Here is a 70,074-nt window from a genome sequence, read left to right as displayed (position 1 = left end):
GACCGACAAGAGACTTATCAAGGTTGTCTGCTTAGAACAGTGGTATATGGAAAAAGTCATCTGTTTTCCCAGTAATGTATAAAGGATGAAGACACCAGTTATTGATGGTGTGACAGATTGGTGTGGCTAGTGTCACATGTTCCCGGAGGATACTCTAGCCTACCCCAGAGCTTTTCTCAACTTGGTTCTATTTCCCGGCTGGCTGCAGCGAGCCTTTTGAGTGTTCCCTATGCTAGTCAAAATGAGTGACGAGATAGGGGAGGGAATGAATCAAAGCAGGGTCATTGTCCTCAGGACTCTGTCTGTCTAATCATATCACTTGGCCTGCCCTGAGCCATATCTCTTCATACTCTCTTTAATTAAATTGAGTCTGTGATGAGATTACCTGACTGACATACCATCCTATGTGTAACTCTGAGCCCCAGCATGACAACATGGGGAACACATACAATATATTATACTTGTGTTTTTTATGGTTGTTTTGTATTTTAGATGATGTAGGTCACAAAACAAACAGTAACATACTGTATCATATCGCCTTTCTGCAGAGCAGCAGATAACATTTCAGCCCACCTGCTACACCCCTAAAATGTAATCTGCTCTGCAGCAAGTAGCCTAAGTAAAAAGGTTTTATCCTCCGTTTTTTATTGATTAATATGAAATAATCAGAAGCTTTATTGGTATGCTTGTGACATTTGGATTGCCTGTAAAAGACAGTCATCAAACGTGACAGAATTGTGTTGGATGGGACCTGTTGTGACAAACACTTACCTTATTGGATTTTGGTCAAATGGTTTATTGATATAGTTGGATGTGTTTGAGCCTGAATCACTGGGCATGCTGCTGGCTCCTCCAGGACTTTGATGTCACCATGTCCCTTTGAGCTCTTTTGGCTCTTAGTGACGTCTAAGGTTGCAATGTGTTCGAGTTGCGTCGGGTGTAACTTTAGCATTTTAGCTAACCCTTCCCCTTATTCTAAACTTAACCCAATTCACCTACTTTGTAAATTCACTTAACCTTTGTAGTTTTAGTTCCCCTAACCTTTCACATAAATTATCCCAACCTTTGTAACAACGTAAATTCTCCCCGTAATTCTCCTTTGTTGTTACTATGCAACAAGCAACCTGGTCTCAGAGAAAGAGGTATAATGAAATACTTCCACAAGATACAGTTCGAGTTACTTCTTCCAATTCGTATGCTATTGTATGACGAGGTAAGACAAATTATACTATAGTCCTCTAATTCCTATGATATTGTATGACCGCTATTTCATTCATAATATAAACGTAATGTAACATATTAACATAACTGAGTGTCACAGATTTACTTACAGAATAATATTAATATTAAACTAACACTTGTCATTAGTTCACCTAAAAACCAACATAAATTCACCCAATAATTCTCCTTTGTTGTTTTGAAGCAAGAAGCAACCTGGTCTCAGAAAGAAGCATAATACTTTTAGTCCTCCAAGACTTATGATAACATTCAAAAACTCAATCATGGACACTCTTACTGACAGTTGTGGCTGCTTTGCGTGATGTATTGTTGTCTCTACGTTCTTGCCCTTTGTGCTGTTGTCTGTGCCCAAAAATGTTTGTATCCTGTTTTGTGCTGTTACCATATTGTGCTGCTGCCATGTTGTGTTACAATCATGTTGCGTTGCTACCATGCTGTGTTGTCATGTGTTGCTGCCATGCTATGTTGTTGTCTTAGGTCTTGTGTGTTGTAGGTTGTGTTGTCTGTCTTGTCATGACGTGTGTTTTGTCCTATATTTTTATTTAATTTATTTTACATTTTTAATCCCAGCCCCCTGCCTCCGTAGGCAGCCTTTTACCTTTTGGTAGGCAATCATTGTAAATAAAAATGTGTTCTTAACTGACTTGCCTAGTTAAATAAAGGTTAAATAAGTCAAATTGAAAAAATACATATTCCAACTCGTATGCTGTTGTACTACCAGTTAAGACGTATAATACTATACGTCCTCTAATTTGTATGATTTTGTACAAATGCTATTCCATTCATATAATATTATAACTCATTCAAGACTTATGATAATTTACATTACCCAATTCATCCAATTCGTAATGTAACGTAACATATCATACATTACATGGAGTGTCACAGATTTACCTACAGAATAATATTAATATTATCCGCACCTTTGTCCTTAGTTCACCTAACCAATGTACAGTTGAAGTCGGAAGTTTACATAAACTTAGGTTGGAGTCATTAAAACTCGTTTTTCAACCATTCCACAAATTTATTGTTAACAAACTATCGTTTTGGCAAGTCGGTTAGGACATGTACCTTGTGTATGACACAAGTAATTTTTCCAACAATTGTTTACAGACAGATTATTTCACTTATAATTCACTGTATCACAATTCCAGTGGGTCAGAAGATTACATACACTAAGTTGACTGTGCCTTTAAACAGCTTGGAAAATTCCAGAAAATGATGTCATGGCTTTAGAAGCTTCTGATAGGCTAATTGACATCATTTGAGTGAATTGGAGGTGTACCTGTGGATGTATTTCAAGGCCTACCTTCAAACTCAGTGCCTCTTTGCTTGACATCATGGGACAATCAAAATAAATCAGCCAAGACCTCAGAAAATAAATTGTAGACCTCCACAAGTCTGGTTCATCCTTGGGAGCAATTTCCAAATCTCTGAAGCTACCACATTCATCTGTACAAACAATAGTATGCAAGTATAAACACCATGGGACCACGCAGCCGTCATACCGCTCAGGAAGGAGACGTGTTCTGTCTCCTAGAGATGAACGTACTTAGGTGCGAAAAGTGCAAATCAGTCCCATAACAACAGCAAAGGACCTTGTGAAGAGGCTGGATGACCATAATGACCATCGTTATGTTTCGAGGAAAAAGGGGGAGGCTTGCAAGCCGAAGAACACCATCCCAACCGTGAAGAACGGGGATGGCAGCATCATGCTGTGGGGGTGCTTTGCTGCAGGAGGGACTGGTGCACTTCACAAAATAGATGGCATCATGAAGTAGGAAAATTATGTGGATATATTGAAGCAACATCTCAAGACATCAGTCAGGAAGTTAAAGCTTGGTCTTAAGGACAACAAAGTCAAGGTACTGGAGTGGCCATCACAAAGCCCTGACCTCAATCCTATAGAAAATGTGTGAAAAAGCGTGTGCGAACAGGAAGGCCTACAAACCTGACTCAGTTACACCAGCTCTGTCAAGAGGAATGGGCCAAAATTCACCCAACTTATTGTGAGAAGCTTGTGGAAGGTTACCTGAAACATTTGACCCAAGTTAAACAATTTAAAAGCAATACTACCAAATACTAATTGAGTGTATGTAAACATCTGACCCACTGGGAATGTGATGAAATAAATAAAAGGTGAAATAAATAATTCTCTCTACTATTATTCTGACATTTCACATTCTTAAAATAATGTGGTGATCCTTAACTGACCTAAGACAGGGATTTTTTTACTAGGATAAAATGTCAGGAATTGTGAAAACTGAGTTTAAATGTAGTTGGCTAAGGTGTATGTAAACTTCTGACTTCAACTGTATGTAATGAGGAATTGATAAAAAAAAATAAAAAAAATCAAAGGGCAAACAATTCACACAATGAAACAACGACTGCGCAAGAATTGTCGGGAAACAGCTGAGCCATTCTGGAGAGCAGAGTACATACATTCTGGAGGGAGATGTGCCATCTTAGCCACACATCCCTCCTTGTCTCAACATTTTAAATCATACTCAAGACACATTATCTTCACACTTATTTTAGTTGCTTTTCACTGACAGCTGCAACTCTAATCAGCTACGCATAGGCCTATGCTCTCTGGTGACGTATTTTGAATCATTTTATTTAGACACAAGTAATTACACAACCGGTCAAAAGTTATAGACCACCTACTCATTCAAGGGTTTTTATTTTTACTATTTTCTACATTGTAGAATAATAGTGAAGGCATCAAAACTATGAAATAATACATATGGAATCATGTCGTAACCAAGAAAAGTGTAATATATAAATATATTTTATATTTGAGATTCTTCAAATAGCGACCGTTTGCCTTGATGACTGCTTTAAACACTCTTGGCATTCTCTAAACCAGCTTCCCCTGAAATGCTTTTCCAACAGTCTTGAACGATTTCCCACATATGCTGAGCACTTGTTGGCTGCTTTTCCTTCGCTCTGCGGTCCGACTCATCCCAAACCATCTCAATTTGGTGGAGGTCGGGGGATTGTGGAGCCCAGGTCATCTGAGGCAGCACTCCATCACTCTCCTTCTTGGTGAAATAGCCCTTACACAGCATGGAAGTGTGTTGTGTCATTGACCTGTTGAAAAAACAAATGATAGTCCCACTAAGCCCAAACCAGATGGGATGGCATATCGCTGCAGAATGCTGTGGTATCCATGGTGGTTAAGTGTGCCTTGAATTCTAATAGATCACAGACAGTGTCACCAGCAAAGCACCCCCACACAATAACACCTCCTCCTCCATGCTTTACGGTGGGAAATACACATGCAGAGATCATCCGTTCACCCACACCATGTCTCACAAAGACACGTCAGTTGGAACCAAAAATCTCCAATTTGAACTCCAGAACAAAGGACACATTGACACTGGTCTAATGTCCATTGCTCGTGTTTCTTGGCCCAAGCAAGTCTCTTATTATTATTGGTGTCCTTTAGCAGTGGTTTCTTTGCAGCAATTCGACCATGAAGGCCTGATTCATACAGTCTCCTCAGAACAGTTGTTGTCATGATGTGTCTGTTACTCTATGATGTGCTTTGCTAAAGAATAATGTAAACAAATCCATAGGGGGTGATTCATTTGATCCCTCCTTATTGCAGCTCTCTGCCCCACTTATTGCAGAATCATTTACCTACTGTATATGTTTTACTTGACAATCATTTCTGGTGTTATCCCTAATATCTGGAAAGTGGCACGTCTTCCCCCTACATAAAGTAGAAGATTCTTCTGATTTAGATAACTACTGTTCAATTTCCAAATGATCTTGCCTTTCCAAAGTTTTAGAATCTCTGACCAACTTTCAGAAAATAACATTGCGCACTCTGTTCTTAATGTGCATCACTCCAGTTTTGGAGTGGATATAGGACTGTTTCAGCTGCTATACTTGTTTAAGATGATTTGTTAAATTGCTTAGATCATAAAATCATTGTGCTGTCTTATTGTGCTGTCTTAGACCTTTCCAAGGCCTTCGATACTGTTGGCCATCACATTCAAAGGTTGACTGAAATAGGCCTGGATCAGGCTTCTTGCAAGTAGTTAGAGAATTATTTGTCAGACAGGACACGTGTGATTTCTCATGGTTAAGCCTTGTTTCCTGGATATTACAAAAGGTGTACCGCAGGGGTCAGTATTGGGACCTGTTCTCTTTGCTATTTATATAAATAACATTAGTCTATCTGTTAAAACTTTTCTCCCAGGAGGGCTATGACATGTCCCATTGCTCTACTCCAATCAATATAGTCTAATTTGTACTTAATATTAATCTGCATGCATGTTATGTATGCCCTTGCCCAACTGTTGACCAAGCTATCTTAGAGCTGCACCTTGTTGCCTTACAGAAAGCTCTGGGTGGTTTAAAACTTGTACTTAATGTAGGCAAGACTAAATACATGTTGTTCTCTAATTATCGCAAAAAATGTTTCAGATGGACTACATATTTATTCATTGGATGGTTCTCCCAATCTATCGGGTTTCCGCCAATAAATATCTGGGAATTTGGATTCAATGTAAAAAAATATATATATGGATGAGCTAGTTAGAAAGCTAAGATATAAAGTGGGCTTATTTTTTAGAAATAGATCTTGCCTCTCCCTAAATAGCAGGAAGCAGATTGTACAGTCAACTTTCCTACCAGTTCTTGACTATGGTGACACCATTGACCAGATTGCGGCAGCCACTAGTCATAAATCTTTGGATGCTGTCTACCATAGCACCATTCGTTTTATCACAGGTGACAGTTTTAATACACTGCATTCTGTATCAAAAGGTTGGCTAGTCCTCATTAAAGTCTCGTAGATCACTTCATTACTGCCTTTTTGTGTACAAAACTTTACTACACAAGCTTCCAGGTATAAAAACATGATACAAACCCTTTCACAAGGGTTGGCGATCTCTTGAGGTTCCTCGGGTCTACACTGAACTAGGTAAATCCACTTTTAGTTTTACACCTCATTGCTGGAACCAACTACAAAATGCATTTGAGTTGGATTTTCTGGTGCCGCTCTGGCAATTTAAAATATTGATTGGGGACCTTCGTACGAGGAATGTAACTGTTTTTCTTGAATATTTGTGTCGTGCTGTATTTTAGTTTTACAATTGTTCTGATTTTGATTAGATTTTGTCTCATAAATTGTATATGCAAGGCTCTCTTGTGAAAGAGACCCAGCACTCAATGGTGACTCCTTGTTTAAATCAAGGTAAACCATTGTTTTTACTAAAACAGTGTTGGGTACTAGGCTACATGATAATGGTAGACAGTAGGCAGCAGACTGAAAATGCTTGCTATCTGCTCATGACAACATTGTTGTTGTGTGGGAAAGCTGTCTGTGCCTGGCACTGCAGCTCTACTCTTGTCATGTCCCCTCCTCTGGCTGCCATCAAACTACTGTCTTCTGGATCCACACAGCTCCACTATATGGCCAACAGCTCCTCCTTGTGGGGATTCGACTCAGTTTTCCATATTTTTATTTCCATATCCTATAGATTACAGTGCCTTCAGAAAGAATTCAGACCCCTTGACTTTTTCACATTTAGTTTACTATTCTAAAATGGATAAAATCGTTTTTTTCCCTCATCCTTCACACAATACCCCATAATGACAAACGCAAAAACAGGTTTATAGAAATATCCCATTTACATACGTATTCAGACCCTTACTCAGTACTTCGTTGAAGCACCTTTGGTGCAATTACAGCCTCGAGTCTTCTTGGGTATGAAAACAATTGCCACACCTCTATTTGGGGAGTTTCTCCCATTCTTCTATGCAAATCTTCTCAAGCTCTGTCAGGTTGAGTGGGGGAGCGTTGCTGCACAGCTATTTTAAGGTCTCTCCAGAGATGTTCGAATCGGGTTCAAGTCCGGGCTCTGGCTGGGCCACTCAAGGACATTCAGAGACTTGTCCCGAAGCCACTCTTGCATTGTCTTGGCTGTATGCTTAGGGTCTTTGTCCTGTAGGAAGGTGAACCTTTGCCCCAAGTCTGAGGTCCTGAGCGCTCTGGAGTAGGTTTTCATCAAGAATCTCTTTGTACTTTGCTCTGTTCATCTTTGCCTCGATCCTGACTAATCTCCCAGACCCTGCCACTGAAAAACATCCCACAGCATGATGCTGCCACCACCATGCTTCACCGTAGGGATGGTGCCAGGTTTCCTCCAGACGTGACGCTTGGAATTCAGGTCAAAGAGTTCAATCTTGGTTTCATCACACCAGAGAATATTGTTTCTCATGGTCTCAGAGTCTTTAGGTGCCTTTTGGCAAACTCCAAGCGGGCTGTCATGTGCCTTTAACTGAGGAGTGCCTTCCATCTGGCCACTCTACCATAAAGGCCTTATTGGTGGAGTGCTGCAGAGTGCTGGTTGTCCTTTTAGAAGGTTTTCCCATCTTCTTCCCCCGATTGCTCAGGGCGGCCAGCTATAGGAAGAGTCTTGGTGGTTCCTAACCTCTTCCATTTAAGAATGATGGAATCCACTGTGTTCTTGGGGACCTTCAATGTTGCAGAAATGTTTTCGTACCTTTCCCCAGATCTGTGCCTTGACACAATCATGTCTCGGAGCTCTACTGACAATTCCTTCGAACTCATGGTTTGGTTTTTGCTCTGACATGTACTGTCAACTGTGGGACCTTATATAGACAGTTTTGTGCCTTTCCAAATCATATACTTTCAATTGAATTTACTACAGGTGGACTCCAATCACGTTGTAGAAACATCTAAAGGATGATCAATGGAAACAGGATCCACCTAAGCTCAATTTCAATTCTCATAATGTAAATAAGTATTTTTTTAATTTTTCATAACTTTGCAAAAATGTCTGAATACCTGTTCTTACTTTGTCATTATGGGGTATAGTGTGTAGATTGCTGAGGATAAAAATATATATATTTTAGAATAAGGCTGTAACGTAACAAAATGTGGAAAAAGTCAAGGGGTCTGAATACTTTATGAAGGCACTGTATATAGGATTCAATGGAATTCTATAGGTTCTAATCTGGGTTGTTCATGCTCTGAATCATCCTCCAAATCTGCCTATGAGTGCACCATTGTCCTACATGTAAATAAAAAGAAGAGGTAATATATGTTGTTACTGGCAATTACTGATTCATGGGTTATGTAGTAAATTACTTATACAAATACAATGTTTAATATAAAAATATAACTTGCTCTATTATTGTTTCAAAAAGTGTATTACTATTACTAGTTGACTACCAGAACACAAGTTTGAAATGAGGCCAGCAGCTTAGCTCTGATGTGCGGTAGCTACTACAGTGATTCTCAGTACTCTGCCGCCCTTGTGGATGTTATCTAAGAGATTGTTCTCTTCTCTTCTATCCTAATATCTATTATCCTTTCCTATGACTCTTTCCTTTATTTTTCTGTGAGGCTTTCTTCCTTGCCCATCTCCTCTCATTTAAATGTTAAAAGTGGTATTTTTCTCATTGTCTCCATAATTCCAATCCCAATCAGGATGATAACAGGCTCAGAGAGAGAGAGAGAGAGAGAGAGAGAGAGAGAGAGAGTCTGAGGCAGTGTAAAGGCCCCAGAACCCCCTCACCCTTCCATTCCCACCCAGCCTGCCAGGCCTGACACTGCCTTGTTCCTCCTCTCCCCTCCCCCTGCCTGGCTGCCTCCCTGGTCATATTTTTAAGTCTACTGTGTACGATAGTAAATAATTCAGAGTCAGTGGCGCTGCGTACAGGTCCTAGTGCGGGGAATTGCAGCCTCGCTCCCGCAGTCTGCACTCTGACAGCAGCTCTAGGGAGAACACACACATCCAGGGAAGCTGCAGAGCACACACACACATTCAGTGAAGATACCATCCGACTGCCCTCTTTCTCTCTCTCTCTCTCTCTCTCTCTCTCTCTCTCTCTCTCTCACTCTCTCTCCCCAACTCTTCACAGTCTTTCGATAGCTCAGCAACACCACTTCTACTGCTGCGGCTGCTGCTGCTGCTGCTGCTACAAGGTAAACAGAGATTTTGTCTTGTTCTTCTTTGAAGGGAAAATACAACTTCTTGAGGCTCAGCAGTCTTTGTCACCAGTCCCTTTGCCTCTATACATCCGTAGAGGAAATATGCTGAATGCCGGATCGAGAAGGGTCCCGGGATGGCTGAAGCTGTTGTCCAGCCTATGTCTGCTTCTCTGCCTGGTGGGGGAGACTGGGGCCAAGAGGGTCCCCAAAATCCCCCGCTGTCCTACCACCTGCTCCTGCACCAAAGACAGTGCCTTCTGTGTGGATACCAAGACTATCCCCAAGAGCTTTCCCCCTGGGATCATCTCCCTGTGAGTACAACACTGATCACTCTGTGTGTGTCTGTTCATGTATACCTCTTTCAGATTTTTGGTCTATTCCTTACATTTCATTCCAAAATGATAAAACCAGCTGTTGATAATGTACATGAAGACTGTGATGTCATGCATGGTTTTTACGGATGACATCACATCACGCAAACATAGGCGACACTTTTACAATACATTCTGCAGTCTACTCTGCTTACCAAAAGCTTATACTTCATGTCTACAACATTTTTAAACAGTTTCAGATTATATTATATAATACTATGTTTCTCAAGAGAGAAAGACAGTGTTTGTGCTCCTCAAGAACGTGTGTCTGAAAGATTTTAAAGAGATATTATGAGAAAGAAAAGATGACGTTCACAAATGCTAATAAAAGATAACAAATGGGCACTGTGCCTCAGTCTCTCCTCATTCTTGGACAGAAGTCAGGGGGAGCTGGCAGAAATGAGACTACATTGATTGGAGTAGAGCAATGGGATGTGCCATAGCCCTCCTGGGAGAGACACTTACAATAGATTCACATCTCACAGCAAAAGACCTGTGTATCCTCCAAGGAATAGTAACCTTACAAAGGTTAGATAAATAGTGCGCACTCAATTAATGGAAGCCAATAATGTAGTAGATAGCATACTCTATCTGCATACATTTTACTTATACAAGAATTTTGGGTTTACTTAGATTTTTGTCTCTATTGACTGAATTTATTATCTTTCTGTAATTGAGCATTATGTTCTTGCATTTAAAGAGTTTGGGGAATTGAAGTGCACAAGCACTGCAAGGTGGAGGTGGCCTCATTGTAAAGTGATGAAGACATGGACCTGTGAATAAGGAAACTGTGTCCTAGTTTTAAAAGATTTTGCCCTTCTTGAAATTCAAATAGTAAGACAGATTTATCCACAGGAGCTCTTGGTAAAACATCCCATGCTGCATGTTCAGTTCTGTCAATAGATTGACTGTGCCTGGGGACTGAGGAGAACATTCCCATGCAGGCCCCATCCCCTTATATTGATTAGGTGTGATGCAGTACCACCATCCATCAGGATCTAACAATTCTTATTTTTCCCTTTCAACTTTTAACCAAAAGTTATGCTAATAAACATACAAAATTCACTAACCTCTGTGGCTGACTGGCAACATACATCCACTTTAAGCATGGAGCAACAAGCCCTTTCGCACAACAGGGGTTGGATAAGGATTATGAAATTGACTCAATGTTAATTGATGGAGTCTGAATGATGATAAGTTGATTGTCTGTACTCCTCAGGACGATGGTGAATGCAGCCTTCACTACAATCCCAGAGGGAGCCTTCTCCCACCTGCACCTTCTGCAGTTTCTGTGAGTATTCATGCATATCCCATCATCCCATTCTCTCCCTTCCTGTCTGAGTTAGAGGAACTAGAGCAAACAGTCTCAACTTTACTTCTGTGGTTTGGGTTAAATTGAAAAGGCTTAACATGTTCTCTCCAAGACACCATCTTCTATACAACAACAAAAAATCAGCTAGACCAATCTCGCCTGTTGTTTTGGAGACCAAAATCAAGATAATACATGTAGTAAGATTGAGGGCTAAACATACACATACAGATAACTAGATAAAAAGCACAAGTCGTGAAGTAACATTTGTTAGACAATACAAGCACTATAAATCTCTTGAAATAAACTGTTATTGAAAACAGTGGTGACAAGGCAGTAGTGAAAGTAAAGTGGCTCTGTATCAGTGTCATCGCCAATGACTGACTCCCTTCAGTTCTCTTCTGTTTAAACAATGGCTTATCTGTCTACGCAGATTCAATGGAGTGTGTGTGTTTGTGTGTTTGCGTGTGTGTGTTTTCACATTTTGTGGTTTTGAGCTCATATTAAAAGGCCCAATGCAGCTGTTTTTATCTCAATATCAAATCATTTCTGGGTAACAATTAAGTACCTTACTGTGATTGTTTTCCATTAAAATGGTAAATAAGGAGCTTGTTAGCAAAGCTTCTTAGCAAAGAGCAATTTTCTCAAGAAAGAATTTTGCTAGAACTGTCTGGGCGTGGTCTGAGTGAGGAGGGGAAAACTGAAAACTAGCTTTTTGGCAGAGAGGTTTGGAACTCTCTTTCTTATTGGTCTTTTAACTAATTAATCACCTGGTGATGTCACCAGGCAGGACAAAACTCCATCCCACCAAAACAGGCTGAAATTTCAGGAGGTGACCTATACTATATTGAACAGTTGATCTGTTCCTTGAAATTGAATAGCTCTTCCTATTTTCACTCCACAACCATTCAGGTGATTTATTTGTTACTGGAGGAGATGTTTTGTACACTACTTGTGTCCATGTGTAATCCTGTGTAAATAAATGCACATTTACAGTAGCCGGTATTGATTAGCATGTTTTTTTTTTACCTCTCCAGCAGTATTTTTCTGGAGATTTTGTTAAATTAAGCATTTGAAAAGGAAAGTGAAACAGATTTCCTTCCAGTGTGTTATAAACCTCTCTCTTTCTCTCCCTCTCTGCAGTCTGCTGAACTCTAACACCTTCACTGTTGTGGCTGATGATGCCTTCGCAGGTCTGTCACACCTGCAGTACTTGTAAGTGTCATACTTTGTGCCCTTATTCAACCACAGATATACCCCCAACAACCATTCTATCTGAGAGGATGAGGTAGTGGTGTTACAATGAAAGATCCAGTTCTCAGCCAGACAAGGATCGCGTAAATAGCATTGGATATTGATCCTCCTCCTACCACAGAGCCTTGACTGCCTTTGTGGGGCCTGATGAAGCTGAGCATACCATTTTGTTAATTGATGGGAAGTTGGGCCCCAGGAAATATGAGGTTGCTGATACCATCACATTAGCTGCTTTTCACGGAAGCAATGCATTAGGCTCCATAAAATGATTGTGTGGCTCTGGCTGCAGCTCAGCCCCAGGGCTCTGCATCGCCCTGCCAGCTCTACCCAAGGTGGCTCCTCACTGTGAATGCTAATGAACTCATATCTTCATATTCAGTGCTGCTCAATATAGGAGACAGAATGCAGGCTGGCTGAGCTCACACTGTGTAGCCCTGGGATGCTTCACAGATCCAGAATGAATACAGAGAATACACTTGTAGTCAATTGTCACCTGAACTTTGATACAGGGCTCAGGCAATATTTATATTCATTACTGAACCCATGTAGAGGCACCCTACTAAGTACTAAGTACTGCCAACTGTATATCCAAAACATACACCTGCTATGTTAACTTCATTAGAAAAATGTGAGTGGGGGGATGATGGCTTGTTTGTTTTGAACACTTTTCACCGCAGCCAGTAGGTGGCTGTTCCTAGATCCCCTCCCCCCTCTTCTTCAACACTTGGCTTATACTCAAGGTCAGTGCTGCTCTTACTGCAGACATTCCAGCCAACAGCCAGGCCCAGGTCCATTCCCATTATAGCTGCTTAAGATTCAAGAAGCAGGACATGAGCCCCTTGGTAACCAGCTTTTTAATTAAATAAATAAATGAGGGACAGACAGAGACACAATTATGATAAAAGGTTCAGTAAGACCAATATTATATACTCTGAATATGGAGAAGAAGGCTGTGTACTATGTATGATTGAAATGGCAATGTATTCAAATGATCTTGATTGTATTATATTGGCAAATGACCCCGAGTTCTACCAGAAAGCATGTTTTTATCATAAGAATACACATTCATTGAGATGCCACTATTAATACAAAGCTGTCTGTCTGAGTCATTCATTCACTGGGTTGATCTTGATTGTCATGATTGCTTGCATTTTTTCAGAAGTCTACTATCTACACTGATCTACACTACTATCACACACAAAACATTAAGAACACCTGCTCTTTCCATGACATAGACTGACCAGGTGAATCCAGGTATTGATGTCACTTGTTAAATCCGCTTCAATAAGTGTATATGAAGGGGATGAGACAGGTTACAGAAGGATTTTTATGCCTTGAGACAATTGAGACATGAATTGTGTGTGTGTGCCATTCAGAGGGAAAAACAGAATATATAAATGCCTTTGAACCGGTAGAAGGTCCCAGGCACATCGGCTTTGTCAAGAACTGCAACGCAGCTGTTTTTTCCACGTTCAACAGTTTCCCATGTGTATCAAAAATGGTCCACCTCCCAAATGACATCCAACCAACTTGACAACTGTAGGAAGCATTGGCGTCAACATCGGCCCGCATCCCTGTGGAACGCATTTGACACCTTGTAGAGTCCATGACCAGACAAATCGAGGCTGTTCTGAGGGCAAAAGGGAGGAGTGTTCTTAATGTTTGGTATAGTCCGTGTATGTGTGACACAGTATAATGAGTGATCCTCTCTCTCTGTATGGCCATCAGATTTATAGAGAACAATGACATCCAAGCCCTGTCAAAGCACACCTTCAGAGGGCTTAAATCCTTGACTCACCTGTGAGTATATCTTCTGCCTATTTCTCTGTAAATATCAATGGAAGAATACTAGTTTTGAATTGCATGGACATGTTTTGACATTATTCATTTTCTGTTTTTTGTAGTTCTCTGTCAAATAATAACCTGCAGCTCCTTCCACGAGAACTCTTCAAATATTTTGACATTCTGACAGACTTGTAAGTACATATATTTTTAAAAGGGAACATGGTATCCTTATCATCATTGGTTTCATCTTGTGATTTTATGTTTTTAAAACAAGTAACTATAACTTATTAGTATTAACATACTATTACCATGTTATTACCCACTTTATGAAGTGCTGTAGATTTGCTGTAGTTTTCTAAGAACTGTGTCATAGGTGGACAATAATGATATTTTTCTATGTGTTACCCAGAGACCTGCGGGGTAACTCATTCCGCTGTGACTGTAAAATCAAGTGGCTTGTGGACTGGATGGAGAAGTCCAACACCTCTGTCCCTGCCATCTACTGTGCCAGCCCATTTGAGTTCCAAGGCCGCAGAATCCATGATCTAACCCCACGAGACTTCAACTGTATCAGCGCAGGTTTGTCCCCAATTATTAAAACAATTATTCATTTCACAGGACATCAAGGCACTTCATTTACAGGTTGATAATCTTCATCTCTCTCTTCCCCTGTAGACTTTGCAGTTTATGAAACTTTCCCCTTCCAGTCTGTGTCAGTGGAGTCCTATGAATTCAACGACGATCAGTTTGTGGCCTTCGCCCAGCCTGATACTGGGTTCTGTACACTGTTTGTATGGGATCATGTGGAAATGGTCTTCCGGATGTACCATAATATAACATGTACGTTTCTTCCAAGATGCCTTCTAAAAATAAGTATTCATGCCAGAAGACAATCAATGCATTCAACTATTATCATTTAATTATAGACCAAGGGAATTTACATTGTATCTGGGAACAAACTACTTCTTTAAGTACACAGAGGATACTGAAGTCAACTAAACTTGCTACTTTCTGCTTCTGTGTTTCTCCTAGCTCGCTCCGCTGTCTACTGCAAGCCTGTGGTAATAAACAACACTCTTTACATGGTTGTGGCTCAACTTTTTGGAGGATCCCACATCTACAAGTGAGACTTATTCCAATTCCTATAAGCAATACAGTGTCATTGACTTGTTCATTTTCTTAGCCACAAATTGTGTTAAATGGATACTTCGAGATTTTGGCAATGAGGCCCTTTATCTACTTTCTCAGAGTCATATGAACTTGTGGATACCATTTTTATGTTTCTGTGTCCAGTATGAAGGAAGTTAGAGGTAGTTTCGTGAGCCAATGCTAACTAGCATTAGCTCAATGACTGGAAGTCTGTGGATATCTACTTAAGGTTAGATGTTTACAATGATGATTTAGGGATGGCTGACCTGATTGATACCGTTACAGGTGGGAAGAGGACCCACAGCGATTTGTGAAGATTCAGGACATTGACACCACACGTGTGAGGAAACCCAACTTTGTTGAGACCTTCCAGCTGGATGATGAGTGGTACTTTGCAGTAGCAGACAGTTCCAAGGCAGGCTCTACGAGCATATACCGCTGGAACAGCAACGGTTTCTACTCCCACCAATCCCTTCATCCCTGGCATCGTGACACCCATGTGGAGTTCCTAGATGTGGAGGGGAAGCAGCGTCTCATTCTCTCCAGTGCCTCCCAGCCCCCAGTGGTTTACCAGTGGAACCGCAGCCTGCGCCAGTTTGCCTTTCATTCCCAAATCACTGAGACTGCTGACGTACAGATGGTCAAGCATTTCTGGGTGCGCAAAGTTCTCTACCTCTGCCTTACACGCTTCATTGGCGACTCCAAGATTCTCCGCTGGGAGGGGCAGCGCTATGTTGAGATTCAGACCCTGCCCTCACGTGGCTCCATGGCTGTGTATCCATTCATCGTGGGCCCCCGCCAGTATCTCCTCTTAGGGAGTGATTTCTCCTTCTCTCGAGTTTACTTGTGGGACGACCTTACCCAGCGCTTCCAGCTCTTCCAGGAGCTCAACATGAGAGCACCCCGGGCCTTCAGCTTGGTGTCAGTGGACAACAAAGACATCCTGCTGGCAGCCAGCTTCAAAGGCAACACCCTGGCCTACCAGCACCTAATAGTGGATCTTAGTGCCAAATAGACCAATCCAGTCAGAATCTCTGAGACCATTCATGTGTCTGTTCTGTTCTTATGAGGCCCGATTCCAACTTAAGAATTTACAAATTTCCTACACACGTCTTTCCGACGCATTTCTTAGTATTTTGTATTCAGACTTACCTTATTTAGTTGCATAACGCGCTCTGCAGGTGTGGCTACCTTGCACACTCTGAATAAATTCCATTCAACCCCTGAAAACCCTCCCACTTGCTAGCCAACAGATTTTCTCATGGAATCTTCATTCAATATTTTTTTCAGTGCACTTATCTTAAGCCATCCCTTTAAATACAATGCACCTTTTAGTTTGAATTTTGTCGACAGACTCGAGAGAACGGGTTCAAAATATTAGGGATCAATGAAAGAAAACACCAATTGGTAGATGGTAGATACAAAAAATACTCTGATCGTGCAGATTATTTGGGTTTAGGAAAGTATTTATGAATCATAAAAAACAGGTTTAGAGAAACTTTACGCACGAAAGAAAGAAAATGTTGATTTAATTCATTCTGAAAATTGCCACATTCAGTTCTTCAACACATGATAATGTTGGAAGATTAGTGTACATAGAATTATAACAGGGAGAATAGTGTACAACAGTGTTCTATCCTCTCGCCTGCACTAACCATGGAACTGTGTGATGACACGGCCAAGTACTGCGCCATGCATGGGGTTCAAACTATTACAGCTTGGTCTGCGCTCCACTCCGTAATGATTGAATTATGTCTTTTTATATTATCAACTGTTACTAATGATTCTCAGCAACAACCACACAGCCGTGACGGCGTTTACTGAGGAAACAAATGAAGGTAAACACAACAATGTAAGTAAATGGAATGATAATGAAGGTTATACCAACTAAAGGGAACTAAAAGTAAATTGTCAGTTGAATATGTGTTGTTATTAGGCCTACAGTACTGACGGTTGATACTGATAGTGGCTAATATTTCACATGATAGAAATAGGAAACAGAGAAAGTCACGGTATTCAAGACATTCGAGAGTGCCCATCCCTGCAAGTTAAAAAAAGACTGTACAATTTAAATTCTGCATAACGGCACAGTACTTCATAACCTTTACTGTGGGAAAGTTGATATGTTCATATGCTTCAGTTTGCTGCCATATGACTGGTTTCACGTCTCCAGAGATTATAAGGTAAAATAGACCTAACACAAGTGTTATTTATATTTACAATTCCCTTATCAAAAACGGATTACTCATTTACCTAGCTGTTATCAATAGCTCTTATCAAGTTGTAAATTACAGTGCATGGTGAATGCTGTTATTTCTATCAGAAAAAAATTAAGTAGATGCTTTTTCCTCTTGGAATTGGAAGGTTCGCTCGACCTTATTCATGGTTTCCTCGTGCGTAAAGGTGGTGGAATTATGAAGGAATTAAGTCAAGATCAGAATATGGCATATCTGTAGACACAACTCTGCCACACCTTCATTTCTTAGATCTCCACCCCCAACCAATTACAGGTGAATAGCATGCTATTCTCATGCTTAAATTTGTCAGAATATGCATAGAGGGAAAAGTGCATAATAAGGGAATTATGTTCAATTTAAGCAAGGTTAACTCGGGTCGGAATCGGGCCCATGGAGAAAAGCAAATCATCTAAGCCATGTGACTAAATGCCTGTTAGGTTAGTTAACCACTTTTGAAGAGTGAGTACTAACAAACAGGAAATGCATGATATCTTCTGATGTCTCTGATTGAATCAATTAATGTGTAATGACAAAACATATCACCATGATTAATACGTGTCAAATCACTTTGCAACATCACTACTTACTCTATTTACCATGAATTCATGCTACATGGAAAATATAATGGAAGGTGCAGATATAGTACAAATAAAAACATATAAGTAACATCAGATTATGTGAAAAGCATGTGCATCTACTGAACGGTTTTCTATTGACTGTTATAAAATCATTTTATTCATGCAATAGGGCAAAGACGAGTAGGCGGCCAGTACGTTGCAATAAACTTTAGTGAACTATTAACATAATATATTCTGTTAATAATTCACTAAAGTTTATCGCAATTTACTGGCTGCCTACTCATCTTCTTTCTTGAATTACCTGCCATTAGGGGCCTGCCCTCATCTCATTCATGCAATAGGAAAATAACTGTTCACATCAAATAGAGTTTGATATGGACATTCTATGAAATGCTAGTTAATATATTTTCAAAGCAATATAAACTGTAATCTGCATGCCATAATGGTATCTTTACAGTAAATTATATTTTATAAAATAATGCTTATTCTGTATAAGTTTTATAATGTTTCACAGGTAATAAGAGCTATCAATGTTTTTGTCATAAATAACATGTATCTCTCTATGTTGTTGATCATGATTGATACCAATATATTTTCATTAATCTAGAATGTAGCTAGGCTACACAGATTTCTCTAAATTTATGTGAACTGAATAGTACTGGAAGGTTATGTCAAGCTCCTGTCATATATGTGAACATATGCATGAATATGTACACTTTGTATGTTGTGGCTGAACTACACGGGCAGTCAATTGCCCAAACATTTTTATTCCCAATTTGAATGCCCAACAATTGAGAATCAGTTCAAATCCAGGCTTGACTCCTCATGTCTGTATTTGCTAAACGTTCAAAATTTTGCCTAGAGAATGTGTCAACATCCAAATTCTGGCCAAATCTCTGTGCACTTTGATTCTACATAACTTATAGCTTGTCTTCAGACATTTTATGTTATTCTCCTCTGTGCATTTTATGTAGCTTTACACTGTACGTAATGTAATGTATCCATGCATCTACTGTAATAGTGCACCCATATTAACTAAAAAACTTGCAATAAATACTCAATTTAAACATCCTCATTTACATAGTTGACATTTACACATTTTTCTGTGATTGGCCTTTACTGCATTTGTATGGAGAAAAGTTACACTCTCTATGTCAAATATAAAATAACTAGGTTCAACATTATTCTTTATATAGTCTACCATATCTACACATTTTATGTGGGTTATTATTTTATTAGTATAGCGATTGTATGGTGCACTAAAGTGTAGCCTAAATCACCCTTACCACCATGGAAGTGGATATAGTGTGAGAGCTAAATATTTGCCCTGAAAATTGTTGCCACTTGTACGTATCTGAAGTAATAAATGTCCTATTAAAAATGCTGCATCTAAGGTTTACTATTCTGAACTTTATTATTCTGGACTTTAGTTTTCCTTGATCAGCCAGTGGAAGCTCTCAATGGCGCTACCCATGCTAATACGGGCTTTTGGCCACTAGAGGCCACTGTCATTTTCTATGGGTACTTCCTACTACAGCTATCTAGTCAATATGGGTGACAGTCACAGTAAGCACATGCATACAACTAATGAAGCAACAGTACAACCATCATTAGTACTTTTTATAAAAAATAAAGAATAATCCGTTTTCAAACATAATTTTTTTTCTAAGACGACCAGTGAAATTGTTATCCCTATTTGGTATCCTTGGGACGTCCCTATCCTAAACCCTAAATCTTAACCCCTACCCATACCCTAACCTTAACCTTTTAAAATGTTTAACTTCAATGGGGTAACGTCCAAGTTTGGACATCCCAAGAATCCCGGATAGCAAGGACCACATTGAAATAAAACTCCGTTTTGTGAGTTGCCAGTGACCATCATTGGTTACCACCTTTCAAAGTTCGTTGCATTATGGGGTAAAAGTACATGTCGACTGCATGAACTTTACAACAATCATGTGCTGGGGCAGCAGGGTAGCCTAGTGTTTAGAGCATTGGACTAGTAACTGAAAGGTTGCAAGTTCATATCCCTGAGCTGACAAGGTACAAATCTGTCATTCTGCCCTAGGCTGTCATTGAAAATAAGAATTTGTGACTTGCCTAGTTAAATAAAGGTTAAAAAAAAATGTGATCAAAAGTCATGAAGTTTCTGCAGTTGCTCTTTACCAACTGCAGCCATCACCTGCATTATGGTAGGCTCTATTGCCAACCAATCATTATGTTGTTTTTGTTTGACACACACGAATGTGTCCAAAGGTATGACTAAAACAGGAACCAACTATGATTCACGTATACAGTGGATGTATACAAAGGAATGTGATATTTGATGCTCTCTCTCACTGATTGAGAGTACACAAGTATGATTTCAGTTTGTGAGTCAGTGATATGGGAGTTGGAGCCATGTTTATTTCGACATTATAAAGAATTTTTTTATAAACAATGGCAACACTGCAATGTTGATCTTATTGAGCCTTGCTGTTGGAAAACCACATTAGTGTCTGACTTTCGGCTGTCACAGATGCACTTCCCCCCCCTACTTCACTCCTTGACTTTCATCTACAGTTGGTTGCTTTCGCCTTACCACTCAAGCACGCCCCATGTCCACCCACACCAGGCATGTATGTATACATTTATTTTGCAATAGTATGTAAATGTAAATGTATTTTGCCAAGCTCGTGCACGCGACTCGAGCGGTATGGTGTGCTAAAATAAAACTTGGTTCTATTTGTGACGCTTAACGTGCTGCAAGTCCCGCCTCTCCCATCTCCTCATTGGTTTTTAGGAGCATATACCCACGTGGGTGATTGAAAGATGAACTGAAGTCCACACTCCAGTCGGAAGTGGTAATGCACCTTAAAGTTGGTTGCCATCCTCTATATGAAGTCCAAAGAAGAAGAAGCCTGAAGGAGGAGAGATTACTAGAAAACAAACTGTTTCCCTTTTATTTTTCCTTTATCAGTCAGTTAAAAACTCATTTTTATTTACATTGACAGCCTTCCACAGCCAAACCCTAACACAAACAATGCTGGGCCAATTGTGCACCACCCTATGGGACTCCCTATCACGGCCAGTTTTGATAGTCTGGAATCAAACCAGGTCTGTAGTGACAGCTCTAGCACTGCAATGCAGTGCCTTAGACCGCTGCGCCACTAAGGAGCCCTGGATTAATTGTCGGACTATAACAACCCAATGTTTATATCCCAGGACAAAGTAGCTAGCAACAGCAAGCTAACTAGCTAAATTGCCATAAATGTTTAATGCTTTTCGACCTATCCCCAAATTACTATAATTGGTTCAGAGTTATTTTTGATATTTCAACCTGCGTATCCTTTTCACGTCTGGTGTGGGAGGACAAAATCAACATGCGCGCGAGTGGTCTGGTCAGCAAGTAATGAAGCCGACTATAGATGAAAATCGGTGGGTGAAGTCGGAGAGGTGCATCTGCAACCGCAAAAAGTTGGACACTCTAGTTGTTTTCCAACAGCAAGGCTTAATTAATAGGATCAACATGGCAGTGATGTAATTGTTTATAAAAGTGTTTCTTTATAATATCGAAATGAACATGGCTCCAACTCCCATATCACTGACTCACAAACTGAAATCATACGTGTGTTCATCATACTTGCAGAAATCATACGTGTGTGTCACTGGAGCCTGCAGAGGCCAATGAGTGAGCGAAACAGCGCCCCTCTTTCTTACTAAATGGAGCCCATGTAGCTGATGCTGTATGGTCAGATATAGTATGACATGCCATACTCTATTGGTCCAGACAGAATCAGATACATGGTCTACACATAGGGAAACAGAGGGGCGCTGTTTCGCTCCCTCGGATGCTTTATCTTAGAATGATGCGTCTTTCTGTCGGCTGTGTCTCGGTCAAATAAATGATCAACATTTCAATATTTGATTTGGATGGGCAAGGAGGTATAGTAGGGCGGGCCAGGCCCCATAAGCCCCGCCCATAATGCCGGCCTTGCTCTGTAGCTTTAGAATCAAGGCAAAGTTGGTTCCTGTTTCAGTCCCGCCTCAGAATGGAACTTCAATGTGATTCTTGAATGGGAAGCATTGTTCAAGTGAAATTTCAGAACTAGGACCTTTTGATAACTCCGATAGGACGTGATCGTGGCATATGCGCCAGCAATACTAGCCTGGGGATGAGGTTAGCATGGATCAAACAAAAACACCCTAATGATAGGTTGACAAATAGTGCCTTCCACAATGCAGCCTTTACAAAAAAAAGATTGCAGTCAGAGTGCAGAATAACTGCAGTATGCTGCAAATACTGTGTCCAAAATACGTTTGTTTTTTTACTGCAGTAATTTTGCAATGTAACTGCAGTTAGAGTGCAGTATAACTGCAGTACGCTGCAGTTATTCTGCAATAACTGCATTCAAAATTCCACAGTCGACTGCAGTTACTGCACTTTTACTGCAGTTTCAAAACCGCAATCTTTTTTTATAAGGCAGGTGATGGCTGTATGGTGCAGGTGGTGAGAAGCAACTGCATTGACTTGAAGGCGACTAAATCAAAAACTGCATGACCTTTGATCACATGAGTCTGAAGTCGGACAATTTTTATAACCATAATGGTAATGCAACCCACCTTTTTGTCACCGACTTGACAAAAGTGATCCGCTCGAACACGCCCTCTGTTTCCAACCATCGTGAACATGCACAGAAACAGCACAAATCTGACATTGAGGAAGTGAGCTGGCAGCTGCTAGGGAGGGTTGGTTGCATTCCGCAAGGTGACTGTAAGTGGGAAGGTGGCGGAAGTGGATGATGAGTTCAAATCAAGCAGCGCGTCAAGCTAATTTGGTGAAGACGAATGCTCTGAATAGACAACAGTAGTATCGAAACTGGAACAAAAAGGGAATGGTCTAAAATTGGAGTGGAGGATACGTGTGTGAATGATAATGAATCGCTTCTTGTTGGGATGCCTTTGTTGAGTAAGGATGCGTATATGGGAAACCCATTTGACGTGTCGGAAATGGGGAAGTATGCGCTTGGAAAAGTGGTCTGTCAGAGTGACCAGGAGAAGTCTTATTTTGATTAATTGTATTTCTTAAGAGCAGAGGAAGATTGCAGTGGGCCTCAAAAGAATCCGGACAAAATAAGTTTTGAACTTCGGAGTAGAGCACCTGTCAAAGGAGTAATCTTAGGGGTGACGACGGATGTTGAACACCTGAAGAGAATTCCTGGTGTGATTAGTGCCCGGCGTCTGACCTGCTGGGTGAATGGGGAAAAAGGAGAAAGTCGGTCCTATTGTTTTTATGATAAAGAGCAAATACCTACACATGTGAAGCTTGGTTATGTAAGATACGCCATAAAAGCTTTCATCCCCAAACCACTGCAGTGTAAGGATTGTAAAGGATTTGACCATGTTTCAATTGTGTGCAGACGAACAGCGTACACTGAGGAACGGTGTGTAGAAGGACAACAAGGTATTGCAATTGTGGTGGGGATCATGATCCTGAGTTCCTGGAGAAAACATGTGATGCTAGTGAAGATACTGTATAGTAGTGGATACACCACAGCCTGTAGTAAATGTTTTCTGCCAGACAAAAGATACCATGTATGTTAAAAAGGTGGATTTTGTTGCATTCATTGCCACCATTATAAACTGTACAGGGCAAATCTCAAAGAAGTCTAAGAAACTGGACATTATTGTGGCTGCGGCAGAATTTTTTTGGGGACTTAAGGATTTTACATCTGAAGACTTGCAAGGGGTACTGGTGCCGAAAGACCCACCCTCCCCGGTTTCCCTTGAGCCTGTGTAGGGATCAGATCTGTTTTATTGTTTTTACAGAAAGGTTGTTTGATATAGTTTTATCTTATTTTTTATTTTTTAATTGTATTTGGTAGTTTGTTCAGTTTTTGGGGGGAATCCTGTTTCAATCCCACATAAAACGTAGATTAAATTCTGTGATTGTCAATATACTGAAGAAGAAGAATAACAAGAAGAAGCTGCTAGCAAGCTAACTTCAAGGACAAGAGATGCGAATTGTTTTGCTCTCAAGAAAATGGCGCCATTCAAAGGAGTGATTACTGGGGTAGGGGTAAATGGAAAAATTGACCAACTGAAGGGGAAGATTCCCGGTGTTTGTGATGCTCGTTGTTTGGTGCGATACAGACAGGGCGGCGTGACTTGTGGAATAAGAGTTGTCAAATCAAATCAAAGTTTATTTGTCACATGAGCCGAATACAACAGGTGTGGACCTTACAGTGAAATGCTTACTTCCAGGCTCTAACCAATAGTGCAAAAAAGGTGTTAGGTGAACAATAGGTAAGTAAAGAAATAAAACGACAGTAAAAAGACAGGCTATATACAGTAGCAAGGCTATAAAAGTAGCGAGGCTACGTACAGACACCAGTTAGTCAGGCTGATTGAGGTAGTATTTACATGTATATATGATTAAAGTGACTATGCATATATGATGAACAGAGAGTAGCAGTAGCATAAAGAGGGGTTGGCGGGTGGTGGGTGGCGGGACACAATGCAGATAGCCCTGTTAGCCAATGTGCGGGAGCACTGGTTGGTCGGCCCAATTGAGGTAGTATGTACATGAATGTATAGTTAAAGTGACTATGCATATATGATAAACAGAGAGTTGCAGCAGTGTAAAAGAGAGTAGCAAATATGCAAATAGTCTGGGTAGCCATTTGTTTACCTGTTCAGGAGTCTTATGGCTTGCGGGTAAAAAACTGTTGAGAAGCCTTTTTGTCCTAGACTTGGCACTCCGGTACCGCTTGCCATGCAGTAGTAGAGAGAACAGTCTATGACGGCACCGCCTAGTGTAGAGGTCCTGGATGGCAGGCAGCTTAGCCCCAGTGATGTACTGGGCCGTACGCACTACCCTCTGTAGTGCCTTGCAGTCAGAGGCCGAGCAATTGCCGTACCAGTTGTCTGTTCTCTTTTAGTTTTGATGTTGAGTGTTTGCCTGACAAAGTGATGTTAGGATATATAAATTATCCAATACAAGCATTTGTGCTGAATACATTACATTGTTACAGGTGTCAAGTTTCTGGGCATGTGGCAGCAGTATGTAGGAAGGAGGTTACTAGGTGTGAGAGGTGTGGAGAAAGGCATGAGACAAAGGAATGTGTTGCATTGGGGAAAGTAGTGGTATGTGTCAATTGCAGGGGTGCCCATGGGCCTGGGGTTCAGAAATGTCCGGTGCGAGAGAGGCAGGTTGAGGTTTCCAGGGTTAGAGTAGAGCAGAAGTTGTCATATGCTGAGGCAGTGAAGAAAGTAGTGGAAGATGGGTCAAGAGGGAGGGATCCTGAGAGAAGTGGTGTGAGTAGTAGATCTGTACCAGTACAGAGGGATAAACCAACAAGTGATATATGCTTCAGTAAGATTGCATTTTTAGCAATTTATGCAATGGTTATCAACTGTACTGCATGGATGGAACATAAGTCACAGAAAATTGAGGTTGTGGTGGCAGCTGCAGTGGGGTATTTTGGTGTACGAGACTTGACGTCAGAAGAGTTACAGGGTGTGTTGAGTGGTGGTGTCTCATCCTTTCAGGCTGTTGGCCTGAGGTAGGACTAGGTAGATTGAAATAGTGGAGTAGGGTGGTGGGTTTTTAGTGAGTGTAGGGTATTTGTAGATTTTATGTTTTATTTTCAAGCAAAGTATAAGGGAGTTATACTCCAGTCTAGTAGGTGGCGGTAATGTGACATTTATTGGATGCCAACCGCCGTTAAACCTCATTGACGAAGAAGAAGAAGAAGAAGAAGAAGAAGAAGAAGAAGAAGAGGAAGAAGCAGCAGCAGCAGAAGAAGAAGCTAACTTCAAAACAATACGTTGTGGAGCACATAGTCAGTAGGTATTGGTTAGATGGTTGCTTGCTGATCCTCTGGGTGAAATCATATTATAGAATATTTTAGTGAAACAGCTCAGTTTGATATAGCCTTGGTCACTTAATGTTTGTTATTCTGCCTGCTAGCTTAGCTAACGTTAGCATTTCACTCTCATTATGTCTCTTGCTGTACAGAAATGGTTCCATCAAATCTTGGGGAAGAAATGTCTACTGAAGTAGCGTTACCACCTGAGTGGGAGGACGATGAACGGATGAATTTCCTGTTCTCTGACTTTAAAGAAAACCGAGATGTCAGCACAACAGATTGGGACAGTAAAATGGATTTCTGGACATCACTCATTCTTAAAATCTGCAGGAGTCGCGGAACCGTCTGTGTTAATTTGCAGGAGCTGAACAAGATTTTTCAGAGAAAAGGAATTATGCCTTTGGGTTTGGCTACTGTCATTCAGTGCATGGCCAGGTATGATATCAATGAAATTCAATCTGCTAATGTGTGAGCAAAATTTTGCCTACCTAAAAGTGCTATAGTCCCACTTTCCTTACCTGACTGTATTTGTTTGTATTTCTGGCAGGTGTGGCAAGATACAAAGAGAGTCAGAGTTTGCCACAAATGTAGACTGTGGGTGGGTGTCTTGGGGTGTTGGCCTGTTGTTGGTGAAGCCTTTAAAATGGACCTTTTCAACTCTTATTGGTAGCAGTGGGGTTACTTTGAAGGAGTTGTTTGTTGTCATCGAACTGGTAAAGGTGTGTATTATAATTAGTTAATTTAAAACTTGTTAAGGGGAAACTAATATGTAACACTAACCTCTTACTTATGTTCTGTATGTTTTCCTCCAGGAGAAGGCAGCAGAATTGCTTGGTGTCTACCGGAGCTCCCCAGTGGCCAACCACTCTCTCCTGTCCTTCCAGGAGCTCCGTACACTGTCGTCCCATGTCTGTGTTGACGAGAGTACCTTGTGTATGGCTCTGCTACAGCTGCAGAGGGAGAAGCAGGTGACAGTATCACTGCATGGAGGCGAGAAGGTGAGGATAATAGAATCATTCATTTAAGTGAGCATATGATTACATGTACGGTAACTCATACCATTATCTAGCTTTCACACAGATTTCTTTGAGGATAATGTCACTGTCTCAGTGTAGCATTGAGCCAATGTATATATTTTTTGTCTGTACAGATTGTGAAGTTTTCTCAGCCAGGACAGAATCATGTGTCTCCTGTCAGTGATGTAGACCTAGGCATCTACCAACTCCAGCGCAGTGAGAGACTGCTTGAAGAGAGGGTGGATGCATTGGGGCTAGAGGCAGAGAAGTGCGTCCCTCGTGCAGTGTGACCCATCATTTAATGTTGTCAAATATGTGATGTTACAAGATTGTGTGATTTGTGCTGTGTTATGTCTGTAGGTACAAAGAAGAAGCTAGGGTGTTGCTGCGGGAAGGGAAGAAATCTCAGGTCAATTTACAATCCTCAGATCCTGTGTTGACTTTTTGTCTTTCACCAACTCAAATGCTGTCGGGGAAACCTCAATTAATTTCTCTCCCCCAGGCTCTAAGGTGTTTGAGAAGCCGAAAGAGAGTCGAGAAGAAAGCAGACCACTTATATGCCCAGCTGGAAAATGTGAAGGGAATCCTAGACAAGATCGCAAACTCACAGACCGACAAACTAGTGAATATGCACTTGATACATTAACATTCAAAAATCTTACCAAAATAGAGCAAGCTTATGTGGGTAATTTGTGGGCAATGTCCCACATACAGGAACTAAGGTCTTGTGATCTCTTTATATAAATCTTTCTGCATGCCTCTAGGTGATACAGGCGTATCAGGCTGGTGTGTCAGCCCTGCGACTGTCTTTGAAGGATGTGACAGTAGAAGGAGCTGAGAGCCTTGTGGATCAAATCCAAGAGGTCAGACTCTTCTTCACCGGGACTGCATTTAGATGCTATTATTGAACTGTTGCATGTCCACACCAGTCTAAATTTATTTTCTCACTGTTTGATATTACAGTTGTGTGACACTCAGGATGAAGTGAACCAAATTCTGGCTGGTGGAGCACTCAACTCAAGTATGTCCTATTCCATATTATACAGCTATTTAGTTGTAGTGTTGAAACAATTTCATAATCAAATGGCCAATGTCCAGAGAGTCTGGCAAATGATCAATGATCCTATTCGTTTAGCGGATGCAGACACAGACGGACTGGAGGATGAGCTAAGATTTTTATTGGAGAACTCTAATCTGGATGAGCCTTCTACGCTACCTGAAGTACCGTCACACCCTCTTTCACCTGTCAGGGAATCTGGTTCTCTTTGTGATGATCTGCTGAGCGCTTTGCCCTCAGTCCCTCAAAACCACTTCAATATAACAGGTGATGAACTGGACAAAGCGCGTAGTTGCATAACGCTTGCAGATACAGGTATGTCTCTATCTTGTTCCTTTATCTTTCAAATGCTACCACAAGAGGCTACTGAAGTAACCTTTGTCTACTCATCACTCCCTATAGGTGTTCAACAAAAGAAGACAAAAATATCGTACCTCTCCAGTGAAGAGGGCTGAACCTGCACAGTGACAACAGAAATGAAATAAGTCAACTGCACTAATGATCCCTGACCCTCAAAATGTGTCTGGGCATGTGATCACTTTTTTTTAAAGGGGGTAGATCAGCTTTAATATTGCAGATTGTAGCTTCCATCGACGTAATTGTCAGCATCCCTTCCAAACCGCCAAATATTTTTTTGTGTTTTTGAAAGCAAAAAATAATTGTCCCTATAAAATAACATCAAATTGATCAGAAATATAGTGTAGACATTGTTAATGGTCTAAATGACTATTGAAGCTGGAAACGGCAGATTTCTTTAAATGGAATATCTAGAGCCCATTATCAGCAACCATCACTGTGTTCCAATGGCACGTTGCGTTAGCTAATCCAAGTTTATCATTTTAAAAGGATAATTGATCATTAGAAAATCCTTTTGCAATTGTTAGCACAGCTGAAAAATCTGCTGTTTCCAGCTACAAGTAATTTACAACATTAACAATGTCTACAATGTATTTCTGATCAATTTAGTTGAGGACATTTAAGTGACCCCAAACTGTGTGTGTATATGTAGATAAAGATAGCTTCTAAAAAATATTTTACATTATTGCTTTCTAACCCTATCACCCCTCCCCTAATTGGAATAAACTAGTGAACAACAACGCTTAGGCTTCTACTTCCAGCTTATACATACTATATACATTTTATGGACACAGTCTATTTTACAATAGTTATACAGTGGTGCAAAAAAGTATTTAGTCAGCCACCAATTGTGCAAGATCTCCCACTTATAGATGAGGCCTGTAATTTACATCATAGGTACACTTCAACTATGAAAGACAAAATTAGAGAGAAAAAATCCAGAAAAATCATATTGTAGGATTTTTAATTAATTTATTTGCAAATTATGGTGGAAAATAAGTATTTGGTCAATAACAGAAGTTTCTCAATTCTTTGTCATATACCCTTTGTTGGCAATGAGAGGTCAAACGTTTTCTGTAAGTCTTCACAAGGTTCACACACACTGTTGTTGGTATTTTGGCCCATTCCTCCATGCAGATCTCCTCTAGAGCAGTGATGTTTTGGGGCTGCTGCTGGGCAACACTGACTTTCAACTCCCTCCAAAGATTTTCTATGGGGTTGAGATCTGGAGACTGGCTAGGCCACTCCATGACCTTAATGCTTCTTGCGGTGTGTTTGGGATCATTGTCATGCTGAAAGACCCAGCCACGTTTCATCTTCAATGCCATTGCTGATGGAAGGAGGTTTTCACTCAATCTCACGATACATGGCCCCATTCATTCTTTCATTTACACGGATCAGTCGTCCTGGTCCCTTTGCAGAAAAACAGCCCCAAAGCATGATGTTTCCACCCCCATGCTTCACAGTAGGTATGGTGTTCTTTGGATGCAATTCAGCATTCTTTGTCCTCCAAACACGACGAGTTGAGATTTTACCAAAAAGTTATTTTGGTTTCATGTGACCATATGACATTCTCCCAATCTTCTTCTGGATCATCCAAATGCTCTCTAGCAAACTTCAGACGGACCTGGACACGTCTGGCACTGCAGGATTTGAGTCCCTGGCGGCCGTAGTGTGTTACTGATGGTAGGCTTTGTTACTTTGGTCCCAGCTCTCTGCAGGTCATTCACTAGGTCCCCCCGTGTGGTTCTGGGATTTTTGCTCACCGTTCTTGTGATCATTTTGACCCCACAGGGTGAGATCTTGTGTAGAGCCCCAGATCGAGGGAGATTATCAGTGGTCTTGTATGTCTTCCATTTCCTAATAATTGCTCCCACAGTTGATTTCTTCAAACCAAGCTGCTTACCTATTGCAGAATCAGTCTTCCCAGCCTGGTGCAGGTCTACAATTTTGTTGCTGGTGTCCTTTGACAGCTCTTTGGTCTTGGCCATAGTGGAGTGTGACTGTTTGAGGTTGTGGACAGGTGTCTTTTATACTGATAACAAGTTCAAACAGGTGCCATTAATACAGGTAACGAGTGAGGAGGAGCCTCTTAAAGAAGAAGTTACAGGTCTGTGAGAGCCAGAAATCTTGCTTGTTTGTAGGTGACCAAATACTTATTTTCCACCATAATTTGCAAATAAATTCATTAAAAATCCTACAATGTGATTTTTCTGGATTTTTTTTCTCATTTTGTCTGTCATAGTTGAAGTGTACCTATGATGAAAATTACAGGCCTCTTTCATCTTTTTAAGTGGGAGAACTTGCACAATTGGTGGCTGACTACTTTTTTGCCCCACTGTATATATATATATTTTACTCATGGCCTTCCTCAACCTAACCCATCTATTTCTGATGTCCATCTGGTTTGATTTCTACTTGCCATGTCTTTCTAACTGTGCTCTTTCACAAAAGTAATGAACCTATGTATGTCTTACGGACAAAGTATGTTTTACATTAGTTATCTCCATTCAACCCCTCCCATCTATCTCTTAATTAACACCACCACATTGGATTTCTATTTGCCATGCATTTGTCAACTGAACTGTTTCACAAAAGTTCAGAAGCTTTTAAACTCATTGTTTCTACAGATTGAAAATAAAACATTTTGCTAAAAGTATATTATTGATCGATTGACTGATATTTCAGATCACCCAGTAGTGCTATCTGAAGAGTTAGCCCTAGGTAAATATTGCAATTCTTTAGCCATTCCTGGACCTGTGGCCAAAAACAAGCTACATGTGGACAGTAGCAAAACATATGATCTAATGATTGTCCATTTGAAGCTAAATCTGCAGAGCTGGGAAGGTTATATCCCCGATATAAATACATTATATTTGTTGCAAGAATTTAGTATAATTTAAATTGAAAAAGGAGTTTTGCGTATCAGTTCATAAACCATGTGCCATGGAATCGGTACGTCAAAAATATTTTCCCAACTATTTAGCAATCTATATGGCACGCAGGGTTGGGGTAACGGATTACAAAACCCGGTAAGTAATCCGTTACGTTACAAGCAAAATAAATTGTACTCAGTTTTTCAAAAGTATATGTAATCTAAATTACTTCGAGGATTACTTGTAAATACAGAAAGCATGTTTGCGGAAAAAAAACATCTGACACTTCTCTGTTTCCTCAATGACATTAAAATCAGCATAGAAAAAATGCGTACGTTTTTACGTTTTTTCCACTTGAGCGAGTCTGATCACAAGTCAAAGACCACTATGATGACACACACAATGTGTTTGATCAATTGCGGGGGAAAAAAGCAAGAATAGGCTTTTGTAGGCTACAGTCCAAGCTATGTCTTCCAATAGTGCGACTGCTGTCGGCATCCAAATATTGTACAATTTGAATAAACGCTTGGAGGTAAGGATGACCGCCGTGGTGTAGTCTACGGCGATACGGATATGACTTATTATTGCTATCTACATAGCGCATTGATGTGAATCATATTGCTGCTCTCATGTAGCTATTTGAGCCTTACGGATTGTGGATGACTGTTCACAAAGCCATGTATTTGAACCCATAATGGTTCAATTCAAGAAATGTAAACTGCCTATCAATCATTGTTTTTGAAACCAGTGGCAGCCAGCGAAAAATGCTCTCTTGCAACAGTTTCATAGTCCGGATACCAGCCTATGGAATAAAAGTGGGGCTTTTTATTGCTCAATCTAATTCATGTTGATAAAATAAATATATAGGCCTGATGGACACATGCTCAAACTCGCACACTTTTGATAGACTTAAAGGGCCAATCTGTACTTGCAACATCCATTATTGTATTTATACATTTTATATATATATATATATATATATATATATCCATTGATTATTGAAGAATATAAATTATAAATGTCTCATGAGCTTAATTCAACTGTCACACTCCATGAGAACCCAAAATATATGCTTGTATTTCTCTGTAAACATTGTAAATGTAAACACACACTATAGCCTTTTAAAACATGGTTAAAACAATCATTTTGATATCATGGATTGCCAGTCCTTGCATCCATAGCTCTGTCTAGTAATCTGAGAGTGGTGACATTTCTCCCGCCCATCCCTCAGCTTTTTACCAAAATAGGCGGGGTGGCATTTTGTTATTGTTTCATCTGTGGATTTGCCCTTTAACATTTGCCCTTTAACAAGATATCAAAGTGTCACCAACAAAAAGGTAAACAATAGGCCTGTGGCATTCATTTTTCACATGTAAATAGCACTTTTCATTTGTGCTCTAAGCATGCCATTCCATGAAAAATAAATGCTGCGCTCAACTCGAATCAATGTGCCCAATCAGTCCTCCATGACAACAATCATAAACAAGAGTAGGGCAGGCTAATAAATCCTTAGTTTTGGGGTTATGCTCAGGTAAAACAATTTGGCTAATCTATATTTCCATATTTCAAAGTCCTATTCTTGAAGATCAAGGGGTTTAACATTTATTGGATGACTGGAATTCTGATAGTCTTTGGTTTTTAATGTCAATATATTATTATTATTATATGTAGTAGTAAGCAATGGGTTAGAAGAAGCCTACATAACCCAGAAAGTAAAATTTAACATCTATATATGGCCAGCTATGTAAACTTTAGCATTGATTTATCATGCAATAAATGTATTTTAATTGGTAACATACATTGTTGTCTTCTTCTAATGCCTCTTAAAGGGAAAGTCATCTAAAAGTAAATAAATGTAATCGGATTACATTACTGAGTTTGAGGTAAACCAAAATCCCGTTACTGATTACAATTTTGGGCAGGTAATTTGTAACTAACGGATTACATTTAGAAAGTAACCTATCCAACCCTGATGTCACGGCAGTTATTTTTGTTGGTCCTTAAATGAAACTGGTGTACTTTTTATTTATCACAATTTTCTTTAACCAATTATGGTATTTTAATGCAGGGCCAACAGACAAGTTCCTTACTTTTCCCCCCTTCCATTTTTGTGGTAATTCTGCATTTAGTTGTTGTAATTTTGGGTGGAGCTGAACATTCCTTATGCTTTTGTTAGTTGCATGTGTGACAACTCCACCAGTCCTATTGATGAAAATCTAAAAATAATACATTTTTATCAATTGGTATATTTGAGTTTAACCAGAATATTTGTTGTATTATTTGTTCTGTCTTTTCTGGTGGATTAAATTGACATTGCAACCAACTTTCTATGGCTTGTTTTAAAAATAGCGTTATTTGGGATATGATTTCCCTTTCAAATAACGGAAAGAGAGAGGTTGTAATCTGAATAAAAGGAAAAGGGTCATTCTTGAACATGGGGTGAGCCATTCTTAAACATTTTCTAGAGAACCAGTTTGGATTTAAGTATAACTTTTGTATGACTGAAGCCTTTAGTGAGAGGTCTAATGCCTTAATATGTAATCATTTCTGCCCTCCGAATTCATATTAATTATATAGATAGGCCTGTTTACTTTTGTCTGGCTTGCTGTTCCAAATAAAATTGTATCTTTTTTCTCATAATTTAAAAACTGTTCGCTAGGTGTAGGCAAGACCATAAGCAAATGGGTAAACTGCAATGTGACTAAATAATTAATCAGGGTGATTTTTCCACAAATAGACAGGTATCTACCTTTCCATGGTAGCAAGATCTTTTATGTATTTTTTGCTGACTTTCTATTCAAATTCATTGGAGTGAGATCATTTATTTCGGGATATGAATACGGAGTATATCCACTCCACCATCAGACCATTTTATTGGTAAACTACACAGTAATGTAAAAGTTGTCTTTTTTTTGTGATCCAATACGTAATATAGTACATTTATCATAATTTGGTTGTAATCTAGATCCTCTATGAGGCTGTGGATTTAAAAGAAAACATGACTCATCAGCGTACAGTGACACCTTTGTTTTAAAACCCTAGATTAAAAGGGACTTCCTTTTTAAATGCATTTTTACAGGGGCGTCAAACTTATTCCATGGAGGGCCTAGTGTCAGCTGGTTTTGTTTATTTCCTTTCAATTAAGACCTAGACAACCAGGTGAGGGGCGTTCCAAACTAATTAGTGATTTTAGTTCAATCAATCAAGTACAAAGGAGGAGCGAAAACCCGCAGACTCTCGGCCAAATAAGTTTGACAAGTGCATTTATAGATGATAAAAAGCTACTTTCAGATCCACTAATGGTTTGGGTGTTTTGATAACAATATCAGTTTATATACGAAATATGTATTAAATGTATTGCAGTCATATCCACACTGTTCAGTTTTGTTTCTGTTTCCAATGAACGTGCAAATGTTTCTTCAATTGTGGCAATTTGGGTGTTGTACTATCACAGATGCCTTGGACCCGTGAAAGCTATCAGAATACTCGGGAACCAATTAGCCTCTTGAGTCATTGAAATTATGTCTCAAAAAAATAATTTGCTCAAACCCCAAATATGCATGGGGAAAAGCACACGTTCTTGAAGAATGACATACTGACTGACTTGCTACTTACTGCAAGCGGGCTACACCAGTGAAAAATTGACGTCACTCACATCTGCCTGACCTGCGTATTGGATGGGTAGCTATCTAGCCTAGCCACTGTGCTTTCAGCAATTCTTCCTACTAGCTAAGTTAGTGTTAGTATTAGTAATAATAGTCCTTAGCAAAGTAGCTAATGTTTTATGTAACGACGTCGTTTGAAACTCAATGGTTTTAGATGCACCGTAGGTGGGTACAATTGCGTACTGTAATGTTAACGTTACTTGCCTAGGCTAATTTAGTGTTCTGTTTTCCGCTAGCTACAGATCAAACATTAGCCCGGTTACATCCTATGCAAAACACTAACGTTGATAGCTACGTGGAAAACGTGGTGCATGCGCTGGTGGCCAAATGTCACCATTTAGTATTGGTTGGTTTCAGTAATAATGACCGCATATATTGTAGCTCAAGTGTTGATTTTCTTTTACCAAGACCATGTGCAGGTGGGACAATGTTGGTGAGGTTCCGAAGCCAACACATCCGGTCTTCAGTGGCCCATTGGATTTTTATCCAGTGAACTAGTAAGACAGTTCACGTCATGGGAAGGTAGGCACTGCCGACTGAGTAGAAGACCAATACATGTTTTGCCAAAATGTAGCAACTCACTTCTTGCTCAACCTTTTAATTACTATGCGGTGGTCGTCAGTCATGTAATATCGCTATTATATAGATGAGTCCGTGTATTTAACCATACTGAGGTTTCTCTTCTTACAGGATCAGCTTATCATGCTTCCCAGCCTCCTGGCACTTCAGCCTGTCTCCCCTGGTTCTACCCAGTGTCCCACTACCTTCATTCAGGCAGCTGCTCTTTGTTGGTCTGCTGGTGGGACTACTAGGACTGATTTACCTGTTGCTGGTAACAGGAAAGGGCCAGGACAGCTGGAACAGAAAGGACAACTATTTCCACAGGTGAGACACTTGTACCACATTAGAAGATATACATTTGTCCCCCAGTTGTTTGTAGAGGACACATGCAGTGTATGCCTTTTATTTATCTTGATACAAAGTACATGTTTGCCTGAATTTGGCCTAAAATGTTCAACTTTTCACCAAGACACTTGGCGAGGGTCACAGATGTGGAGGCCACAGACACTAGCAATCACAACTATAGTCTGGTGGTGGACTGCGGCAGCAGTGGCTCCAGGGTGTTTGTGTACAATGGTAATCCCCATGACCTGCTTGACATCTGACAGATGAGAGATCAACACAGGAAGCCAGTGGTCATGAAGATCAAACCAAGTGAGGCATACCAGGTTGCTGATTACTGGTGTGCTGCTGGGAATAGCCACATGCACACATTCTCACTATTCTTTCATAATGTAGAAGACATTGGCTTCTAGTTGACATTGGGCTCCTAAGTGGAGCAGCGGTCTAAGGCAGTGCATCCTACTGCAAAAGGCGACACTTCAGTCCCTGTTTTGAATCCAGGCTGAATCACATTCGGACAACGACCCATTCGGATTCGGAGTCCCATAGGGCGGTGCACAATTAGCCCAGCGTCATCCGGGTTTGGCCGGGTAGGCTGTCATTGTAAATAAGAATTTGTTCTTAACTGACTTGCTTAGTTAAATTCAATTAAAAAAACATGTTTTTTAAAAATTGTTAAATGAACTCATCTGTTCCATCCTAGAAAGACTGAGCCATGGTCATGACTTTCTGGTGTTCTTTAAATAAATAAAAAATAAAAGGTATCTCGGCACTAGCAAAAACACCAGAGAAGGCCAGTGATTACATCCACCCCCTGCTGAGCTTTGCTGCCCGGCACATTCCTAAACAGAAGCACCAGGAGATCCCTCTGTACATCTTGTGCACAGCTGTAATGAGGGTGCTGCCTGACAGGTACAATTACCCACCACACCTGAGAGTATTTGTATTTCTCATCTTGAGATGGAAGTTTTTTTACGCCACTATGATGATGCTGAAATTGGCTTGTATACTTTTTTCAGTCAACAGGAGGCACTGCTTGAGGATCTATGGACTGACATCCCTGTCCGTTTCAACTTCCTCTTCTCTGATTCCCATGTGGAGGTCATTTCTGGCAAGCAGGAAGATGAGCTAACCCGTTTTATAGAAGCTGGCAAACTAAACACTGACCATTCTGATGGAGAATGTCATCATGCCCAGTGTTGAAAATTTGTAACATAACAGTAGAAATTCTGGAATATGTGACCGGGCTCTACAGTGTGACCATTTTACATATGCGGCTAAATATTTTGCTGTGTGACGTAGAATTGTAATTTAGGAGCACCAGTGCATTTAGAAAAATGTAAGAATTCTAGCTTTATTAGCTCAAATATTTTTCATTGTGCCCCTACATTTCTTTGTGTGCACCTACATTTTTCAACTGAGGGGTACACATGCTCCTTGTAAATGTATTTTTATTTATTTTTAAGTCTGCATAGAGCCCTGTATGAATTGTCCTTTCTTGTTTGGACAGGTGTGTATGCATGGATTGGAATCAACTTTGTCCTTGGAAAGTTTAATCATGTGGATAGTGGTAAGTATACTAACTAAAGAACTTTCCTTAAGAGACCGGCATTCTGAAAGTGTTCAGACCCCTTAAATTTTCCCACATTTTATGTTAGTCTTATTCTAAAATTGATTAAATTATTTTTTTCCCTCATCAATCTACACACAATACCCCATAATGACAAAGCAAAAACAGGTTTAGACATTTTAGCAAATGTATTAAATAAACTGATATCACATTTACCTAAGTAATTCAGACACTTTACTCAGTACTTTGTTGAAGCACCTTTGGCAGTGATTACAGCCTTGAGTCTTCTTGGGTATGACGCTACAAGCTTGGCACACCTGTATTTGGGGAGTTTCTCCAATTCTTCTCTGCAGATTCTCTCAAGCTCAGTCAGGTTGGATGGGGAGTGTTGCTGACAGCTATTTTCGGGTCTCTCCAGAGATGTTCGATCGGCTTCAAGTCCTGGCTCTGGCTGGGCCATTCAAGGACAGTCAGAGACTTGTCCTGAATCCACTCCTGCATTGTCTTGGCTGTGTGCTTAGGATTGTTGTCCTGTTGGAGGTGAACCTTCATCCCATTCTGAGGTCCTGAGTGATCTGGGACAGGTTTTTATCCAGGATCTCTTTGTACTTTACTCTGTTCATCTTTCACTTGATCCTGACTAATCTCCCAGTCCCTGCCGCTGAAAAATATCCCCAAGCATGATGCTGCCACCACCTTTCTTCACCGTAGGGGATGGTGCCAGGTTTCCTCCAGACATGACGCTTGGCATTCAGGCCAAAGAGTTCAATCTTGGTTTTATCAGACCAGAGAGTCTTGTTTCCCATGGTCTGAGAGTCCTTTAGGTGCCTTTTAGCAAACTCCAAGCAGGCTGTCATGTGCCTTTAACTGAGGAGTGGCTTCCGTCTGGCCACTCTACCATAAAGGTCTGATTGGTGGAGTGCTGCAGAGATGGTTGTCCTTCTGGAAGTTTCTCCCATCTCCACAGAGGAACTCTAGAACTCTGTCAGAGTAACCATCAGTTCTTGGTCATGTTTTTGCTTTGTCATTTATGGGGAATTGTGTGTAGATTGAGGGCAACATTTTACTTAATCCATTTTAGAATAAGGCTGTAACGTAACAAAATGTGGAAAAGTCAAGGGGTCTGAATACTTTTTCGATTGCACTGTATATATGTAGCATTAATCAATGTTTGATATTAGTGTAGACTTAGTCTTGCTCTGTCTGTTCTGTCACACTTTATTATGCTTGTACGTTGTGATAACCTAATCAGCTAAAATATATTGGCTATGGAGACGTTGAAAAATAGTTAATGTTCTTCACTCACACTTTTACCTTCCTCTCCAAGGGATATTCAGCAGGAGAGTCTGAAAGGAGTCCACTCCCAATGGCGTCACAGCTTCTCCTTTGTCAACAACCACTACTCGTTCTTGGCCTGCTTCCTGGTTGTCCTCCTATCCATCCTGCTCTACTTGCTGCGCCTCCGACGTATCCACAGCTGTACCACGCAACGCTGCACGCCCTCTACTGTTAAGTGGCTAGAGGAGGGTCTCAGATCCCACCCACTCCCTATCACCCTTTAGACTTCACATCTGTCACTCCAAAATCAGCCTTTTCTTCCCCAGCTGGAATCCATTTGCCTGCACCTTTATGTTAAGGTCTTCATTTCTTAGCTGGAAATGACAAAGACTAGAACTTAGTTGGATTTTGAATGAGTCCAATGAACAGAGACGTCAGACAGCATTTGAATGAACTGGTGTGGGAGATATTGCATGTTGAGTTTGCACCATCCATGAAATTCTTTTTTTAATATATTTTTTTATGATATCAAAATATCAGCCTTTTTTATTTTTCTGGAAATGTGAACAAGGTTCAAAAAGCATAACTATCCTTGCCTGAAGTTTGTGAGGTCCCATCCGTACATGGTCCAGTTAGGCAGGCTTGTTCAAGCTTCCTGTAAGGTTTAAATGGCAGCTGCCTCACAACTTACCCTAATTAGTCATTCCTAAAATGGCATATTGTGAAAGAATGCCCATAAACTGCTGTTTTTCCAATGAACGGAGCATATCATTGAACGAATTTGACAAGACAATAGTAGGTTTATGAGGAGGATGATGAAACAGTTGCTGTTTTACAGTACATATTTATAGATTCACTGTTCTTGAGTAGAGTTTCACTTATCTGTCACATTATCCTGATGCAATTTAATTTCAGTGTCTCTGTTTGCATTTTGGGTGCATGATCAGTGAATGTTTATTGGTTGTGGGGAGGAATGTTGTGTGTACCTCTGTTCACCCTCAAAGTTTACTGCTCTGCTTGGCACCTGTCATACTTTGATTTACAGCTTATTTTTTACTTAGACTGCTGCGCCACAGAAGAAAACTAAGGTTATTCATCTCAGTGCAAGAGGCGTCACAATAGTACCTGGTTCAAATTCAGGCTGTATCAAATCCGGCTGTGATTAGGAGTCCCATAGGGCGGCACACAATTGGCCCAGCGATGTCCGGGTTTGGCCTGAGTAGGCCATCATGGTAAATAAGAATTTGTTCTTAACTGACTTGCCTAGTTAAATAAAAATATGCAGTTAACTACTTACAGCTCTTCAGAAACCACTGTTTTAAGTTTGTTTTGATCTATTGTAGGAGGCTTTTGTTACACTAGGTCCTTTTTTTCCTCACTTCCCCCCCAACCCTATTTCCGAACAGGTAGTGTTTATCAAAGCTGCAATGGCGCAATATTTATTAATGTATTATCACTGGAGAGATGCGCCAGTCCACATCAGATGAATTCACATCGAGGGCTCAGAGCTACAGTAGAGTAAAACTTTGCTGTCTCCTCAGTTCAATGAAGTGACAGGGTGAAGATAATTTAATTTGGGAATCCCTTCATATACTGTCAAACTCACTGGGCTTTGTTTTTAGAAGCTGTTATTTCACTGCTGTAAAGGGGATAGTTTATCAAAGCACATAACACATTTCACCCCATGCTTCCTGAAGCATCTCCCACAAGTTGGATCGGCTTGATGAGCACTTCTTACGTGCCATACTGTCAAGCTGCTCCCACAACTGCTCAATAGGGTTGAGATCCGGTGACTGTGCTGGCCACTCCATTATAGACAGAATACCAGCTGATTGCTTCTTCCCTAAATGGTTCTTGCATAGTTTGGAGCTGTGCTTTGGGTCATTGTCCTGTTGTATGAGGAAATTGGCTCCAATTAAGCGCCGTCCACAGGGTATGGCATCGTGTTGCAAAATGGAGTGATAGCCTTCCTTCTTCAAGATCCCTTTTACTCTGTACAAATCTCCCACTTTACCACCACCAAAGCACCCCCAGACCATCACATTGCCTCCACCATGATTGAAAGATGGCGTCAAGCACTCCTCCAGCATCTATTTATTTTTTCTGCGTCTCACAAATGTTCTTTGTGATCCGAACACCTCAAACACGTTTTTTCCCCCAATCTTCCTCTATCCAGTGTCTGTGTCCTTTTGACCATCTTAATATTTTCTTTGCAACTCTGCTTAGAAAGCCAGCATCCCGGAGTTGCCTCTTCATTGTTGATGTTGAGATTGGTGTTTTGTGGGTACTATTTAATGAAGCTGCCAGTTGAGGACTTGTGAGGCATCTGCTTCTCAAACTACACACTCTAATGTACTTGTCTCCTTGCTCAGTTGTACACCGGGGCCACTCACTCCTCTTTCTATTCTGGTTACAGCCAGTTTGCGCTGTTCTGTGAAGAGAGTAGTAAACAGCGTTGTACGAAATCTTCTGTTTTTTGGCAATTTCTCACATGGAATAGCCTTCATTTCTCAGAACAATAATAGACTGACGAGTTTCAGAAGAAATGGCTTTGTTTCTGGCCATTTTGAGCCTGTAATCGAACCCAAAAATGCAGATGCTCCAGATACTCAACTAGTCTAAAGAAGGCCAGTTTTATTGCTTCTTTAATGAGAACAACAGTTTTCAGCTGTGCTAACATAATTGCAAAGGGGTTTCCTAATGATCAGTTAGCCTTTTAAAATTCTAAACTTGGATTAGCTAACACAATGTGCCACTGGAATACAGGAGTGATGGTTGCTGATAATGGGCCTCTAAGCCTATGTAGATATTCCATAAAAAAATATCTACATAGCCGCTTCCAGCTACAATTGTCAATGTTGTAAATGACTGTACACTGTATTTCTGATCAATTTTATGTTTATTTTAATGGAGAAAAAAATAGAAATGTCCTTGTTTTTGAAAGAAAAGCTAAGTGATCCAAAAGTTTGGACACAACTACTCATTCCAGGGTTTCTTTGTTTTACTATTTTCTACATTGTATGAAATAACACGTGGAATCATGTAACCAAAAAAGTAATGAACAAATTCTTCAAATAGCCACCCTTTGCCTTGATGACAGCTTTGCACACACTGCATTCTCTCAACCAGCTTCAACTGGAATGCTTTTCCAACAGTCTTGAAGGAGTTCCCACATGCTGAGCACTTGTTGGCTGTTTTTCCTTCACTCTGCTGTCCAACTTATCCCAAACCATCTCAATTGGGCTGAGGTTGGGTGATTGTGGAGGCCAGGTCATCTGATGCAATACTCCATCACTCTCCGTCTTGGTCAAATAGCCCTTACACAGCCTGGAGGTGTGTTGGGTCGTTGTCCAGTTGAAAAACAAATGATAGTCCCACTAAGCGCAAACCAGATGTGGTGTATCGCTGCAGAATGCTGTGGTAGCCATGTTGCTGAAGTGTGCATTGAATTCTAAATAAATCACTGACATTGTGACCAGCAAAGCACCATCACACCACCTCCATGCTTCACGGTGGGAACCACACATGCAGAGATCATCCATTCACCTACTGTGCATCTCATAAAGACACAGCGGTTGGAACCAGATATCTAAAATTTGGACTCATCAGACTAAAGGACAGATTTCTACCGGTCTAATGTCACTTGCTCGTGTTTCTTGGCCAAAGCAAGTCTCTTCTTCTTATTGGTGTCCTTCAGTAGTGATTTCTTGCATCAATTCGACCATGAAGGCCTGATTCTCGCAGTCTCCTCTGAGCAGTTGATATTGAGATGTCTGTTACTTGAACTCTGTGAAGCATTTATTTGGGCTGCAATTTCTGAGGCTGGTACCTAATGAATGTATCCTCTGCAGCAGAGGTAACTCTAGGTCTTCCTTTCCTATGGCAGTTCTCCTGAAAGCCAGTTTCATCGTAGCACTTGGTGGTTTTTGCGACTGCACTTGAAGAAACTTTCAAAGTTCTTGAAATGTTGTGTATTGACTGACCTTCATGTCTTTAAGGAATGATGGACTGGTGTTTCTCTTTGCTTATTTGAGCTGTTCTTGCCATAATATGGACTTGGTCTTTTACCAAATATGGCTATTTTCTGTATACCACCCCTACCTTGTCACAACACAACTGATTGTCTCAAATGCATGAAGAAGGAAAGAAATTCACACACCTGTTAATTTAATTAGTTAAATGCATTCTAGGTGACTACCTCATGAAGCTGGTAGAGAATACCAAGAGTGTGCAAAGCTGTCATCAAGGCAAGGGGTGGCTACTTTGAATAATCTCATATACCATTTATTTTGATTTGCTTAACACTTTTTTGGTTACTACATGATTCCATGTGTGTTATTTCATAGTTGTGTTATTTTCAATGGAGAAAATAGTAAAAATAAAGAACCTTTGAGTAGGTGTGTCAACTTTTGACTGGTAGTGTGCGTGTGTGTGTGTGTGTGTGTATATATGTATGTATATATATATATATATATATATATATATACTGCTCAAAAAAATAAAGGGAACACTAAAATAACACATCCTAGATCTGAATGAATGAAATATTTTTTACATAGTTGAATGTGCTGACAACAAAATCACACAAAAATGATCAATGGAAATCAAATTTATCAACCCATGGAGGTCTGGATTTGGAGTGACACTCAAAATTAAAGTGGAAAACCACACTACAGGCTGATCCAACTTTGATGTAATGTCCTTAAAACAAGTCAAAATGAGCCTCAGTAGTGTGTGTGGCTTCCACGTGCCTGCATGACCTCTCTACAACGCCTGGGCATGCTCCTGATGAGGTGGCGGATGGTCTCCTGAGGGATCTCCTCCCAGACCTGGACTAAAGCATCCGCCATCTCCTGGACAGTCTGTGGTGCAACGTGGCGTTGGTGGATGGAGCGAGACATGATGTCCCAGATGTGCTCAATTGGATTCAGTTCTGGGGAACGGGCGGGCCAGTCCATAGCATCAATGCCTTCCTCTTTCAGGAACTGCTGACACAATCCAGCCACATGAGGTCTAGCATTGTCTTGCATTAGGAGGGACCCAGGGCCAACCGCACCAGCATATGGTCTCACAAGGGGTCTGAGGATCTCATCTCTGTACCTAATGGCAGTCAGGCTACCTCTGGCGAGCACATGGAGGGCTGTGCGGCCCCCCAAAGAAATGCCACCCCACACCATGACTGACCCACCGCCAAACCGGTCATGCTGGAGGATGTTGCAGGCAGCAGAACGTTCTCCACAGCGTCTCCAGACTCTGTCACGTCTGTCACATGTGCTCAGTGTGAACCTGCTTTCATCTGTGAAGAGCACAGGGCGCCAGTGGCGAATTTGCCAATCTTGGTGTTCTCTGGCAAATGCCAAACGTCCTGCACGGTGTTGGGCTATAAGCACAACCACCACCTGTGGACGTCGGGCCCTCATACCACCCTCATGGAGTCTGTTTCTGACCGTTTGAGCAGACACATGCACATTTGTGGCCTGCTGGAGGTCATTTTGCAGGGCTCTGGCAGTGCTCCTCCTTGCACAAAGGCGGAGGTAGCGGTCCTGCTGCTGGGTTGTTGCCCTCCTACTGCCTCCTCCACGTCTCCTGATGTACTGGCCTGTCTCCTGGTAGTGCCTCCATGCTCTGGACACTACGCTGACAGACACAGCAAACCTTCTTGCCACTCGCATTGATGTCCCATCCTGGATGAGCTGCACTACCTGAGCCACTTGTGTGGGTTGTAGACTCCGTCTCATGCTACCACTAGAGTGATAGCACCGCCAGCATTCAAAAGTGACCAAAACATCAGCCAGGAAGCATAGGAACTGAGAAGTGGTCTGTGGTTACCACCTGCAGAACCACTCCTTTATTGGGGGTGTCTTGCTAATTGCCTATAATTTCCACCTGTTGTCTATTCCATTTGCACAACAGCATGTGAAATTTATTGTCAATCAGTGTTGCTTCCTAAGTGGACAGTTTGATTTCACAGAAGTGTGATTGACTTGGAGTTACATTGTGTTGTTTAAGTGTTCCCTTTATTTTTTTGAGCAGTGTATATATATGTATGGGTGTACAGAGATCAATGTACGGTTTGCGTAGGAAAATAATGTTATCAACAATCCATTTGTTGAATAATAAAAATATACAATCAAATGCAATCTGTTGATGATTCTCTTGTATTGTCATGTGGCGTATATTGTGTGCCCCCAGAGTCCCACTAGGTGACACAAGGATTTGAGTAAACAAATATACAGTCACAGTCAGGGTTTATAAGTCCCCAGTAGCATGGGAAGAGCAGGAGTGTAGCACAAGGATATCAGTCAAGACTACTAAACTGCAGACAGTTACTAATGACCCCCTCACCCAAGCACAAGTTGCCCATTAGAGGCCATGTTGTTGTAGCCGGCCTGTCTGAATCTCTGGGTGGCCTAATTTGAGACACTGCACTGTGGGGGTTTGTTTTTGCTCCTCTCCCCTGTGTTACATTTCAGGTCTGCCCCAGCTGGTGATGGATGAGTCTGAAGAGGAGTTAGGTTAAACCAGGTTGGCCATTTAGGATGGGTAATGTAAACACTGGATTGAACAGATTATATGCAATACATTTGACAGATTTTACCATTGACTTGTCCTTGTATCTCTTTGGTCACTTGACCTTTGTTATCGTCTTGTGATTTCAATCAAGTGTGCGGTTGCTGGGCTGGAATAGATATCCGCTCACCAAGTAAATAGATCAGGGATGAGTGGATCAAGGTTGAGTTTTTTTGTTTGCCTGAAATTATACTTTAGTAATAATAGACTACTTGTTACTACTCAATTATCTATTAAAGCAATAAGGCACGAGGGGATGTAGTATATGGCCAGTATACCACGGCTAAGGGCTGTTCTTAAGCACGACACAATGCAGAGTGCCTGAATACAGCCCTTAGCCGTGGTATATTGGCCATGTACCACAAACCCCCAAGGTGCCTTATTTCTATTATAAACTGGTTACCAACGTAATTGGAGCATTAAAAATAAAAGTTTTGTCATACCTGTGGTATACAGTCTGATATACCACGACTGTCAGCCAATCAGCATTCAGGACTCGAACCACCCATATTATAATGTTGTTTAGACTAAAATGTCTAATCTTTACTTACGAGTTAGGTTATTTGTACATTTTGAAGTTAGTGAAGTGTTGATTCTTTGAAGGTAAGTGTTTAATTGTTATTCAAAATGAAGTAGTGTCAATGTTGTATTCTCAAATGAACATTTCCTTTTTGTCTAGTTGTAAGATCTCCCATCTGTTTTATTTGATTGTCACTGTCTCTCTCAGTATATCAGCTATGTGAATCTATTTTGCAGCTTATATGGCATTCATGGCCAATGCTGCCATTGGATAACAATACGATTATGTTACTGGCCTTATGGGCATCTGTCATCTGAAGCAGAAAATAGCTAAACTCACATTGTTTACATGTTGAGCTATATGGTCTTAATTTAAAATGATAACAGTAGACAATGTATTTGAGGTAAACCATATACCAGATTGTGTACATGCCTTTTAAGTGGTGACATAAAACATTGAGTGCAAATCCAACCCTTGTAATTTAAGTACAGTATGAAAATAATGAGATGACAATTAGGCTACAGGAGATGAGCATTACAGGTTACATTTTATGAGGTAAATTTTATTTTAGTTCAGTCATTTTAGCAATGATTGCAGTTGTAGGTACATCCGCCACGCTGATCCTCAACACCGGGGCCCCTCAGGGGTGCGCGCTCAGTCCCCTACTGTAGTCCCTGTTCACTCATGACTGCACGGCCAGGCACGACTCCAACACCATCATTAAATTTGCTGATGACACAACAGTGGTAGGCCTGATCACCAACAACGATGAGACAGCCTATAGGGATGAGGTCAGAGACCTGACCGTGTGGTGCAAGGACAACAACCTCTCCATCAACATGATCAAGACAAAGGAGATGATTGTGGACTACAGGAAAAGGAGGACCGAGCACACCCCCCTCATCGACAGGGCTGTAGTGGAGAAGGTTGAGAGCTTCAAGTTCCTTGGCGTTCACATCACCAACAAACTAACATGGTCCAAGCACACCAAGACAGTCGTGAAAAGGGCACGACAAAACATATTGCCCCTCAGGAGACTGAAAAGATTTGGCATGGGTCCTCAGATCCTCATAAATACTTATTTTCCACCATAATTTGCAAATAAATTCATTAAAAATCCTACAATGTGATTTTCTGGATTTTCTTTTCTCATTTTGTCTGTCATAGTTGAAGTGTACCTATGATGAAAATTACAGGCCTCATCTTTTTAAGTGGGAGAACTTGCACAATTGGTGGCTGACTAAATACTTTTTGCCCCACTGTATATAAAACTTTATGAGCTGGATTGCCTGTGATTGCAATTTGTTTATTTTCATTTGTGCTCGTCAGCATATTTAGCTAGCAGCCTCTATCTAATTCGCTATTGCTTGTGCTAATCAGTGTAATTTAGTATATACCGGATCTCTATGGCAAGACGCCAGTAGTCAAAATCGGGCCAGTGGTATCTGCGATATCAAGTGGGTTAGCGAGACTCATATCCTTGAGCATGTGTGCAAAATTTCATCACTCCAAGTCAATCAGATCAAGAGATATAAACATGTGCCCACCGTGTGGGCGACATGTATGTTCTTGCATATGTTGAGTCTTGACTGTGTTTTCAACATGTGTACCAAATTGTGTTCCAATATGAATATCCTTGACTGATTTATTTGCATTTATGTGCCAGACCACATTCATGTGAATGTTTTTTGGACAATAGCGGCCATGTTGTTTTAGGTACTAGTCTGGAAAGTATTGTGTTGAGAGTTTTGTCCATAGATGCCACATATCGAGTTTCATGCAGATCGGTCATTCGGTGCCAGAAGAGTAGCGTTAAGAATTTTTCACAAAATTCCAAATATATCATGGCAGACCTTATGGGTCCCTGGGGCAAATTTGTTCCTTGTGAGGAGAGGGACCTATGTACTAAATTTCATGACTTTAGGTCAAACGGGGTGATGGGCGTGACCTTTTAAAGTTAGCATTTTCAATCTGTCGTTATGGCGCCACCATCTGGCTAACCAGTATAATTTTGTAAATCCCGTATCTCTATGGCAAGACACCAGTGCTGTCTGAGATATTGCATGTGACCACCGAACGAACGAATACACGTACAAATGAACATAATGACGGAGACAGATCCCCAGTCTCCTCCCCGATTTCATCATAGGGGACAAAAATACAATAAGAAATTAAATCTACTTTCCCCCCTGATCCTGATCCTAACCCTTACCTCACCCTAACCGGTGTGCAATCTTCTTGTAAATGCCTTTATAAATGGTTTATTATGTATAGTTTAAATATAGTGTAACCCTATAGAGCCTTTTAAACCCCTGAAAACAGCAAGTTCTCAGCAGCCAAATATGTTAATTCCAGTAGGTGGCTTTGTGTTACTGCCCAAATGCTCACACAATTTTTGTCTCATATATTACAAAAAAGTTTAAAAGTTTTGGATGCCTATTACACAGTTACCATTCATAAATTACTGTATGTCATATATAATTCAGATGTATGTGTAAAAACAAGTAGAAATTGTACAAATCAGTAATTGTCATATAATAGCCAAAGTGTGTGTGAATGAGATGGAATATAGTCCAATCTTTGCTTTAAAAAAATCCCTATCTGATCAATGTTGAAAGTAGGCATACTTTCAGAGACTGCTCTCCATCTGCTGAGTCAACACTTCAGCTTCTGCGCTTGCCTCTGAGTGGCACTGCAGTCTGTTAAACGTGATGAAGTTGCAAGGGGATGTTTGAGGAGCTTATGTTACAAACTGTAAGGTGGTGATGGTAGTAGTGTGAGGGTGGATACCCGTCTGATTCTTCTCTGCTTCTCTTCATTCACTGTTTTGAAAACAAGAGTATGCCTAATAAACCATAAACTAATGAGGTAATTCATTATTTCCACAGCTTTACCACTTGGATTAGATTGGGAAACATTTGTAGTGACAGAATATTACATTTTAATTTACACATGAGACATACAGTTACAAGTATCTTGTATTTGGACATGTGACTCTAGACTAGGGTGAACTGCTGATCATTTAAGTAACCTAATCTTAAATGTTTTCTGATTGATAATGAGTGGATTATTATTTATTTTTTTGAGACTGTGGCATTCTTTTCAAGTGCCTTCAGGATGTATTCACATCTTTTGACGTTTTCCACATTTTGTTGTGTTACAGCCTGAATTTAATGTCAAAGTGGAATTATGTTTTTAGAGAGTTTTACAAATTAATAAAAAATGAAAAGCTTCAGTCAATAATTATGGCAAACCTAAATAAATTCAGGACTAAAATGTGTTTAACAAATAGTGTTTAACATGACTGTTGAATGATTACTTAATCTCTGTACCCCACACATACAATAATCTGTAAAGTCCCTCAGTCAAGCAGGGAATTTCAAACACAGATTCAACCACAAAGACCAAGGTTTTCCAATGCCTCGCAAAGAAGGGCACCTACAGTATTATTGGTAGATGGGTAAAAATAAAAATAAAGCAGACATTGAATATCCCTTTGAACATGGTGAAGTTATTTATTACACTTTGGATGTTGTATCAATACACCCAGTCACTACAAAGAAACAAGCGTCCTTCCTAACTCAGTTGCCGGAGTGAAAGGTAACCACTCAGGGATTTCACCATGAGGCCAATGGTGACTTTAAAACAGATACAGCGTTTAATGGTTGTAATAAGAAAACTGAGGATGGATCAACAGCATTGTAGTTACTCCACAATACTAACTTAAATGACAGAGTGAAGAGAAGGAACCCTGTACAGAAAAAAACTATTGCAAAACATGTTTACATTAAGGCACCAAAGTAAAACTGCAAAAAATGTGGTAAAGAAATTCACTTCATGTCCTGAATACAAACTTTATGTTTGGGGCAAATCCAACACAACACATCATTGAGTACCACTCTTCATATTTTCAAGCATGGTGATGGCTGCATCATGTTATGGGTATGCTTGTCATCGGCAAGGACTAGGGAGTTTTGGGGGGAGATTAAAAGAAACATAATAGCTAAGCACAGGCAAAATCCTAGAGGAAAACCTGGTTCAATCTGCTTTCCAACAGACACTGGGAGACAAATTCACCTTTCAGCAGTACAATAACCTAAAACACAAGGCTAAATATACACTGGAGTTGCTTTTTATTTGTGCATTTTTTGGAGGGCCTAGTTACAGTTTTGACTTAAATCGGCATAAAAATCAATGCCAAGACTTGAAAATGCCTGTCTAGCAATGATCAACAACCAACTTCACAGAGCTTGAAGAATTATTAAACTAATAATGTGCAAATATTTAACAATCCAGGTCTGCAAAGCTCTTAGAGACTTACCCAGAAAGACTCACAGCTGTAATCACTGACAAAGGTGATTCTAACACGTATTTACATATTTACTCAGGGGTATGAATTATATATTTCTGTATTTAATTATCAAAACATTTGCAAAGATTTAAAAAATCTTTTCACTTTTTCATTATGGGGTATTGTGTGTAGATGGTTGAGATTTATTTTTATTTTTTTCCATTTTGAAATCAGGCTGTAACACAACAAAATGTGGAATAAGTCAAGAGCTATGAATGCTTTCTGAAGGCACTGTATATATGTACTGTATAGACACAGTACATGGTCTGATGGTCTGCAACAAGAGTCAGTGGATAGCAGAATGCCAGATTATGAATTGTTGAGAGATGTTACGTAAAAAATGTGAGTGGTTCTTGAACACACATCACAAATTGACTATTTCCAAAGTTACAGTTTGGGAGCAATAAACCTCCCATTGAAAGTTCCCAGACCAACTGCGACTGATAATTTCCTATTATGGTATTTTAGAGTATCTGAAACTAAAGGATTGATATGCTGCTCCTCCTTGTAAAAATGCTGTACATTGTACATTGTTAAGGGCTTGTATTCACCTGAGGCTAATTCATATGACTACCACTCACATGGCCAGCAGTGGGGCTGAACGTCTCTCGGTCAGGGGAGTGAGATGGGGTTGATTATACTCTGGAACTTTTACATTGGCACCATTCAGAGCATGGTTGTATCATAGTCTGGTATGGCAACTGAGAAAGGACCAAAACATTTCCAAAAATCTCCAGCCACCCAACACATGGACTGTTCTCCATGCTCCCATCCGACAGTCGGTACCTGTGCATCAAGGCTCAGACAAACAGACTCCTAAACAGCTTCTATAAGACTGTTAAATGGCTAACAAGCACTGCTCTCCCGCAGACTATCCACACTGACTCTATGCCTATCCATAGGTCTCTACCCACTCAGATACAACCTACGCTGCTAAAATGATTATTGGTTAGATGTATTACTCTATTACACTGCTGTTCATTGATTATTGATTGCCATTACCATTAATATTTATCTATTTATCCTGCTACTAGTCACTATTACTCCTGTTTACATGTATATAAACTCAGCAAAAAAAGAATCATCCTCTCACTGTCAACTGCATTTATATTCAGCGAACTTAACATGTGTAAATATTTGTATGAACATAAGAGATAAACTGAACAAGTTCCACAGACATGTGACTAACAGAAATTGAATAATGTGTCCTTGAACAAAGGGGGGGTCAAAATCAAAAGTAACAGTCAGTATCTGGTTTGGCCACCAGCTGCATTAAGTACTGCAGTGCATCTCCTCCTCATGGACTGCACCAGATTTCCCAGTTCCTGCTGTGAGATGTTACCCCACTCTTCCACCAAGGCACCTGCAAGTTCCCAGAAATTTCTGGGGGGAATGGCCATAGCCCTCACCCTCCGATCCAACAGGTCCCAGACGTGCACAGTGGGATTGAGATCTGGGCTCTTCACTGGCCATGAAAGAACACTAACATTCCTGTCTTGCAGGAAATCACACACAAAACGAGCATTATGGCTGGTGGAATTGTCTTGCTGGAGGGTCATGTCAGGATGAGCCTGCAGGAAGGGTACCACATGAGGGAGGAGGATGTCTTCCCTGTAACACACAGCGTTGAGATTGCCTGCAATGACAACAAGCTCAGTCCGATGATGCTGTTACACACCGCCCCAGACCATGATGGGCCTGACGGACCCTCTACCTCCAAATCGATCCCGCTCCAGAGTACAGGCCTCGGTGTAACGCTCATTCCTTCGACGATAAACGCAAATCCGACCATCACCCCTGGTGAGACAAAAACGCGACTCGTCAATGAAGAGCACTTTTTGCCAGTCCTGTCTGATCCAGCGATGGTGGGTTTGTGCACATACGCAACGTTGTTGCCGGTGATGTCTGCCTTACAACAGGCCTACAAGCCCTCAGCCCAGCCTCTCTCAGCCTATTGTGGACAGTCTGAGCACTGATGGAGGGATTGTGCATTCCTGGTGTAACTCGGGCAGTTGTTGTTGCCATACTGCACCTGTTCCGCAGGTGTAATGTTTGGATGTACCGATCCTGTGCAGATGTTGTTACACGTGGTCTACCACTGCAAGGACGATCAGCTGTCTATCCTGTCTCGCTGTCTTAGGTGTCTCACAGTACAGACTTTGCAATTTATTGCCCTGGCCACATCTGCAGTCCCCATGCCTCCTTGCAGCATGCCTAAGGCACATTCACGCAGATGAGCAGGGACCCTGGGCATCTTTCTTTTAGTATTTTTCAGAGTCAGTAGAAAGGCCTCTTTAGTGTCCTAAGTTTTCATAACTGTGACCTTAATTGCCTACTGTCTGTAAACTGTTAGTGTCTTAACAAATGTTTCACAGGTGCATGATCATTAATGGTTCATTGAACCATTTAAACCGTTTACAATGAAGATCTGTGAAGTTATTTGGATTATCTTTGAATGACAGGGTCCTGAAAAAGGGACATTTCATTTTTTGCTGAGATTATTACCATAACTATTTATATATTCTGGTTACCAGTCACTTTTCAGCCCTGTTTACATGCACATCCTACTTCCAGTCACTTTTTAAGTATTGATTTATTTTAACTAGGCAAGTCAGTTAAGAACAAATTCTTATTTACAATGACAGCCTAGGAACAGTGGGTTAACTGCCTTGTTCAGGGGCAGAAAAACAGATTTTTTTTACCTTGTCAGCTCGGGTACTTGATCTAGCAACCTTTCGGTTACTGGCCCAATGCTCTAACCACTAGGCTACCTACCACCCCCATATAAACACACCTCAACCACTCCAGTACCCCTGCACATTGAATAAGGTACTGGCACTGACCTGTATAAACTTGCACTATTGTGTTCTTTAACTCTCTTTGTAGTTCTTGTGTTGTTTCTATTCATACTTTAATTTTTTATTATATTTTCTATTATTATCTACACTATTATTATCACTGGATTGTTGGGAAAGAGCTCTCAAGGAAACCATTTTACTTGTTCTCTTTTACACCTATTGTGTGCTGTGCCCGCGGCGAATAAACGTTGAAACTTGAAAAAATCTGCTCACTTGAATAACTAAAAATAATTTGTATATAATTTTAAATGTTGAAAACAATACTTTCACTATAGTAAGCGTGACTGATTGTTGCTTGCTACTTAATCTACATGTATTCTTCATGGCCTTCATGTCTGCCATAACTGTGCATTTACTTATAGTTAAGTAAAGCTGTAGGATTTTAATTTGCAGGAGAACTTTCATGCAATGCAGGACATTTAAAACTTGTAGTGAATTTGATCCTGGACATCTTGACGGGCCGCCCCCAAGTGGTGAGGGTAGGCAACAACGCATCCTCCACGGTGATCCTCAACACAGGGGCCCATCAGGGGTGCATGCTTAGTCCCCTCTTGTGCTCCCTGTTCACCAATGACTGCGTGGTCATGCACGACTCCAACACCATCATTAAGTTTGCCGAAGACACAACAGTGGTAGTCCTGATCACCTACAACAATGAGACAGCCTATAGGGAGGAGGTCAGAGACCTGGCAGTGTGGTGCCAGGACAACAACCTCTCCCTCAACTTGAGCAAGACAAAAGAGCTGATCATGGGCTATAAGAAAAGGAGGGCCGAACACGCCCCCATTCACATCAACGGGGTTGTAGTGGAGCGGGTTGAGAGCTTCAAGTTACTTGGTGTCGACATCACTAAGGACCTATCATTGTCCAAACACACCAACAGTCGTTAAGAGGGCATGACAACGCCTATTCCCCCTCAGGAGGCTGAAAAGATTTGGTATGGGACCTCAGGTCCTTAAAAAGTTATACAGCTGCACCATTGAGAGCATCCTGACCGGTTGAATCACCGCCTGGTATGGCAACTGCCCGGCATCCGACAGCAAGGAGATACAGAGGGGAGTGCGCACGGCCCAATACATAACTGGGGCCGAGCTTCCTGCAATTCAGGACCTCTACACCAGGCACCTAAAATTCTCAAAGACTCCAGCCACCCAAATCATAGACCATTCTCTCTGCTACCACACGACAAACAGCACTAGAGCAACAGGTCTGGGACCAAAAGGCTCCATAGTGGTTTCTATACCCAAGCCATAAGACTGCTGAGCAGTTAATAAAATGGATACCCAGACTATTTGCATTGACCCTCATGTTTCTTATTTTTTTAACTGACTCTTGCACAGGCTTGATGTACAGTGCCAGTCAAAAGTTTGGACACACCTACTCATTAAAGGGTTTTTCTTTATTTTTACTATTTTCTACATTGTAGAATAATAGTGAAGATATCCAAACTATGAAATAACACATATGGAATCATGTAGCAACCAAAAAAGTGTTAAACATATCAACATTTATTTTATATTTGAGATTCTTCAAATTAGTCAACCTTTGCCTTGATGACAGCTTTACACACTCTTTTTTACCAGCTTCATGACATAGTCACCTGGAATGCATTTCAATTAACAGGTGTGCCTTGTTAAATGTTAATTTGTGGATTTTTTTTCCTTCTTCATGCGTTTGAGCCAATCAGTTGTGTTGTCACAAGGTAGGGTGGTATACAGAAGATAGCCCTATTTGGTAAAAGACCAAGTCCATATTATGGCAAGACCAGCTCAAATAAGCAACGAGAAACGACAGTCCATCATTATTTTAAGACATGAAGGTCAGTCAATACAGAACATTTCAAGAACTTTGAAAGTTTCTTCAAGTGCAGTCGCAAAAATCATCAAGCACTATGATGAAACTGGCTCTCATGAGGACCGCCACAAGAAAGGAAGACCCAGAGTTACCTCTGCTGCAGAGCATAAGTTAATTAGAGTTAACTGCACCTCAGATTGCAGCCCAAATAAATGCTTCACAGAGTTCAAGTAACAGACACACCTTGACATCAACTGTTCAGAGGAGACTGTGTTAATCAGGCCTTCATAGTTTAATTGCTCCAATGAAACCACTACTAAAGGACACCAATAAGAAGAAGAGACTTGCTTGGGCCAAGAAACACGAGCAATTGACATTAGACCAGTGGAAATGTGTCCAAATTGGAGATATTTAATTCCAACCGCTGCGTCTTTGTGAGACACAGAGTAGGTAAACAGATGATCTCCGCATGTGAGGACAGAGGAGGAAGTGTGATGGTGTGGGGGGTGTTTTGCTGGTGACACTGTCTGTGATTTATTTCGAATTCAAGGCACACTTTACCAGCATGGCTACCACAGCATTCTGCAGCGATATGCCACTCCATCTGGTTTGCGCTTAGTGGGACAATCATTTGTTTTCAACAGGACAGTGACCCAGAGCACACCCCCTGGCTGTGTAAGGGCTATTTGACCAATACGGAGAATGATGGAGTGCTGCATCAGATTATCTGGCCTCCACAATCACCCGACCTCAACCCAATTGAGATGGTTTGGGAGGAGTTGGACTGTAGAGTGAAGGAAAAGCAGCCAACAAGTGCTCAGCATATGTGGGAACTCCTTCAAGACTGTTGGAAAAGTATTCTACAATGTAGAAAATAGTAAAAAATAAAGTCTCAAACCACAAACTTACAACCCCCCCAACACACATACATGCATATTGACACCACACACACACCCATTCCCATTCCTTCACATTCTTCACATATGCAGCTGCTACTTTCTGTTTATTATCTATGCATAGTCACTTTACCCCTACCTACATGTACATATTACCTCAATTACCTTGGCTAAGCTACCACTGCACATTGACTCGGTACTGGTACCCCTTGTATATAGTCTAATTATTGTTATTTTAATGTGATACTATTTCTCCATTAGTTTAGCAAATTTTTCTTACTAACTTTTTAAAAACTCTGCATTGTTAGTTAAGGGCTCGTAAGTAAGCATTTAACATAAAAGTCTACACTTGTTGTATTTGGCACGTGACAAATGCACATGTATTTTATTTTATTTTAATTTGAGGTTTAAAAAGGCTTGATTTTCCCTTTCGAAAAATGTATCAACCCCCACCAAAATTTCCATAAATTATAATCCACATAATCATTCATATTTTCTGTTGCTGCAGCCTGCAGGATTATTTTACTTCTGTAGCAAACTGGCTCAAAATAAATTCCTATATCTGTGACTTCCAAGCAACAAGTCTCAAGTTTCAATCATACAGGCTTGTTGGTCTGGGAAAACCACATAGGAAACCACATTTGGGGTAGACACACTTCTACTAAAAAGGGTGAGGTTGAACATTGTCTGTTTCAGATTGCTCTACTACCATGTACTGAACAGATGGTGTGTGATAAGGGGACCACAACCCTGCTAATCTACACACCCACCCCTAGGCACCCACCATCGGTGAGGAATACACCCTACTTTACTATTTGATGGGATTACAGCACTATGGCCCAGTCAAAATATACCTTTACTACCAAACACTGGTATTGAATAGCACCACAAACCACCAAAACAAATTATTTTAAAAAATCGAACAAACCAGAGCGGGATAAATCTGTTTTACTTTCTTAATTCAGTTTACCTTATGCAACATGGCACACAGTATGCAGTTCCATATGCATTTAACATCATAAGTAGGACTACCATTGACAAATAAAGCTCATAGAAAAAAAGGCTTGGAAAAAGGCTACATCACTATAGTAGGAGTTTTAATGTGCATCAGCCTAGCCTGTTTCCACTCCTTGTAGGCTTCTCCATGCTAGCAGCACTCAGCTCATGTTGATGATATTTTGAGTGATTCCTCATGCCACATGCTGTATTATATTGGCAATTTGGGTTGTTTTAATAAGGGTAAACATGTATTACTTTTGAAATAGACAGGAATCAATTACCTTTGTGACCCCTTTGTCCATATTATGGTTAATGAGGGAGTTATTTAAGCTGCCCAGGGTTGAACCGGTCAATGGCCCATCACTTCATTGGGTGAAAGGAGGGAGGAGCACCTTTCTCAAAATGAACAGTAATCGGCAGGGCTCGGTCATGTTGTCAACAAAGCAGCAGCATGATGCATCTTCCAGAAACATACAACTTTTCCATAAAACAATTGTAATAAGTTTCACTGGGAAGGCAGATAAATCGTTTTTTTATAAAGCAATCACATTTGCATGGGAAAACCCAGAATCCTACTAATCCCACGTGTTCAACTACGTCATTTTTGTTTTGAGCAGACTTCTCTGTTTGACAGAGCGGGGTACCTGACTCACGTCTGGGAGGTAGCCCGGTTCCAAATCGAATGCGAACAAATTTCCGCCGGTGCAACACGAGCGCCCGGACGAGATTAATCGAACCCCCTCATTGAAAAGCGCTGTCAATTCTGTAAACAGCTTGCACTTAGTGGGCTACTTTTCATTGGACAATTCCGGCTGTTGGTTCCGCCTCATTTTCGATTTTCTGGATGTTCATTGCTCAAACTAGACAGCTATCGTGTATTCCTCTGACGTCATCTAGGCGCTGGAACTCGTTGATAATGTTGTGGTTGTCCATGCCGCGGATTCAGTGCTTGTTTGTAAAGATCTCCTTTTGATCAGTCTCCCCCGCATGGAGTTGCGCGCTGACCCGGTGGTGGCAACCTTGGACATGTCGGAGATTAAGGGTAAAGATGGGGAGCCTTCGGAAGGCGACGGTGACTACGAGAGTTTGCCAGCGCATGCCTCATTGACAATCCACATGACAGCAGGAGCCGTGGCTGGAATCCTGGAGCACACGGTGATGTACCCCGTGGACTCTGTCAAGGTAGGCTTGCTAGCCCATCAACCAAGTGATGGGCTCAGTAACACTTTTCATTCGTATCATTATGCATTTCTGCTTTCCAACTCATCAGCACGCAGGGGAGGAAATAACCTTACCAGTTTAAATGTGTGAACGCTAGGTAGTTGGCTAGCTAGCTAGACGCTAGCGCTAATTAGCCAGCTACTAGCCAGCCAATTTACGCGTTATGAGACATGCCTTAGCATAGCAAGACACTCGCTCGCATATGTGAAATTCTCCCTGTCTTCCTGAAAGTACTCACCCTGTTAATGAAACATCATGCAATTGAACGTTTCCAGTATTTAACCGCACACTTCGCTACAGCTGCTAACCAGCTAAGTTAGCTAGCTTGTTTGCTAAAACTTTAAAATCCAACAACCTTCAAGTTCAGTGTGAAGCATGGACATGTAGACATAGCTATCTGACATTACACACTCAGTGCCCATTTTTTTCTATACAATTCTTTATCTTACCCACATCTGAATTTATTAAACTGGTTGTCAGACAATTGAGGCAAACAGGTGAAGGTCACATGGCTGTGTGCCAGGTTAGAGCTGTCAAAGGTGCTCAAATTTAGGTGACATTGTGGTCAACTGTAGCTAGTGGTTATTGTAAAATATACTAAACCAAATCATTTATTTCTGGACTAGTCAAAGCTGATAGGCTTCTAGGTAACCTATAGTATAAGAGGACATACAAGTAATGAGTAATTGGCTTTGAACTCTGTACCCCGCTATGCCCCCTCATTGCATACCAGTAGTTATTTCCCAGATCATTTCATGAAGTTCATTCATACATTTCTATTTAAGTACATTGCATGTACATTTGAAACATGTTTGACTTGACAAATCAATAGAGAACACTGACTACCTACAGAGAATAAAGCTTGTGTCAAAAAAAGGCATAGGCTACATGGTCCAACATTTTTAATCAGTCAGACCATCAGAATGAGATGATCGGATATGGAGCCAAATTAGCCTGTGTCTCTTCAACAGGGTTACACAAGCCATTGTCGCCACTTCCTCCTCTGTAACTGCAAGAGTCTGTAGTTGGACCTTTCATGCTGCCCATCTTACAACGTAAGGTTTTAGAGCCAGACTTTACACATCTAGTCAACACAGCCAAACCTAGCCACAGTGTTTCATTAACTCCACTGCTGGGTTGTTCCACCAATTAGGTGCCTTTGAGCACTAACTTGGTGAGAAAAAGTTATTTCACCTCATTTTAACATTATGACATAAAGAGCACATGGTCAATTAAAAAAAATGTTTTCCCCGAGACAAAAAAATAAAAGACTTAAGTGCAAAATAAAGTGACAGGGTTGACCGTGATAGGGTAGAAAATCCCCTTGTGATGGGGGAATGGAAGCTTGTGTGAAACAGGGAGGGGCAATTGAATGCAAGCTTCACAAAACATTTTACACGGTTAAAACATTTGTAGCCTGTCTATGGGTAATAGGGTTGATGTGTTATGCTCGACCTGCTCAGTGTTCCACCACAAAACACTAGAAAATGTAGTAAAAGAGTAGAAGCAGCTCACCTGCTTTTACACTATTATTTGGCTATTCAATGTTTCTTTTAGAATTTCATTTTTCAAAAGGAATAGTTTCACCATGTTAAAATGTGTTCAGTTCACATAACATGATTGACCTTCAAATAGAGTACTTTTTTTTTTTACCTTTTAAAAGTAATATTCAGAAATCACTGTCAAAGCAACAATATTAACGAGGGCTTTACAATAATGTTGAAGTGCGTTAATCTTCCTAGAAGTCAGAGGATGCACAGAGGGACATGTCAAAATGCTACATTTTGGCACTTTAGCAAGTCTTATTCCCCTTAAAATTAAATATTGGTGCACAATTTATACTTAACGTATGAAATGGATGCAAAAGGCACTCATTTTGTGGATGACCCTGCTATGAACTTGTTTTTTTTATGGAGGAATGGTTTAGAGTTAAGTAGATATACTATAGGCCTACTTCTAGTAACTATACGTCCCTCTGTGCTACTACTAGAAGTGTTATCTTCATGTCCCGATGGGCGTAAGCATTTGGAATCAGTCAGAAAAAGGGTGTGTGCACCGTCTTTCTCTTATACAGTTGATTAGCAAACTGCCATACAGCCTCTGCAAGCCATGGGATTAACTCCTGAAATGCATTTACACTCATGCCATGCACACACATTTAATCATTACTTTTTGTTTAAAAGAAACACAACACACTCACGTCCACAGCCACCAGTAGGTTCTGGTCTCCCAGTTCTATCACAGTAGGGTGACTTTAACTCCTACAGTGTGTGAGGTTTCTCAGGCTTCTGAAGTTAGCTTGCTACTGCTGAGCCCCTCCCCGCTGAAGAGTTAATGCAGTGGTGGCACACAGAAACAGAGATTCCCTGCCCCATGTCTACACTACAACCTCCATTCATTGTCATGGAAGAGTGGGGGGAATAACTGTACTTCTTATGCTGGCCATAGAACCTTAATAAATTTTGCTGTTGCCAGCCCTGCTTTTCTCGCCAGCCCAAAACAAGCAGGATGAGCTGGTGCGATTTTTCCACTCCAGTACCCAATGGGTCCGCTTCCTCCTCGCCAGTTGGAAGGGTGCCATTAATGTTAAAACTGAAATAGTTTTTGAACCAAAATCTTCTGTAAGAAATACAGTTACTGAAACTATTTGAGTTGATCAGGTGGCTGTATTGGAGATGGGAGTTGGGGTATACTTGTGTTATAATGGCTTCACAGAGTTAGCCTAGCCCTAGATCCTGGTAGCATAAATTTACTAATAGTTTTATTACTGTGTCATCACCAAAACGTCTTATTTTGAGAAATGTACTGCTTCCTCTCATGAAGTAGTTCTTAAAGGTCCAATGCAGCTGTTTTAAATCTCAATATCAAATCATTTCTAGTAAAAAAAAAAGTACCTTACTGCGATTTGTTTTCAATTAAAATGTTAAAACCACATCGCTTCTTGGTGAAGATAAATTCTTGCTTGAGAAATTGATCTAGGACTGAGTGAGGTGCCTCATTGGACGAGACTAATGGGAGGGATATGTAACCTGAAGTAGCTGTTATTGGCAGAGAGGTTTGGAACCCACTTTGTTATTGGTCTATTAACTTATATTGTCAGGCAGACCAAAACACCATCCCACCAAAGCAGGCTGAAATTTCCAGTAGCCTTTTCAAACCGCTCTTACACTAAAAGGCCGTTGTCATTTTCACAATTTCAGTATTATTCCAACGTCAGTGTGGAAATGTATATAAAACACAGGAAAATTACATATTTGACTGCTCTGTGCCTTTAAGCCCATCAGGAATGCATTTCCTGGTAGTAAACTGAGATCAGTGGCAGTAGAATGCAAACAAATGACTCATTGTGTGCCATGCAGCAGATTTATTTCTCCTAATTATTACTTTGTTGGAGATTTTACATTACTTAATTGTCAGACAAGGTGAGGAAATAAACCAAATGAAGTAAGGTCTACAAGTTTGTCTATTATTCAATCAATAGGTTTGTTTCCTGGTTTTTTGGCACGGCATGGCACAGCCAGAAAGAGTAGCCATTTGAATGGCCAGAGGCATTGTACCGTCACTGTGATAAATGCCAACTGGGATAAAGCTAGCTCTGTTTTGTCAAGTTGCCTAATGATTACAGACAGAGGCAGGCAAAGTCGCTCTCTCGCTCTCTCTAAGGCTGAGGCCAGAAGTACTTAATGAGCATAGAGTATCAAAAAATAGTAAGATGTTTGACAGCAGTCTCATTCTGCACTCTTTCTTCACCTCTTTGCTCAATTTCTTTTTAGAAACATTTTGCTTCAGTGGTGCTTAAGGGGGGCTCTTATCACTTAAAGTAGGATCTGACAGGGGGTGGCCAGAACCTGGGCAGAGGTCCAACATGTATCAGTATTACAGCTTTGAGCCCCCTTCCCACCTTCCATATGCAGGTGTATCTCATTCTCCACATATGTCAACTGCTTGTGTATTGGTTTTTTTCTTCTCCCCTTTAGAGCTCAACTACTGTAGCACTCCTGCAGGAATGTGATTATATTATTGAAGTAAATAGTATTAAATATAAATGTATAGACCTTCAAAATGGTATATTTGTCTGTAATACAGTACATCATGCACCCTAACTGATATCATGCAGAGATAATCCTGTGAAGCTGTCCTGTGTGGTGGTTTCTCTAGAGCAAAGCTGCTAAGTAGATGGAATTACTTGGCTGTGGAGGCTGAGATAATAACATAATGGGGAGGTAAGCTACAGACATGCAGTAGGCTTGCTGCTGGTAACTAAAGGCTGAATCCTAACTCACTCAAGGATTAGGCCTACATTGTTAAATTGTGAGCCAGGTTTTCCCGAGTAGAGCCTTTTTTGTTTACAAAAGTACTCTCACTAGGCTAACTCATTTGTCCCCTTGTGACAATATCTCTCTGTTCTCCCAGGCGTCGATCAGATGTGGAAAAAAAGTTAATACAAAAACCTGAACAGTTGAGGACCAAAGCTGCTTGGAGTAGGATCAAAGTCTTAGTTCGGAATTGTTTGAGCAAATCTGCACGTACGCGTGTTTGATAAATGAAGGAAGGTCGTTGTTTCCAATTAAATTGTCTAATCTTGTCTCTGGCTAGTTGGTGTGCCTTGTTATGGTGGGTATACATTATTCCATACATTTTGCCTAAGTAATAACAGTATATATATATATATATATATATACATACATACATACATACATACATACATACATACATACATACATACATACATACATACATACATACATACATACATACATACATACATACATACATACATACATACATACATACATACATACACATACATACATACATACATACATACATACATACATACATACATACATACATACATACATACATACATACATACATACATACATACATACATACATACATACATACATACATACATACATACATACATACATACATACATACATACATACATACATACATACATACATACATACATACATACATACATACATACATACATACATACATACATACATACATACATACATACATACATACATACATACATACATACATACATACATACATACATACATACATACATACATACATACATACATACATACATACATACATACATACATACATACATACATACATACATACATACATACATACATACATACATACATACATACATACATACATACATACATACATACATACATACATACATACATACATACATACATACATACATACATACATACATACATACATACATACATACATACATACATACATACATACATACATACATACATACATACATACATACATACATACATACATACATACATACATACATACATACATACATACATACATACATACATACATACATACATACATACATACATACATACATACATACATACATACATACATACATACATACATACATACATACATACATACATACATACATACATACATACATACATACATACATACATACATACATACATACATACATACATACATACATACATACAAACACCTTCCTAATATTGAGTTGCACCCCCTTTTGCCCTCTGAACAGCCTCAATTTGTCGGGGCATGACTCTACAAGGTGTCAAAAGCGTTCCACAGGGATGCTGGCCCATGTTGACTCCAATGCTTCCCACAGTTGTCAAGTTGGCTGGATGTCCTTTGGGTGATGGACCATTCTTGATTCAAACGGGAAACTGTTGAGCGTGGAAAAACCCAGCAGCATTGCAGTTCTTGACACAAACGGGTGTGCTTGACACCTACTACCATACTCTGTTCAAAGGCACTTAAATATTTTGTCTTGCCCATTCGCCCTCTGAATGGCAAACACGCACAATCCATGTTTCAAGGCTTAAAAATCCTTCTTCAACTAGTCTCCTCCCCTTCATCTACACAGATTGAAGTGGACTTAACAAGTGACATCAATACGGGATCATAGCTTTCATCTGGATTCACCTGGTCAGTCTTTCATTGAACGAGCAGGTGTTAATGTTTTGTATAGACTACAGATAAGACATTGGATTCACCCTTTCAAAGATGCGTTGAGAGAAATGAGTAATGTCACCTATAAGTAAAAGATGACTACAGAAGCAGTCTTGAAGGCACATACAGAAATCATTGTCTCCTTGAGGTAGAGCTCAACAATGTATGTGATAAGTGTAGAGTTTTTGTTCAGTTTGACAAACTTAAACTCAAAGTTTTATTAATCCCTCAAGCCTCCAGATGTATCTGAAGGAAATGTAATTGATATTTTATTGTTGGGGGGGTGGAAGGAAACAAGGCAATAAGCTAAGAAAGATAAAAATGGCATGTCTTTTGGGCTGCACTACATTTTGGGCTAAATAAAAACCATTGTTTGTGCTGTCCAAATAACTTGGCGTGTCAGGGTTTAACAAAGAACTGACATAGCCCCCCACCCTAGGCCTGGGACAGACACACATCACTCAGAAAGGAAATGAGTTCTGCCAAGAACAGATATCAAAAACATGGTGAGACATCATCACATCACAGGAGAAACAATTACCTCAGAAACAGACAGCCCAGGTGAGTGTGTAGGTTTGACTAGAGTCTGTAGTTTAGCAGGTTGTACAGACTACTTCATGAGAAGCTAGGGTCTCTCACTTAAAATATCCCTCTTCTTTCTCTAGACCAGGATGCAAAGTTTGCAGCCAGACCCTAAGGCTCAGTACAGCAGCGTGTATGAGGCCCTAAGAAGGATCGTCCGGACGGAGGGTCTCCTCAGACCCCTGAGGGGCCTCAACATCACAATGCTGGGGGCTGGCCCTGCCCACGCCCTCTACTTTGCCTGCTACGAACATGTCAAGCGCACACTCAGCGAGGTCATTCAGAATGGAGGAAACAGCCACATAGCCAATGGTGCAGTACAGTTCTGTTTCCCTTGGAATTCTAACTCTCATTACATACTGACCACTGGAAGGTCAGGGAACATGGCACAGGAAGAAGTTAATTGTTTTGGTAGTTGTGCTGGCAGTTTTGATAAACTAACATTATAAACAATTTGCTTGGTGAGAACTGCTGTATTATTACGTGCGGTATTGTATGTTGATGGGTGGTAACATGCCTGACTTTGACTGTCTTTGTTCCATCTAGGACTGGCAGGCTGTGTGGCCACTGTGCTGCATGACGCAGTCATGAACCCAGCTGAAGGTAAGGCTTTGAAAGGGGGCTTTGGGTTTTTTGTGACTTTTTCAATTAGAAATCAAGATGGTAACAAACCGTTCTAGCTGGAGGGGGGAGGGTTATACAGTATATTAACCCCCTTCTCTTTTTCCCCTGTCTGTGTGGTGGTGCTGTCCTTCATGGTGTCTTAGTGGTGAAACAGCGGATGCAGATGTACAACTCTCCCTACCGGAACCTGTTGGACTGCGTTGGGACTATACAGCGCACTGAGGGGCTCGCAGCCTTCTACCGCAGCTACAGCACACAGCTGGCCATGAACATTCCCTTCCAGGCTGTCCACTTCATGACATATGAGCTGATGCAGGAGCGGCTCAACCCCCACAGACAGTACCACCCCGGCAGCCACGTGTTGTCTGGGGCTGCGGCAGGGGCCGTTTCTGCAGCCATAACCACCCCGCTGGACGTGTGTAAGACCCTGCTCAACACACAGGAGAACGTAGCGCTCAGCTCCATACACATCAGTGGTCACCTCACAGGCATGGCCAACGCCTTCAGGACAGTGTATCGCCTCGGTGGCACGGCTGCCTTCTTCAAAGGGATCCAGGCCCGGGTCATATACCAGATGCCCTCCACTGCCATCGCCTGGTCAGTCTATGAGTTCTTTAAGTATGTCCTGACCAAGCAGCAGATGGAGCGAGAGGCTGGGCCAGCTGGCCCAGTCTGAGGAAGGGCTGTGGACACCGCAATGTGACCACACCTGTACTAGAGGCTCCTGGTTCTCCTGTGGGATCAATGCAAAAAGCCTCATGGTGACATTGTGTTCATAATTTATATCTGTGTGTGCTTTTGTATAATAACGCAAAGGGAACTCACTGCAATGGAGGAAGTTTGAAAGACTTGCTGTGGTAGACTGTGGCACTCCTTACCCTTCACTTTCCTACCCAGCAAGCCCTTCCATTGTGCACTGTCATTCATTAGAGGAGTGGAGGCTGTTACAGGAACTGCACAGAGATGTATACAGAGAAAAGGTCATCTTCATATGGCAACAGGCCCTTTTCCCAAATCACCCATTCACTAAGCACACAACAGTGACAGTATTTTCATGATTATGTTGGGTTACATTCATACAGTATGTTTGTAGATCTGATATGGGAACTTTGTATGGGAACTTTATTTATTTGATTTGCTTACCATGACTTGCATTTTATGGATTTGGAAGATACACATAGTTGTTTGCTTGTTTTATTTCCTTGTGTATTTATAAAGGACTGTTTTATTGAACACATTCCTGAGTTTCGCTGCACAGTAGACACAATTGTGCTTTCAAAGTGCCTCTTTAGCATTGAAGGCAGCCACAACTTTAAGGTGTTTTGTGTTGTCCATGTCCTTAATAGAAATGGATTGGATCAGTCACCATTAACATAATCGTTGTTTGCCATTGAAATGTCGATTCAATCGTATGATCTTTATATGTTACCTTTTCTTCAATCATAGCAAGAAACCACTCGTTAAAACCAAATGTACTGAAATAGGACCATGTTATTTTTCCTTGGCCAGAAGGTTGGCATCATACAATGTGCCTATAATCTGAGCTAGCCTAAACCTATCAAGATGAGGGCCTGTTTTCTATTCTGTGTTGGAAATGCAGTTCTGAGAGTTAAATTTCCTTTTGGCTGAACCACTAAATGTTGTGCTGGGTTTTTTAACTTTAGATAGGTCTTCATTCTAACCTCTGTGCCAGTCAAAGTCTGCAGTAGTTTAGTAATTCAGTTTCAGTAGTTTATTTTGACCACCCAGTGAAGTGAGTATTGCCTCCCTTTCCTGAGCGGTTACTGGAATCCCTCTCAATAATAAAGGTGTATAGGCCATAACGGCCCAAATATTTGCCTCGAGTGTATTATATAACAATCTATGTTGCAGAGAAGAGGCAGTGTTTTATATATTTTAGTGAGTGATTGTTTCCCAGGAGGCATTTCATGATGCTGGTCCTCAGGTGTACCAAACCTCCGCATCAAACCTGTAAGAGGCTGGTGGCATGGACCGGCTCGTCTCTGCATTCAGACACATCTGTGGTGATCATATTTAGCTTTGGAGTAAAATATCATGCTTGTAATAATGTACTTAGTTTATATCTCTAAAATGATTTTATGTGAGATGAGCAGATTTGACAGATTCTCAAACTACTACAAAACAAATAAAACATTCAATGTTAGACAGCAGAATTTGGAATGAGTACCACTGCAGCCCAGGACAGTTAATCGGGCGAATCCTTTAAGCATTGGGTACAGTCTGTGACAATGGGCCCATTACTAATGGGTTACCAGATCAGCTGGTTGGCACGCTCTATTTATTAGACTTTTTTTTGGCCCATTTTAGTCACTTCCTGTGCTCTCCCTGCTCTCTTCCCAGCCTCTTGGCTCTGAGTTTTCCGCTCAGAAGGCAGACATTCCTCCACATATTGCTGTAATCCACAGAGCTGCACGATTTGTTTGTTTGCTTTTAATTAAATGTTGTTGGGTTTGTTCACCAGTGAAGTACAGCTAGTTCTATGAGATCTCCAAAGGTCCCAGTCCCTCAAATATAGGTTTATTCCTTGTTAAAGATCCCAAAGATATGTATTGTATGATTTCCTATTTGCAAACCTGTAGTGGTGAACATACCTGTAAAATGAAGCACTCATTCTTGTCCTCATACTTATTGGCAGTCCTCTCATTCCAAGCATCATCTGCAACCAAAAAAAGCTTTAGCTTCTTATTCTTTGGACCTCTTTAGTTGAGCTAGTCATATAGCTGTCCTTATGATGTTTCAAAAGTCACTTTGTGCCTCAACATTTTCACAAGAGGTAGAGATGAGAATTTCAAATGTTTCTGTGAAGACTGAAGTGTTTGGTTAAAGGGGACATTTAGTCTGAACTGAGACAAGCAGGTGAGCAGTGGTCAAACCTGTTGCAGTATTCATAACGGAGAGAATTTGGCCCACTGCATGACCATTTCTCTATTTAAATTTGAAGTCCTTTTGAGCCCTGTGGGTGTTTTTTATAGTTACACAAATGTGTTTGCTAAATATCACAGCTATTGTTTATGTAAATGAATATGCAACACAGTAACACATTTAGGTTGATTTAAAGTCAATCTTATTGACAATACTGGACAGCTGAAGGTTAATTAATTTGATGTTTCTGGCATATTGTTTATTACTATTTCTGAAAAAGGGGAACTCCAGACAAATGTACTGTATTTTACTTACTATACAAATGCCAACATGCCATTTCTGTTCTATGCATTTCATTCAATTTTAATGAATCTTATGTTTTAAGAAATGCTGGTTATACAGTTGATGGAATTAATTCCATTAAGAATCACTCGCCAGATATTACAAACAATACTGCTCCTATGCATTAATGTTGAGTGGAACTGACCTTTTTAAGAAACTTGGAGATCGAAATGCATAGTTACATGGACTGGATGATAATCAAATGTTTAAAATGGTCATTAGACTAATCTGGTTCAGGTATTTAGTCTTGCTTTAGCTTCTGAATCATTTTTGATAAAGTATCCACAGAACACAGGTCTTGTTTTGCTCAGACACATTACATTAGCCCAAGAGATCTAAGGAAAAATAAGTCTTAAACCCATGCTTATTGTCTAGCTTGTATAACTTAACTGTGAGATCATTTCAATATAATGTACTTTTAATTATTATGTATGCCCCATGAATAAGAGTGATTGTGTTAATGGAGTTTTGGTGAATTTATATCTTATCTAGGGATGTTCATCATGTTACATCTTTGCTGCTTTTTTGCGCACAAAACACCGGGGGAAACTGGGACGATTTATGACTAGAGTGCCATCTACAGCACAAGAATGTTAAATGACTGTGGTAATGCTGCTACAGTGTATATAACACTGGAGCTGAAATAAAAATGCAGGTGATAAATGATATGTGTACTGGATTCTATTATTATTGTTAAACAATGTGATTTAATGGAGTGTCACTGAGGGCTCTCAATCTTAAAGTATGTGGAAAGACCAGTCTGTACCTTGAACTTTATGACTTTAGAACCAATAGAGGGCACTATAGTTCATAATGGATTGTCACCTCAAAGCACACTGCTCACATGTGTTGTTGGAGTTGAAGCCAGGTGTCTATTTCTGAAAATTATCTGCGGTTATGGTGAGAGTTAGGGAATTTTTACAATGTTTAATTGTTGCATTTGATAAGGTATAATATTGACCTATATGCCTTAATAATTTTGAAATCACCAGCTTGTCGATTATGGTTATTATGTGGTCATTTAAGATGTATATAAAATTGTGTTTGTGTATAAATGCCAGATTCCTTTTATGAAGGTTTTGTGCTGAAGACCAATGCGCTACATTTTTGCCCGTTGAAGACCTTTCAAAAATCCTATGACAGTTTGACAAGGCTACTTCCTGGAAAATGCAGTATCACTTTTATAGTGTATTGTGCTGCATCATTGTATAACAGCATACATTTATAACATTAACTACAATGCTATGAATGTAATCACTAACCACTCACACAATATGAGGACAGGGCATAAAATCCATGACAACCATCTGACAAGTCGGATGCAAGAGTATATCTGCTGATGGGAGAAAAAAAGGAGCTGTGCTGGTGCCATGGTATGTACATCAGGGATCCAGTTTCACCGCTGTCCAGGGAATCTTCCCTTGTGCAACGATCAGGGCTGATTTAAACCACTTTCAGCTCCAGCAAATTTGTTAGCCAGTCACGGCATATTAGAGCACTGACAATGCCTGTCTTTGTAGTGGAGTTCGGTTTTTCCCTGTCTTTAAAGGAAGTAATCTCTTTGTTTTCCAAAGTATGAGTGGGTACCATGAAGAGCAGCATGATGGTGTCACGACCACACTATGTGCTGAATCTTAAGGGCCAATCAGATTCACAGGGAGATAGACCTTTAAAGCACAGAGCTAAACAGGAAAAGTGCCAGATTTAAAATGTGAAAAAACATTTTCATTCTATTTGTTTCTGTTCAGACATCAAATCAAATTTTGTTTGTCACATACACATGGTTAGCAGATGTTAATGCGAGTGTAGCGAAATGCTTGTGCTTCTAGTTCCGACAATGCAGTAATAACCAACAAGTAATCTAACTAACAATTCCAAAACTACTGTCTTATACACACAAGTGTAAGGGGAAAAAGAATATGTACATAAAGATATATGAATGAGTGATGG

The 70,074-nt window shown here is 40.5% G+C and overlaps 3 protein-coding genes and 1 long non-coding RNA gene across 8 annotated transcripts; all 4 read left to right on the top strand.

Annotated features, from left to right (window-relative positions):
• Positions 1-8,940: 8,940 nt before the first annotated feature.
• On the top strand, positions 8,941-19,285 carry lgi3 (leucine-rich repeat LGI family, member 3). Its single transcript, XM_024438825.2, has 10 exons — positions 8,941-9,208; positions 9,310-9,525; positions 10,805-10,876; positions 12,038-12,109; positions 13,877-13,948; positions 14,053-14,124; positions 14,343-14,512; positions 14,609-14,773; positions 14,966-15,056; positions 15,368-19,285. Exons 2-10 carry the CDS (start codon positions 9,317-9,319, stop codon positions 16,095-16,097), a joined length of 1,653 nt encoding a protein of 550 aa, XP_024294593.1. The 5' UTR covers positions 8,941-9,208; positions 9,310-9,316; the 3' UTR covers positions 16,098-19,285.
• Positions 19,286-25,620: 6,335 nt separating this feature from the next.
• LOC112262940 (charged multivesicular body protein 7) lies at positions 25,621-28,589 on the top strand. Of its 2 annotated transcripts, none has more exons than XM_024438823.2 (11): positions 25,621-25,724; positions 25,897-26,182; positions 26,295-26,466; positions 26,560-26,745; positions 26,898-27,031; positions 27,124-27,172; positions 27,266-27,385; positions 27,528-27,626; positions 27,727-27,784; positions 27,899-28,135; positions 28,223-28,589. In XM_024438823.2, exons 2-11 carry the CDS (start codon positions 25,899-25,901, stop codon positions 28,273-28,275), a joined length of 1,392 nt encoding a protein of 463 aa, XP_024294591.1. In that variant the 5' UTR covers positions 25,621-25,724; positions 25,897-25,898; the 3' UTR covers positions 28,276-28,589. The 2 variants fall into 2 exon arrangements, with proteins under 2 accessions (XP_024294591.1, XP_024294592.1); XM_024438824.2 differs by having other exon boundaries at positions 25,640-25,728.
• A 5,618-nt stretch (positions 28,590-34,207) lies between these two features.
• LOC112264086 lies at positions 34,208-39,763 on the top strand. 4 transcript variants are annotated; one of them, XR_006084820.1, is made up of 6 exons: positions 34,229-34,883; positions 35,127-35,240; positions 35,409-35,603; positions 36,398-36,533; positions 36,641-37,191; positions 38,519-39,763. It is a non-coding gene; the product is annotated as an uncharacterized LOC112264086 (long non-coding RNA). The 4 variants fall into 4 exon arrangements; XR_006084818.1 differs by having other exon boundaries at positions 34,235-34,883; positions 36,383-36,533; XR_006084819.1 differs by having other exon boundaries at positions 34,208-34,734; positions 35,409-36,533.
• Positions 39,764-57,133: 17,370 nt separating this feature from the next.
• slc25a37 (solute carrier family 25 member 37) lies at positions 57,134-68,790 on the top strand. Its single transcript, XM_024438822.2, has 4 exons — positions 57,134-57,639; positions 64,359-64,587; positions 64,822-64,878; positions 65,043-68,790. Exons 1-4 carry the CDS (start codon positions 57,445-57,447, stop codon positions 65,573-65,575), a joined length of 1,014 nt encoding a protein of 337 aa, XP_024294590.1. The 5' UTR covers positions 57,134-57,444; the 3' UTR covers positions 65,576-68,790.
• Positions 68,791-70,074: the final 1,284 nt, after the last annotated feature.

The sequence above is a fragment of the Oncorhynchus tshawytscha genome, linkage group LG12, assembly GCF_018296145.1.
Source record: "Oncorhynchus tshawytscha isolate Ot180627B linkage group LG12, Otsh_v2.0, whole genome shotgun sequence".
Classification (NCBI taxonomy): domain Eukaryota; kingdom Metazoa; phylum Chordata; class Actinopteri; order Salmoniformes; family Salmonidae; genus Oncorhynchus; species Oncorhynchus tshawytscha.
The sequence above is the reverse complement of the archived record's forward strand: the minus strand, read 5'-3'. Positions and strand labels throughout refer to the sequence as shown.

Excerpts from the sequence above, each read along its gene's own strand:
- lgi3 (XM_024438825.2), top strand. The coding sequence starts at position 9,317 with ATGCTGAATGCCGGATCGAGAAGGGTCCCGGGATGGCTGAAGCTGTTG. Across the intron at positions 13,949-14,052 it reads CTTAAATCCTTGACTCACCT|TTCTCTGTCAAATAATAACC; the intron begins GTGAGTATATCT and ends TGTTTTTTGTAG. Across the intron at positions 14,125-14,342 it reads TTTGACATTCTGACAGACTT|AGACCTGCGGGGTAACTCAT; the intron begins GTAAGTACATAT and ends TGTGTTACCCAG.
- LOC112262940 (XM_024438823.2), top strand. The coding sequence starts at position 25,899 with ATGGTTCCATCAAATCTTGGGGAAGAAATGTCTACTGAAGTAGCGTTA. Across the intron at positions 27,032-27,123 it reads TTGGGGCTAGAGGCAGAGAA|GTACAAAGAAGAAGCTAGGG; the intron begins GTGCGTCCCTCG and ends TTATGTCTGTAG. Across the intron at positions 28,136-28,222 it reads CATAACGCTTGCAGATACAG|GTGTTCAACAAAAGAAGACA; the intron begins GTATGTCTCTAT and ends CACTCCCTATAG.
- slc25a37 (XM_024438822.2), top strand. The coding sequence starts at position 57,445 with ATGGAGTTGCGCGCTGACCCGGTGGTGGCAACCTTGGACATGTCGGAG. Across the intron at positions 57,640-64,358 it reads ACCCCGTGGACTCTGTCAAG|ACCAGGATGCAAAGTTTGCA; the intron begins GTAGGCTTGCTA and ends TTCTTTCTCTAG. Across the intron at positions 64,879-65,042 it reads AGTCATGAACCCAGCTGAAG|TGGTGAAACAGCGGATGCAG; the intron begins GTAAGGCTTTGA and ends ATGGTGTCTTAG.